This window comes from Triticum dicoccoides, chromosome 7A, assembly GCF_002162155.2.
Source record: "Triticum dicoccoides isolate Atlit2015 ecotype Zavitan chromosome 7A, WEW_v2.0, whole genome shotgun sequence".
NCBI classification, from domain to species: Eukaryota; Viridiplantae; Streptophyta; class Magnoliopsida; order Poales; family Poaceae; genus Triticum; species Triticum dicoccoides.
Genome location: NC_041392.1, coordinates 264,032,960 through 264,105,048, shown reverse-complemented (window position 1 = coordinate 264,105,048; position 72,089 = coordinate 264,032,960). Strand labels below are relative to the sequence as shown.

Genomic DNA, 72,089 nt, shown 5'->3' with positions numbered 1-72,089 from the left:
AGCATCTTGGTCGACCTGTCCTAGGGGAGGTGCACGCTCTGCGGCCGCACCCGTGGCCGACCACATCTCTAGCAGCATCCATGTCCTCGCCTTTCTCCGCACCTCTCGCAGCGTTAGAGGTCGTGGGTGGCAGAGCCTTCGAGGTGGACAGGTGAGCCGAAGGATCGGGTTTCTTCTTGGGCACCGTCGAAGATGAAGATGGTGATGAAGATGACACGCTTCGCACGCCTTCAGGTTCATGCAAGCGATCCCCCTACCTGGTGCGCTAAAGATGTCATGGGAAACCATGGCCAACTATGGGACCAGGAGGCCCCTTGCTGGTTTGGTAGGGGGATGTCGCGTTGCACAAAGAGCAAAAGAGCATGGGGCAACACGGCAGAGATCACGCGGGCAATTTTACCCAGGTTTGGGCCGTCGTGAGGCGTAAAACCCTACTCCTGCTTTGGTGGATTGATGGTGGAAAGGTGGTGGTGGAGCGTAGTACACTTTCCCGACAGGGGTTGCCTCGGGGCGGCAGTGGCTACACGCGTACGGGGGTGTGAGTTATCCAATCTTCTAACCCTGTCTATGGTTGCCATGGGCCTCCTTTTATAGATCAAGGGGTTACCACAATGGCAAAGTAGTCATTATGCACTGATAAGATAGAAAATAGTGCTATCATACCTAACTGTGCGGGCTGACAGGGCACATTAAATGCACCGCTCAATGCCACATCATTGGTTGCCCGGCAAGGCTTGCCGGGTCATCTTGCCAGCTCCATGCTTGCTTGCTTGACACGTCGCAGGACGGGTGTCATCTGTGGGTCTTTGTTGTAGAGAGAGGATACCATGTGGTGAATGGCTGCCGCTTAGTCACTCTGCGGCTTGACACCACACTGATTGACGACGTGAGTCGTGGTGGCGTGGTTGGTGACGTGGTCTCGTCTCTGTGAGCCCCGTCAGGCCCTGCCGGGGTGTCTTGGTTGTCTCCTTCTGGGCGTGGCCTCGCCCTTTGTCGGGCTCGCCTGCCCGGCAAAGGAGGCCTTCTCCTGATGGTGTCTTGCTTCTCTGGCTCGACCCTAGTCCCTCTGATCTGCATGTTCGTCCTTCGAATCTCTTAGCCCCTTGAACTCTGACTTGGGCTTGTGCTCTAATATTGTTCCCGTGCCTGTGCACAGTCTGGGCAACAGACCCAGGATTTGTTGCATCGACAGTCGGGACGAGCGATGGTCTTTTCCTACCAATCTATCCCCCTGGAAGCATGCACGTAGTACTTCATTTCGATAACTAATAGATTTTTGCAATAAGTATGTGAGTTCTTTATGACTAATGTTGAGTCCATGGATTATACGCACTCTCACCCTTCCACCATTGCTAGCCTCTCTGGTACTGCGCAACTTTCGTCGGTACCATATGATACGTCTCCAACGTATCTATAATTTTTGATTATTCCATGCTGTTTTATTATCAATCTTGGATGTTTTATAATCATTTTATAGTCATTTTATATCATTTTTTGGTACTAACCTATTGACATAGTGCCAAGTGCCAGTTGTTTTTTCCATGTTTTTTACATCGCAGAAAATCAATATCAAACGGAGTCCAAATGCCACAAAACTTTACGGAGATTTTTTATGGACGAGAGGGAAGATATTGGGCCCTAGTTGCACCTGGGGGACTCCCGAGGAGGGGACCACCCACCAGGGCGCGCCAGGAGGCCCAGGCGCGCCCTGGTGGGTTGTGCCCACCTCGGGTGCCCCCCGGACCGCCTCTTTGCTCTATAAATACCCCAAAAATACCAGAACCCTAGGGGAGTCGACGAAATATTCATCCAGCCATCGTAGAGTCCAGAACCACCAGATCCAATCTAGACACCATCACGGAGGGGTTCACCACTACCATTGGCGCTTCTCCGATGATGCGTGAGTAATTCTTTGTAGACCTTCGGGTCCGTAATTAGTAGTTGGATGGCTTCATCTCTCTCTCTCTCTCTCTTGATTCTCAATACAATGGTCTCTTGGAAATCCATATGATGTAACTCTTTTGTGGTGTGTTTGTTGGGATTGATGAACTCTGAGTTTATGGTCAGATCTATCTTTTTATATCCATGAAAGTATTTGAGTTTCTTTTATCTCTTTTATGCATGATCTCTTATAGCCTTGTATTTCTTCTCCGATATTTGGGTTTTGTTTGGCCAACTTTATCTATTTATCTTGCAATGGGAAGGAGGTGCCCGGTAGTGGGTTCAATCTTATGGTGCTTGATCCTAGTGACAGAAAGGGAACTGACATGTATGTATCGTTGCTACTAAGGATAAAAAGATAGGATCTATATCTACCGCCATAGATAAACGGATCTCGTCTACATCATGTCATCGTTCTTATTGCATTACTCCGTTTTTCCATGAACTTAATACACTAGATGCATGTTGGATAGTGGTTGATGTGTGGAGTAATAGTAGTAGATGCAGGCAGGAGTCGGTCTAATAATCTTGGACATGATGCCTATGTAATGATCATTGCCTGGATATCGTCATAATTATTTGAGGTTCTATCAATTGCCCAACAGTAATTTGTTTACCCACCGTTTGCTATTTTTCTCGAGAGAAGCCACTAGTGAAACCTATGGCCCCTGGCTCTTCTTTCTCATATTTTTGCATTTGTGATCTATTTTTCTCTTGCTTTTATTTTCAGATCTATTAAACCAAAAATACAAAAATTCTTTGCTGCACTTTATTTTATTTGTGATCTATTTATTCAATCTATCACAACTTTCTCCCGTCCACGCACCGTTTGTGGCGCCGTTACCCGAAAGGGATTGACAACCCCTTTAACACCTCGGGTTACGAGTGGTTTTTATTTGTGTGCAGGGGTTGTTTACGTTGTGTTGCTTGGTTCTCCTACTGGTTCGATAACATTGGTTTCATATATGAGGGAAATACCTACTGCCGTTGTGCTGCATCATCCCTTCCTCTTTGGGGAAATACCGACGTAGCTTCAAGCGACATCAAAAGGAATTTTTGGCGCCGTTGCCGGGGAGGATCTTCATCATAACCAGGTTCCTAATCACAAATCTCAGCTCCTCGCAATTTAAGCATTATTTGCCATTTGCCTCTCGTTTTCCTCTCCCCCACTTCACAAAAATTTGCCATTTTATTCGCCTCTCTTTTCCATTCGCCGATTTCTTGCCGGATCTGCTTTTGTGTGTGGGATCTTGTTTACCGTTATGGATAATTCCTCCTCTATTGCTTGCACTCCCGAGAACGAAGTTCTCAACTTTAAACAAAGGGGAGGAGGAAGTTTAAAAGATGCTTGGTATAGAATTTGCAATGCTCATAATAGACCTATCCGTAAGCAATCTACCATTGTGCTTCTGCGTTGTTTTTATTTTGGCATCACCACTTGGTATATATTCATCCTTGATACGATTACCAGTGGAAATTTCTGAATGAGTTCTCCTTTTGATGTTCTTAATGTTATGGGAAATTCAGTGGGCTCACCACCCCTTATGGTTAATGAAACAATTTTGACTCTTGAGCATGTTATGTAAATACTAGATGCTATCGAAAAGAAAATGCTCATGGAAGATCATATGGAAATTATACATAAAAAGATGCATAATTTTGCCACTCATCTTGGGTCAAAGCGGGCGATATTTTTAAGTTGTTAAAAGAGAGGGGTACCTTAATCCATGAAAGAATAGAAGAAAGTCCGTCTCGGATTGATAAGTTGGAAGAAATATTTAGTAATCTAAGCACAACTTTTACTACCACTAAAATTATTGAGGAAACTCCCGTAAAGAGTAGGAGATCCAGAAACAAGGGTGCAACTTCTAGTGATAGCAATAAAGGAGATCTTAAGATGATTAGTATCCACCCTGATTTTGTTGAAGTGATAAGAGATCCTTTTTGCAAGAATGAAATCTTTAAATTTACTCCTAGAAGTATTGCTATTGAAAGTCTTTATGCTAAATCTTTGAAGGATTCGAAGTGTTTGATTTAAGAGTTGGACAAAGATGTCCAAACTTAGATCCTTGCTTTATGCCTAGCTAAGGGCGTAAAACTATAACGCTTGTTGGGAGGCAACCCAATGAATAAAATGTATTTTTGCTTTTTGCTTCCTGTTTCTGAGTGTTAGCACAATTATGCTATTGTTATGATTGTGTTTTTTGTGTTTTAATTAGTGTTCGTGCCAAGTAAAGCTTTTAGGATCTTCCTGGGCAATAGTTGTTTGATCTTGCTGAAAAACAGAAAGTTTTGCGCTCACAAAATTAATTTTTATTTTTTACTAGAGAACGATAAAATACCCATTCCAATTGCAGTAGATCAATATACAACTTTCTCAGGCCGTCCTAATTTTTCAGAGTTTTTTAAGTTACAGAGTATTCGAAATAGTCAGATTTATACACACTATTCTGTTTTGACAGATTCTGTTTTCTTTGTGTTGTGTGCTTATTTTGATGGCTCTATGGTTTTCTTTAATGAGTTTTTGCCATAGAAAAGTTGGAATACAGTATATATAATACAAAAACAAAATATGAATTGGTTTGATACAGCACTTATAGTAGTGATTTATTATTCTTATACTAACGGATCTCACGAAGGTTTTGTTGAGTTTTGTGTGATTGGAGTTTTCAAGTTTTGGGTTATCTTACGATGGATGAGGGAAGGATGTAAGAGCCTAAGCTTGGGGATGCCCCGGCATCCTAAGCTATTATCCAAGAATGATCAACCAACTAAGCTTGGGGATGCCCCCGAGTGGCATCCCCGCTTTCTTCCAACAACTATCGGTATTTTACTCGAGACTATATTTTTATTCGTCACATTATATGTGTTTTGCTTGGGGCATCTTGTATGATATGTGTCGTTGCTTGTTTTTTTTGTGTTTTAAGTCATCAATCCTTGCTGGACACACCTATTTGAGAGAGCCAAAATTATATCTTGACTTGTTAGAATTGATCTCTATGCTTCACTTAATTTTTTATGAGCAATGGACTTGCTCTAGTGCTTCACTTATATCTTTTTGAGCACGGTGTGCTTTGTTATTTTTGAAGAAATTATCTCTTGCTTCACTTAGATTTATTTGAGAGTTAGTAAAATTTTGAAGAAATTCTCTCTTGCTTTACTTAAATTATTTTGAGAGAAAGAAAATTTGTTATGCTCATGATCTTCACTTATATTTGTTTGAGCTTATGAAAAGCAACACATGAAAATTAGTCCCAGAGTGATAGATATCCAAGAAGGATAAAGGAAAAAAAAGGAAAAATGTCATGAAGATCATTGGACAAAATAAACTTGATTCTTAGCAATAGTTTTGAGATATGATGATGTGATATGTGAGTCATCTTGATGAGTAATTATGCTTTAGTAAGAATATTGGTGTTAAGGTTTGTGATTCCCTATGCATGCACGAAAGTCAATAATCATGCAATGAAATTATATCCTACTTGTGGTGTATTATTTGGTGTTAATTATGCTTAATGCTTGATTATGAGATTATTCGTTTCTTGGTTGGTCGCTTCCCAATCTTTTGCTAGCCTTCATTTTGCACTAAGTATGACCTCTACTTGTGCATCCAAAATCTTTTAAACCAGTTTTGCCACATGAGTCCACTATATCTACCTATATGTTGTATTCTTTTGCCGTTCTAAGAAAATTTGGATGTGCCATCTCTAATTTTCAAATAAACTTCTCTTTTGTGCGTTTGTTTTGCTCGCGGAGCGGTGAGGGGTGGCTAATATTTTCGATGCTAGATGTGTTATTCTCAAGATGAGTGTTTATTCACTTGTCATTGCACGAGAGTAAGGCAAAGGTATTAGGGATGCCCAGTCCCGAAATGCAAAAAAATGAATTTACTTTATGTTGTCAAATAATAAATTCCTTGGAAACTGTTGGTATGGAGGGCACCCGTGGATACGGTTAGCCATGGAAAGTGAAAGTTATGGTGGAAAAAGGAATAAACTTTATTTTCTGTTTGGGAACCGCCTATGATATATCTATGCATGGAAAGTATTGGGAACTCTAAGTCGTTTTCGTTGGTGGGATGGATACACCTCCCAAAATGTTTTTATCTCAAATTTTTCGCTTTGAGCTCTGGCACCTCTACAAATCCCTACTTCCCTATGCGAAGGGCCTATCTTTTAATTTATGCAATTTTTATTTTGAGTCTCCATCTTCTCTTATAAAAGCACCAACTAGGAGGCAATATAATCATGCTTGAGTATTGTGTGTAGTTAATATTCGAGTGTGTTTCATGAATGGATCAATGTTTGAGCATGATGGGCTAGGGATAACTTATTTTAGCGTTGATATTTTGAAAGACATGGTTGCTTGTTGATATGCTTGAGTATCTAAATTATTATGTCAAAACTAGACTATTGCTTTGAATCACATAAAAGTCCAAATGTCCATGCTATAAAGAAAAGAATATGATATGACATGATGAACAACAATCCACATCAAAAATTCTGTTTTTGTCACTTACCTACTCGAGGACGAGTAGGAGTTAAGCTTGGGGATGATGATACGTCTCCAACTTATCTATATGTTTTTATTATTCCATGTTGTTATATTATCAATCTTGGATGTTTTATAATCATTTCATAGTCATTTTATACCATTTTTTGGTACTAACCTATTGACATAGTGCCAAGTGCCAGTTGTTGTTTTTTGCATGTTTTCTTACATCGTAGAAAATCAATACCAAACGGAGTCCAAATGGAGTGAAACTTTATGAAGATTTTTTATGGACCAGAAGACACCTAATGGGTCAAGGCTGTTCTGATGATGCATGAGTAGTTCTTTGTAGACCTTCGGGTCCGTAGTTAGTAGCTAGATGGCTTCATCTCTCTCTCTCTCTCTCTCTCTCTCTCTCTCTGATTCTCAGTACAATGGTCTCTTGGAGATCCATATGATGTAACTCTTTTGTGGTGTGTTTGTTGGGATCGATGAACTTTGAGTTTATGACAGATCTATCTTTTTATATCCATGAAAGTATTTGAGTTTCTTTGATCTCTTTTATGCATGATCTCTTATAGCCTCATATTTCTTCTTCGATATTTGGGATTTGTTTGGCCAACTTGATCTATTTATCTTGCAATGGGAAGAGGTACCCGGTAGTGGGTTCAATCTTACGGTGCTTGATCCCAGTGACAGAAAGGGAACGACATGTATGTATTTTTGCTACTAAGGATAAAAATATGGGATCTATATCTACCGCCATAGATAAACGGATCTCGTCTACATCATGTCATCATTCTTATTGCATTACCCCGTTTTTCCATGAACTTAATACACTAGATGCATGCTGGATAGCGGTCGATGTGTGAAGTAATAGTAGTAGATGCAGGCAGGAGTCGGTCTACTAATCTTGGGCGTGATGCCTATGTAATGATCATTGCCTGGATATCATCATAATTATTTGAGGTTCTATCAATTGCCCAATAGTAATTTGTTTACCCACCGTTTGCTATTTTTCTCGAGAGAAGACACTAGTGAAACCTACGGCCCCCGGGTCTTCTTTCTCATATATTTGCCTTTGCGATCTATTTTTCTCTTGCTTTTATTTTCAGATCTATTAAACCAAAAATACAAAAATACAAAAAATACATTGCTACACTTTATTTTATTTGCGGTCTATTTATTCAATCTATCACAACTTTCTCCCGTCCACGCACTGTTTGAGGCGCCGTTACCCGAAAAGGATTCACAACCCCTTTAACACGTCGGGTTGCGAGTGGTTGTTATTTGTGTGCAGGGGTTGTTTACGTTGTGTTGTTTGGTTCTCCTACTGGTTCAATAACCTTGGTTTCATATCTGAGGGAAATACCTACCGCCGCTGTGCTGCATCATCCCTTCCTCTTTGGGGAAATACCAACGTAGCTTCAAGCGACATCACCATACACCCACCATATATCTTCCTCAAAACAGCCACCATACCTACCTATTATGGCATTTCCATAGCCATTCCGAGATATATTTCCATGCAACTTTCCACCGTTCCGTTTATTATGACACACTTCATCATTGTCATATTGCTTTGCATGATCATGTAGTTGACATCGTATTTGTGGCAAAGCCACCATTCATCATATTTATGCATGTCACTCTTGATTCATTGCACATCCCGGTACACCGCCGGAGGCATTCATATACAGTCATATTTTGTTCTAAGTATAGAGTTGTAATTCTTGAGTTGTAAGTAAATAAATTTGTGATGATATTCATTATTAGAGCATTGTCCCATATGAGGAAAGGATGATGGAAGCTATGATTCCCCCACAAGTCAGGATGAGTCTCCGGACTTAAAAAAATAAAAGAGGCCAAAAGAAGCCCATTAAAAAGATAAAAAAAGTGAGAGAAAAGAGAGAAGGGGAAATGTTACTATCATTTTACCACATTTGTGCTTCAAAGTAGCACCATGATCTTCATGATAGAGAGTCTCCTATGTTGTCCCTTTCATATACTAGTGGGAATTTTTTATTATAGAACTTGGCTTGTATATTCCAATGATGGGCTTCCTCAAATTGCCCTAGGTCTTTGTGAGCAAGCGAGTTGGATGCGCACCCACTTAATTTCTTTTTGAGCTTTCATAAACTTATAGCTCTAGTGCATCTGTTGCATGACAACCCCTACTCACTCACATTGATATCTATTGATGGGCATCTCCATAGCCCGTTGATATGCCTAATTGATGTGAGACTATCTCCTTCTTTTTGTCTTCTCCACAACCACCAAATTCTATTCCACCTACAGTGCTATGTCCATGGCTCACGCTCATGTATTGCGTGAAAGTTGAAAAAGTCTAAGAAAATCAAAAGTATGAAACAATTGCTTGGCTTGTCATCGGGGTTGTGCATGATTCGAATATTTTGTGTCATGAAGATGGAGCATAGCCAGACTATATGATTTCATAGGGATAAGCTTTCTTTGGCCATGTTATTGTGAGAAGACATAATTGCCTTGTTAGTATGCTTGAAGTATTATTGTTTTTATGTCAATGTTAAACTTTTGTTTTGAATCTTATGGATCTAAACATTCATGCCACAATAAATAAAATTTACATGGATAAATATGTTAGGTAGCATTCTAAAAATTCTATTTTTATCATTTACCTACTCGAGGACGAGCAGGAATTAAGCTTGGGGATGCTAGATTCATCTCCAACGTATCTATAATTTTTTATTGTTCTGTGCTATTATATTATCTATTTTGGATGCTTTATATGCATTAATATGCTATTTTATATTACTTTTTGGACTAACTTATTAACCTAGAGCCCAGTGTCAGTTTCTATTTTTTCCTTGTTTTTTAGCTTAGCGGAAAAGGAATACCCTACGGAATAAAACCTTCGTGATGATTTTTCTTGGACCAGAAGACACCCAGGAGACTTGGAGTGCAAGTCAGAAGATCCACGGGGCGGCCACAAGGGTGGATGGCGCGCATAGGGGGGTAGGGCGCGCCCCCTACCTTGTGGGCCCCTCGGTGACCCCCTGACCTAGATCTTCCTCCTATATATTCACATATATTTCCAAATCACTAGAAGCATCCATGGAAACACTTTTCCACGCCGGAACCTTCTGTTCCCGTGAGATCTCATCTTGGGGCCTTTTCCGACATCCTGGCGGAGGGGGATTCGACCACAGAGGGCTTCTACATCAACTCTATTGCCCTTCCGATGAAGCGTGAGTAATTTATCTCAGACCTACGAGTCCATAACTAGTAACTAGATGGCTTCTTCTCTCTCTCTTTGATTCTCAATACCATGTTCTCCTCGATGTTCTTGGAGATCTATCCGATGTAATCTTCTTTTGTGGTGTGTTTGTCGAGATCCGATGAATTGTGGATTTATGATCAGCTTATCTATGAATATTATTTGAATCTTCTCTGAATTCTTTTATGCATGATTTGATATCTTTGTAATTCTCTTCGAACTATCGGTTTGGTTTAGCCAACTAGATTGGTTTTTCTTGCAATGGGAGAAGTGCTTGGCTTTGGGTTCAATCTTGCGGTGTCCTTTACCGGTGACAGTAGGGCAGCAAGGCACATATTGTATTGTTGCCATCGAGGATAAAAAGATGGGGTTTACATCATTGCTTGAGATTATTCCTCTACATCATGGCATCTTACTTAATGCGTTACTCTGTTCTTCATGAACTTAATACTCTAGATGCAGGCATGAGTCAGTCGATGTGTGGAGTAATAGTAGTAGATGCAGGTAGGAGCCGGTCTACTTGACACGGATGTGATGCCTATATTTCATAATCATTGCCTTAGATATCGTCATAACTTTGCGCTTTTCTATCAATTGCTCGACATTAATTTGCTCACACACTGTATTATTTTCTATCTTGAGAGAAGCCTCTAGTGAAACCTATGGCCCCGGGGTCTATTTTCCATCATATAAGTTTTCGATCTACTATTTTGCAATCCTCTACTTTCTGATCTATAAACCAAAAAACCCAAAAATATTTACTTTATAGTTTGTTTAGTTTTATCTATCTCTATCATATCTCACTTTTGCAAGTGACCGTGAAGGGATTGACAACCCCTTTATCGCGTTGGGTGCAAGTTGTTTGATTGTTTGTGCAGGTATTGGTGATTTGTGCGTTGTCTCCTACTGGATTGATACCTTGGTTCTCTAACCGAGGGAAATACTTATCTCTACTTTGCTGCATCACCCTTTCCTCTTCAAGGGAAAAACCAACGGAAGCTCAAGAAGTAGTTGGGCTCGCCGTGGACGCGGCTAGAGGTCAGAGGTGGCTGCCGCTCTGAGAAGAAGGTGGATGGTGGTGGGTGGATGCGCGGCTCCGGGTGGCGGAGGATGGCAGAGATTGGTGGTGCCCTTCCCATCAGTAAGGCTCGTGGCACCGTGGATGTGGAGGTGGAGGGCTGACCTTTGACGTGGAGGCTCATGTGCGAGGTGGCGGCATGGTGGTGGCTACTATGTGCGATGCGATGCCTCCCATTGTAGTGGTTGGCCTCCTTGAGCAGCTCCGGTTTAGGTGTTGTGATCTTGGGCTGGGAGAAATCCCTGATTTGCATGCCGAGGCTAGCAACAGCGACGTTCGTGGACGTTGTCCCCTCCCTGAAGTCGTTTATTTGGCCCCGATCCGACTCCCTTCCTTGTGCTCAAGGGAAACTCTTGGTCCGGGCTCTGGACCAGGCGACGGCAACGGCATGCCCTCGTTCCCTCCTTGGAAGCGTAGTCTTGTAGCTCGAGGGGTACCGGTTGCACGACTTAAGTCGGTGTTGGCTGCTACTATGGGCGTGGGCCTCCGTGGTGCAATGTACACAATTGCAGGAACCCTCTCGAGGACGTCGTCTTTAGGTCTGCCCAGGTCCTGTCGTCCACTTGCCGACTTCTTCTTGGCGCATTGGGTGGGTGCGTTGGTCTGCGTTGTCCTCGAGTCTTGGCCTTGTTGTAGAGGTCTCCGGCGTCGGTTGTGACGTGGCCTGGTTGCTATGTGGCTTGCCTCATTGCCTTTGGCATGAGGTTGACCAAGGTATATCATGTATCATAGTAAGCGTGGTGGGTGTGTTGGGTGGATGTGGATGCTAATCTTTGTGATTGGCGTGGAAATGGTTGAAAGGCGGTGCATCCGTCTTCTCTGCCGCTCCTTCTTTAATATATGATACGCATGCTTATGTGTATTCGAGAAAAAAAAGGTTAGTGGTGTATAAAAAATTTGTATGATCTTTATGGAAAGAGTAGGCAAAAAAATATAAATTAAAAAAATATAATTATATAATTGGAAAATGTTAAACATGTATATATAAAATGGCCCTGATGGATAAAAATGTACAATGTGTATGAAAATAGGTAGAGACAGAAAATATAAATTTTCAAAAATGTTGATCATGTATTTGGAAAACTATAAATATGTATGTAAAAATATTCCTAATATATATAAAAAATGTTGAATATGTATGTAAAAAGTTGACATCAAAATATATGTTTCAGAAAATGTTAACCATGTGTTTGAAAACATATTCAAGCGTGTACAGGAAAAAATGTTTCAGATGTATATGAAAAATGTTTCATACAATTGGAAAAATGTTAAACATGTATAAAAAATATTCATGTTCTATACGAAAGGAGAAAGAAACAATGAAAACCAATGGAAGCAGTGCAGAAGAATGAACATAGTGAAACAGAGAAAAAAATAAAGAAATAAAGAAAACTAAAGGAAAATAGTAAACAAACAAAAAAAACCATTGAAAATGGAGAAAGAAACAAAGAAAGCCTAAGAAAAACAAAGAAAAAGGAAAGAAAAGAAAAAACCAATGAAACTCCACAAAAGAGCGAATAAGACCCACAAAAAACAAGAAAATAGAGAGGCCAGCTTTAGCCTTTTTGACACCAAACCTGATTCTTCTAACTAATAGAAAGACTAGCAAAGCTAATATTACTAAAAATCTTATAAAAACAAGTTTTTGATGAACACATGCCAAATATCACTATCCAAACAAGCATGCTCAAATTTCTGCCCCAACACGAACCCACTACTCAGATTTGCCCCTAATTTCGAAGCATGCTCAAATTTGCTCCTTTGTCGTTAGTTGCATTTATAAGAATGCCCTTTTGTGCCATTACCGTCAAGTCAAAGCGCTTTGACCATTTTCTAGGCGTTTGCTGGACAATTTTGCCCCTCTCTTCATGTGTCACTTACAAGTGGGACCCACTGAACAAAAATAAAAAACCTATCTACCCTCTCACTTACATGTGGGCCCACTAAAGAATAAAAGCAAAAAAACTCTCTCTCACTTACCTATGGACCCCACATGTAAGTGTCTAGTTATTTTTCTAAAATGACTTAGCAGTTTTGTTAACTGTTAGGGCCCACTGATTAGTCTTATTAATAAGCATATTGTTAATACTAGGTAGGATTAGGGAACGTTCCTGTGGCCCGACGAGGACGTCGGTTCCTCTGAGTGGGGGTGTATGTGATGGCATGGCTTATTAGTGATGATAGACTACTGATATCAATAAGGAATTCCTTCTTTTCCGGGAGCTCATTCGGATAGAACTCCAAAGTTAAGCGTGCTTAGCTTGGAGTAGTGTCAGGATGGGTGACCGACCGGGAAGTTGCTCCCGGGTACGCACGAGTGAGGACGAAGTGCATAGAAAAGACTAGTATTGATCTGTGAGGCCAGTCTAGATCCCGCCAGGAGTAACGACCACCGGCGGGTGTGTCCGGGGCGTTACAAGTTGGTATCAGAGCCGACCCTCGCGATTACACGGATGTTTGCGGACAGGTGCGCGGTCATGTTGTTCATGACGTTTGTGACCCGTCGTGGCACACGGCATGGTACATGTACCGGACTGGATGCACAGACGTATGTGCCAAGAGGGAATGTTCCTGTGGCCCGACGAGGACGTCGATTCCTCTGAGTGGGGGTGTATGTGATGGCCTGGCTTATTAGGCATGATAGACTACTCATATCAATAAGGAATTCCTTCTTTTCTGGGAGCCCATTCGGACAGAACTCCAAAGTTAAGCGTGCTTAGCTTGGAGTAGTGTCAGGATGGGTGACCGACCGGGAAGTTGCTCCCGGGTGCGCACGAGTGAGGACAAAGTGCACAGAAAAGACTAGTATTGATCTGTGAGGCCAGTCTAGATCCTGCCAGGAGTAACGACCACCGGCGGGTGTGTCCAGGGCGTTATAGATTAGGGCTAAACTAATTAATGGGACCCACATGTCATAGGAAGCTCACTATCCTAATCAAACCATCGGCGTTAAGCCGCTGGCGAGCCACGACAGAGGGCATGGAGCTCTGTCCGGCGACCAAAATGATGGGTAATTTTGTCCTACAAGTGTGTGGGCTCGCTCCCGTCGAATGGAAGTGGCAGGGCAAGCGGGGATGGCTGGAGTGTCGGCTATGGCCGAGACCAGCGGCAGCGCCGTTTGAAGCTTGGTAGTAGAGGGGCTAGAAGGCACGGGGAAGAGGGGATAGAGGTGCACCGGAATCAGGGGATCACCGCGAGTATTCTAGAGTGGAAGAAGGGGCTGGCAAGGGCCGGTAGCGGCTGGACCTCGTTTGTGGCCGCTGGAGCGAGGCGTCGTGGGGAGGGGGCTAGACAAAGTGAAGCTCATCGGTGAGGTTTTTGGAAGATCCGCGATGGCGAATGGATCTATGTGACAGTATGGGAGAGCGCGGGGGGGGGGGTGTCTCGGACGACGACGAATCGAAGACGACAACTGGCTGGCAGATGCGGCGGAGATGGCTTCGGTTGCGGGGTTGCAGGGCACCCGGGGTCACTATCGTTGGTGTGGTGATTCTTAGCTTGATGGCGGGGCTCGGAGACATGGTGGTTGGGCTTCTCAGCGATGTTCGCCGCGGGAACGGCGGCTTGGGTGAGCACGCGGGTAACATGCCCTTGGCCTCGGCAGAGGAAGGAGATGACCAGCCAACGGGCTAGGCTAGTTGGGCCGTCCTGGGCCAAAAGGTAAGTGCGCCCTCTCTCCTCTCTTTTTCAATTTCTGTTTTTTTTTCATGGGCAAAAATGTCCACCAAACGCCTAGAAAATGTTCAAGGCCCTTTGACTAGACGGTAATGGCATGAAGGGGCATTTTCATAAGTGCAATTAATGGCAAGGGGCAAACTTGAGCGTGCTTTGAAATTAGGGGCAAATCTGGAAAGTGGGTTCGAGTTATGGGGCACAAATATAAATATTCCTATAAAAAATGTTATTGATGTATAAAGCAGGTGTACAATGTTTATGAAAAAAGTAGGCAGAAAAATATAACTTTAAAAAATTATATTTATATAATTAGAAAATGTTAAACATGTATATATAAAATGGCCCTGATGGATAAAAAATGTACAATGTGTATGAAAATAGGTAGAAACAAAAATATATAAATTTTAAAAAAATGTTGATCATGTAGTTGGAAAACTTTAAATACGTATGTAAAAAATCATGATATATACAAAAAATGTTGAATATGTATGTAAAAAGTTGACATCAAAATATACGTTTCAAAAAATGTTAACCATGTATTTGAAAACATATTCAAGTGTGTATGGGAAAAATGTTTCAGATGTATATGATTTTTTTCATGTATTAAAAAAATGTTAAACGGGTATAAAAAAATTAATGTTCTATACAAAAAGAGAAAAAAACAACAAAATAGAAAAACAATGAAGACCAAGAAAATCAGTGCAGAAGAATGAACGTGGTGAAAACCGAGGAAGAAATAAATGAAAACCAAAAAAGAAAAAAAAATGAAGGAAAATAGTAAACAAACAAAAAAACATTGAAAATGGAGAAAGAAACAAAGAAAACATAAGAAAACAAAGAAAATGTAGAAAAGAAAAAAGCAATGAAACCTGAGAAAAGAGCGAATAAGACCAACGAACAACAAAGAAAGCACAAAACCCAAGAAAATCATGAAACAACAAAAAAAGGAAAACAGAGGAAAACCAGACTAAAACCAACGAACAACTCATAGAAAACGGGCCAAACAGAAACGGAGGGAGAGGGGATTCTTTCGTGCCAGAGCTACTTCCATGTCACGAGAGCTATGTCTCGCATTAAGCAAAACCGAAGGTTCTTTCCGTCGACTGAGAACAGTATCAGGCAGGCCCATATATTGTGCACATACTAAAAAATCAGGAATAAATGGGGGCACCGAGGGATCTATCCAAGCCACTCGGCTCGCCGCTCGTTTCGTGATTAGCTATTTTAGGCGGAATAAATGGGGGCACCGAGGGCGCGGCCTACTTTAGGCGGAACAAGCTGTTTTTTACTGATTTTTTCTCATTCCTTTTTGCATTCGTTTCTTCATTTTTTTCATTTTTTCTTTGATTTATTTTGTTTCTTTTTGGGTTTTCATTTTTTTTGGCTTCCTTTTGTTTTTCAGTCTGTATTTTTTGTATATGTCAACAACATTTTTCTAATACACATTTAACATTTTCTACACAAATTTAACATGTTTTAATACATGATCTAATTTTCTTAATACATATTTTTAACATTTTTCAAATGCTTGATTAACATTTTTCAAATACAAGACTAACATTATTTGAATACTTGGTCAACGTTTTTCCTATGCACACTTTTAAACCTTTTTCCAAATGCTTGATTAAGAGTTTTCAACTAAAAATATTTAGCATGTTTTGAATACATGTCAACATTTTTACACATTCAACATTTTTCAAACACTTGATTAACATTATTCAAACACTAGTTCAATGTTTTTTTTCAAATGCTTGATTCACATTTTTATATAGACGATCAAAAAAATTCAGCATTTTTTAATACATCATCAACATTATTTCTATACACATTTTCGACATTTCCTAAATGCTTATTTAACAATTCAAAATCTTGTTCAACATTTTTTCAAAGTCTTGATTAACAGTTTTATATACATGATTAAATACTTTTATCATTTTTCACCCGCAAAAAAATAATTTTCATTTTTAATACATTATCAACATTTTCTATGCACATTCAACATTTTTCAAATGCTTCATTAACATTTTTCAAATACTTGTTCAACATTTTCCGAATGCTTTTTTTTTCAAACACTTGTTCGTGATTTTCCAAATGCTTGTTTACCATTTTTCAAATATTTGTTCAAAATTTTCCGAATGCTTGATTTATATTTTTTTCAAATACTTGTTTAACATTTTTCTCATATTTGTTCAAAATTTTCTAAATGCTTGATTTATATTTTTCAAAATTTTCTGAATGCTTGATTAACATTTTTCAAATGCTTGATCAACATTTTTGAAATGTTTTTTGTAAAATATTGTTATATATATATAATATTTTATAGCATAGACAAGAAAATTTTATAGTATAAACAAAAATACAAAATTTAAGAAAAAACAGAAAACATACAAAAAAACAGAAAACAGGCGGTGGCCTCCCGCGCTCGTGGGCTAGCCCACCTCGCTCACCCCCTTCAGCGAGTCGGAAGTGAGATTCGTTGAATGCAAGATATAGGGGCACCTCTTCCATGTTGACTTAAGCAAGATATAGCGGTCACCAAACTTTTCGTCGGGTAATTCATTTCTTCTTACTAATATTTTGCCAGGATTTACACCATATGAACTCGAGCTCATGCAAACGAATGCAAGTACAGGCATGTACATGGACGGAACAAAAACAAATGTTCGATACAATAGAACAATACATGGTAATTCTTGAATTGCACTTATGGCAATAAATAGCAGAGCCCCGGCTGTATCGTAAGAACGGCATATTTGAATTTGATACAAGATACTTGAGCTCAGTGTTCTTAGGCGATATATAGCAGACTAGCAGAGCTCCCGCTTCTTCTTTCCTGAGGAGGTCATTCTAACCTTAGGCAATAAACCGAGTCGGCTATTGCAAGCATGAACATTGGCTGCAGGTTCTGAACGTCTGGATGCAGATGTAGACTGTGCCTACGTATATATACCCTTCCCTTCCAGAACGTTCTCACAGCCTCACTCTTTTCCCGACTCTTGGCCCGACCAGTTGTCCCCTTTCTTCTGTGGATCTCTCCTTAATCTCGCCTATGAACAGAAGAACAACAAGAATATAAAGTAACTTAACCAATGCATGAAGACTAACTGTGAATGAACAATTGATATGTTTGTGAGACCTTTTACGGCACATCAAAATAATGTAACCCGTCCATTTCCAGTGATTCAATGGACTAGATCCACCAATACTACTAGGAAAAATCAGTAGTCTATTTTGTTCAAGGGGTAAAATTGGAAGACTTACAAAATAGATACCAAAACTCTACATGTTTTGAGAAATCCGTGTGTTTTGTCTCCTGCCTGACGAGACTGCAGCGACCGGTTCGGCCGAATATTTTCCGGCGGACATGAGATGCAACACAGGCGATTGTACATATGGATCCATGCCGAAGGTCTTTTTGGCCGAGGAAATCACCATGTACAATACATTGATTGGCAGTACTAGTACGTATGTGAGCAGGCGATTGTTTTCCGGCGATCAAGCCGGCAGCCGCGGCCGACGCACGCACAAGCAGCGGCCGAACCTCCGAGAGGGATCTGCAGCAACGACGGTGCTGCTGACCAGGACGCCGTAGGGGCGGCTCCATGGCCTTCTGATTGATTTGATGCCCGATCACAGACTTAGAGCTCCCACATGAAGGTCGCGGCTCTGATCGATTGTTGGACATGCACCGTTGATGACCGGCGATGGCAACCACGAGGTCAGACGAGGATGGTCACCATGAGAGATTTTACAAATTACGGAATAATATTTTTTTGACAAAACTACCCCGCTAATTAACGGCTGAGATGATTCAATACTCCTCGGTTCCGGAGGTAGTATATGATGTACCGTAAAAAAACTCTATGTTTACTATGTTCATCCATCAATACTGAAACTTTAGTTGCATTAGAGAAAATACTGGAGTTTCAGCGTTCTCGAAGTAACCTCAGTTTGGGTGAGCTCAGCCATGCACACACACAAAAAAAAAAGCAGCTCTCAAACATTTTTGTATATATACATGCACATTCATTAACATTGCAAATGAAATCGTTATGCAGGTGAACTTCAAATGTACGCTACAATGTTGTGGAGATAAAAAAACTAGCTGACCTTAACAGCTGCCAATGCTTCTCTAACAATTTCCTCGAAGCGGGTTAGCTCAGCCATGCTCATCTCTTTAACATCTAGTTCCAGGGCCCTGAAATTAGACAGCAGTGTGTGTAATACCAAATATATAATCTTAGGCACAGCTCGATCAGTGTATGGATGTGTGATGGATGAGTAATTACATTTGAGCGAAGCTATTTAGTTCAGATACTGACTCTGGAACTGACTGCTCGTTCAGATCAAGCTGTCCAAAGAATTGAAAGAACCGGTTAGTAACTTGCTACAGAAACCAAGCATGAACAAATCCACTACAACAGTACAGGTATGAGGTTGGAATTAAATCTCCGATGCGTGCTTACCAACTTTACCAGCATTAATTCTCTACCGCAGCTGGTTATATACTTAATTAGCCAACAAAATGGACCTATCAAAGATTGAATTCAAACCCGAAAATTTGAACGCAAGCTGTTTACTTCGAGATTGCTTTCAATCGCTGATAAATGTCATCTCCATCATACACTTTTTATTTCTACAGTCGTGTTTCCTTTGTCAAGTGCTTAATTGAAGCTAGAAACAGGATCTAGGATTAAAACAGGAAGCCCATTCTCTTGAGACGATACTTGGCTTAAAAGAGAAACTTTTATGTGACGTCTTCCTTGTCAAATATCTGTATTGACTGCTTCTTTCTTTACACCTGGGTCTAGTTTCACTTTGGAAGATGATCATCTGCTACCAAGCAACAACTTAACTATTGGAGAATGATTGGGAGAGGCTGTTTTGGTCTGAAAATCATTCCTTAGAATTAGAATAGTATCATTTGGGCCCTAAACAAAACAGTGTTTTTACCACTAAGAGCATCTCTAGCTGATTCCTTATATCTTAACTCCTTATATGCCTCCGTATACTTAACTCCTTCAGAATTTGCTCCGCCAAAGGTTGCGGAACCTAGCTGAACCCCTATATTTAACTCTCTAAAAAAATTGACAAATTCTTCCAGCCTTTATCACATACATTTCAAAGAATTGCACAATAATTCATCAAGCATTCGAAAGATTCAAATTCAACGTACACAACAAATCGACCATATAAACATGCATATAGTTCATATCATCGAGAAATTCAAATTAAAACATGCACAAAGTTCATCCAAAAGGCACCACGTCGATCAAGTTTGATCCAAAATCACCACAACATTGCATGTCTTATGTCGTGGATTCAGCCCTACCAAAGGCATGTTTCGGCTGAACGTTCAAAGCACTTTCGTGCTCATCATCTCCAAAGAAAACATCAGCACCCCCACGGCCACCATCATCATCACCTCCATAGACACCACCATCACCCCCATGGCCACCACCATCACCCCCACGAGAGGCCTCCGATTGGGCTATGATCTTTAAACGAGTGAGTTCCCAATACTTCCTTGCCGTGGCATCCATCGCGTTAGGGTCCATGAACATGATAACCCTCTCTTCGGCCTTCTTATCTTTTGCAAGCCTTTCCTCCTTGAGTGCAATCCTACACTCCTCCTCCTTCACCTTCCTCTCTTCGGCCACCAACTTGGGCCTCCACTTCTCGTCCTCCAAGCACTTGAGCTCGTTCCACTTTGTCGTCCTTTCTTTGCGTTTGGCTGCCAATGCTTTCTTGCTCTCAATCATAGCATCAAGCTCCTCTTTGTAGGCGTCGATGCCTCCATGCTTCTTCCTCTCTTTTGCAATCTTGTTAATTACCGTCCTACCTCCTGAAAGGGTGTTCATCCTCCTCGTCATCAGCTTCGACGGATATGGTAATCCATGACCTCTTCGACATGGTCTCAGAGTTCCTCTGGATTCATTTCGCAACAGACGAGGCACCCGGTGACGCCTTGCGCGACTGCGGTTGTACCGCGTGCCAGTGGTGATGCCGGGTCGGGAGGGGGGCGTGGGCAGGTGGCCTCCGCCCCTACCTCTCCCTTGGCGCCGCTGGAGGGGGCGGCTTCTGCCACATCCCCTGTCTTCGGACCCAGGCTGACGTCGCTGGGCGCGCTGGGCCCCGAGACGATGGTGGCTGAAGGAGCTGCACCGGTTCGGGCGACGTCACCTGGCAGCGCCCCGGTGGCTTCAACTCTGTTGAGCCCTGTTGGGGGCAGGAGGCCCTACCCCGAACGGGGCCACGCGGGATGAGATCATCGCTTTCGGAGGGATTCCGGATCCTGTGCCCGAAGGTCGTTGGATGAGCTGCCGCCTCCAGGATCAGCCGGATGTTGATGATATGCAGCTAAGGTGCACCATGCGGGCGGCCAAGCTTCATGACATTGAAGTCACTGCTGGTATGTCAGTCAATACCTCCAATTCTATTTTTGCATTTTTCTAATGATGAGATTATACATAATGCAAATTAGTTGGGAGTTTCACTAGGTAGTAATGATAGTGAAATTTCTAAATCCGTTAATGATATCCTGGATCTTGAAGCGGAGCGTGCTCTAGAAATGATTCGAAACTTAGCGGTGGTCAAACCTATGAACGATTCGGATATAGATGCGTTGGGAGTTAGGGTACTTGATTGTTTTTGTGCGGATCTTGCACCCTCACTTCCTGAAACGGAGGAGGATGAGTGCCCTATTTCCCCAAGAGTTTCCATTCTTGCAGATGCTCCGGTGGTTAGGTCCAATGAGCTTGGTTGTGAGGACCGAGTAGAGGACCAAAACAAGCCTAAACGCAAGTGGAAACGTAAGATTTATCCGGCTTCGGTTGTGCGTAGAAGTGCTAGGGCCCGGACCACTAAAAAATTTCATGATGAAATATGAAAGGAACCTTTTGGAATAGCAGAGGTCTTAAGGACTTGGCTAAGAGAAGGTTTCTAGCGGATGCATCTTAGAGCACAAGTTGGATTTTATCGCCCTCTCCGAAACCGGAACGGACAATTTTACTCCCCGGTTTCTTAGTACATTATCGGGAGGTGTTGATTTTGATTGGCATTGCTTACCTCCAAGAGGAAGATCCGGTGGGATTTTACTTGGGGTTAAATGCGATACGTTGGAAGTCCGGAATGTGGTTATGGGTGATTTTGCGCTTAAGTTTCGGGTCAGATTGAAGGCCGATGGGTTTAATTGGGCTTTGGTGGCAGTATATGGCACCGCACAGCCTGAACTCAAACCAGACATTTTGGCGGATCTAGTCTGTATTTGCGGTAGCGAGAACCTCCCAATTCTGGTTGGGGCGATTTTAACATTATTCGACGTTGGGAGGAAAAAAACAATGATAAATTTGACGGCAGATGGTCGTTTATGTTCAATACAATCATTGAAAGCTTGGATCTTAGAGAGACAGAGCTTTCTGGTAGAAAATTCACTTGGGCCAACACGTTACAAATCCTGACGTTTGAGAAGCTGGATCGTGTCCTAGCTAGCGTCGAATGGGAGTAGAAGTTTCCCCTTGTGATGGTCCAAGCATTATCTCACGCGATCTCCGACCATACCCCATTGCTGGTTGACTCTGGAGAAGAAACGCATGTGGGCAACAAGAACACTTTTTCTTTCGAATTAGCGCGGTTTGAAAGAGAAGGGTTCCTGGATCTGATAGCACGAGAATGGGCTAAAGATTCAGGGGGGAGGTCGAATGTTGAAAGATGGCAGAATAAGATAAGGCACCTAAGACAGTTCTTACGTGGATGGGCCAAACATTTGAGTGGGATATATAAGGTCGAGAAGGAAAGGCTCCTACTTATTCAATCCCTAGATTTAAAAGCCGAGTCCTCCATTCTAGATACCAGGGAGTTGGTAACTAAAGTGGAGGCGGAAATGAGACTGAAAGAACTGCTTTGAGAGGAGGAATTGAAGTGGGCACTGTGAGCTAAAGTTCGCAAAATCGTCCAAGGGGATGATAACACTCAGTTCTTCCATATGATTGCGAATGGCAAGCATCGAAAGAGGAGGATCTTTCAGCTCGAGCAAGATGAGGGGACGATTTTAGGATAGGAGAACCTAAAATTATACATCACGAATTACTATAAGCAGTTGTTTGGGCCTCTTGAGGATAATTTTGTATCCTTGGATGAGTCAAGGACCGAGGATATCCCTCAGCTAGCTGCGGATGAGGCAATTTTCGGAGAAAGAGGTGTTTGAGGTGTTTGAGGCAATTTCACAAATGAAGAACAATAAAGCTCTAGGACCGGATGGTTTTCCGCCGGAGTTTTATAAGAAGTGCTGGCACATTATCAAGGGAGACTTGCTCCCGATGTTCCATGATTTATTCCGTGGACAGTTACAGCTGTCTCACTTAAACTACGGAATAATCACTTTGCTTCCTAAGAAAACAGAGGCCGTGCAGATTGAACAGTTCAGGCCAATCTGTCTTCTTAATGTCAGTTTTAAAATTTTCACCAAGGTGGGGACTAATAGGCTTACGCAGACTGCGCATACTGTGGTGCAGCCTTCCCAAACTGATTTCATACCGGACAGAAACATCCTAGAAGGGGTTGTAGTTCTGCATGAAATTCTCCATGAGATCCACACGAAAAAACTTGATGGGGTGGTTTTCAAAGTGGATTTTGAAAAAGCGTACGATAAAGTAAAATGGACATTCGTTCAGCAGGCATTGCATATGAAAGGATTCGATCAGGCCTGGAGACACCAGGTAGATTCTTTCACTCAAAAAGGGAGTGTTGGGATCAAAGTGAATGACGACATAGGTCATTACTTTCAGACACGCAAGGGCCTGAGGCAAGGTGACCCGATGTCACCGATTCTTTTCAACATAGTGGTCGACATGTTGACAATCCTAATAGGAAGGGCTAAGGATGACGGCCAAGTAGGTGGCCTTGTTCCGCATTTAGTGGATGGCGGAGTGTCGATCCTTCAGTACGCTGATGATACTATCATCTTCATGGAGCATGATTTGGCAAAAGCAAGAAACATGAAGCTTGTGTTATGTATGTTCGAACAATTATCGGGGTTAAAGATTAACTTCCATAAAAGCGAATTGTTCTGCTTTGGAAGAGCTAAAGATGAACAAGAAGCTTACAAACATTTGTTCGGCTGCGAATTGGGGTCTTCACCCTTCACGTATTTGGGTATACCAATTCACCATCGCAAGCTTTCTAACAAAGAATGGAAGTGCATTGAGGATCGATTTGAAAAGAAACTAAGCTGCTGGAAGGGCAAGCTTATGTCATACTGAGGCCGATTAATTCTCATTAATTCGGTTCTTACGAGTATGCCTATGTTTCTCTTGTCCTTTTTTGAGGTACCAGTTGGAGTCCGAAAAAGGCTAGACTTCTATAGATCGCGCTTCTTCTGGCAGAGTGACGATTTAAAACGATAATACAGGCTCGCTAAATGGGATATCATTTGTAGACCGAAAGACAAAAGGGGTCTCGGCATTGAAAACCTAGAGGTGAAGAACAGATGTTTACTCAGCAGGTGGTTGTATAAGCTATCTGTAGAGACGGATGCCACGTGGGCCCAAATCCTGCGGAACAAGTACCTTCATTCCAAAACACTATCCCAGGTGACGGTGAGGCCGACTGATTCGCTTTTTTGGAAAGGACCGATGAAAGTGAAATCAACCTTTTTCAACAGGACAAATTTTGTAGTTGGAAATGGTACTACCACGAGGTTTTGGGAGGACACATGGCTAGGGGAAACGCCCCTTGCACTCCAATATCCTTCTCTCTATAATATTGTGCAGCGAAGAGAAGCTTATGTTGCAACAGTATTACAGTCAAATCCTCTAAATATTCAATTCAGGAGGACTCTAGCGGGAAATCATTGGGAAGCTTGGATCCACCTTGTGGGAAGATTGATGGAGGTCCACCTTTCTCAACAACCCGATCAGTTGAGCTGGAAACTAACAAAGAATGGAGAGTTCTCGGTTAAATTCATGTATTTGGATGTTATCAACTCTAGCACCATTCCTCGTTCAAAACATGTGTGGAAAGTCAAAGTGCCTTTAAAAATCAAAGTGTTTATGTGGTTTGGCCATAAACAAGTCATTCTAACTAAGGACAATTTGGCAAAACGCAATTGGACAGGATCTACAAGATGTAGCTTCTGTGATTCGGACGAATCCATCAAACACCTCTTTCTCGAATGTCCCTTGGCAAAAAAATTGTGGCGGACAGTGCACCTAGCTTTTAATATTACTCCTTCGAATAACATCAACACATTATTTGGGACGTGGTTAGATGGGTTAGACTCTGAAACTGCGAGACATATCCATGTAGGAGTATGTGCTTTATTATGGGCAGTCTGGAACTGCAGAAACAATTTGGTTTTTAACAGAACAACAAAAATTCATTTCTTGCAGGTTATCTTCCGGACCACTACACTCATCCATATGTGGTCGCTACTCACTCCGACGGAGGCCAGGGAGCGTTTGGTTACTGGATCTATCCGATGGGAGATGGTAGCTCGGGATATCTTCAACCGGTTTGGATGGCGGTCATGTAATAGGATAGGTGTTTAGTTTCCTATCTTATATTTTTGCCTGACGGTTGTGGCTATCCTGTCATGTTGCTTTTGCTCTTTGTGAGCTTCTTTACTTTTGAGACCTGAGGACTTCTGTTGAACATTTCACTTATTATTAATAATATGGTTGTATGCATCATTCTGATGCAGAGGCCGGGGCCTGGCCCCTTTTCGAAAAAAGAAAAAAAAACTAGTTCTTGTAGCAATGGTGCAATGTGAAGGGCTTGCCACCATTCTTCTTGTTGTGATGTTTGTATAGGTCTCTGATGATAGGCCCATACTCCATGATTGGCACCCCACTCAATGATACATGGTTGACTTGATCAATACACCCGGACGATCGGGTATTGTTGTTGGACAGTGCCCCAACGGTATCCAAGAGAGCCTTGAGTGCAGTTGAATCATACGATGATGGCGTTGGAGTAGTAGTCTTCAATCCTAGTCCCGGTGGCAAGGCGTCGGTGGTCGCGATCCCATCTACAAGTACAGGGGAGGCAGCGGTGTCCTTCTGCATTCCAATAAGGCTACCCTCCGCTCGGATGCTCGGATGGCGATGTGGTCCTGTGCTACTAGGACGTTCTTGTAATAGGTCTGAGGGTCTTGGGCCTTCATATCCCCCAGCAACGACGAGTACGTTTTGCTGACCAATTCCGCCCCACAGACGAGGATGAAGGAGCAGGAGGACAATGTGCGATTGCCGGAGTGTTCCGGATTGGGATTTTCGCTGCGCCGGTGACCTTCCTTACCCGCCAATCGTCTTCAAATTTATGACAATGACCTTCGCCATACTGAGCCTTTCGTGTCTCCTAGCACTTGTAGCGGTTTGATTGTCTGTTTTTGCGGGCATGGTCGATACTGGTCTAGCGCCTCACATCGAGACCGTGCTACGCATGTAGCTGCTGGTATCGTAGAAAGCAGTGGCGACAACACATGATGATTTCAATTTGGTCATGCTTCTTGAGTACCCAGTCTCAAGCCTCGAGGTGAAAACCCTAGGTGTGACTGTAGTTGGTTATACCTGGCAATGGTGGTGTTTTCTCGTCGTTACCTTGTTGAAGGCATTGCTAAGGTTTGCTCGGACTATTCAAAGTGAAAACCCAGGATCTCATCATTGGTGGTTGGATCCAGTGACGGCGATGCTTGAGTGTTGTTCCCTTCTTGGAGGCAATGCTACGGGAGAACCTCTCTCATTGTCGTGATATGAATAGATGATTGGTGCAGATCTTGGCATCGTAGGAGTTTGTCGATCGTTGTTTAATCCCTTTAGAGTTTCTTTTTCTTCTTTCCCATCTGCCTAAGCATAGCTTCGATCTTGTATGAATTTTTCATTTGCATTCGTGACTCTTTGTGTGTATGTGTGTGTTGGTGTTGGATATGTGGATCGTAATTATGCATAGACCGGGTGTGTGCTTATTGTGTTTGTATCCCTTTGATGCTTCATTTTGAGTCAATAAAATTCACCCGTCGTCGAAAAGAAAGGCTCAATTTGTGATTGCTCCACTGTGTTGTGTTGTTCTTATTTTATCATCTACTATAGAAAATTAGCCAAAAAGATAGGCTAAAGCAGACTAAACAAACACTAAAATAGATAAAAACTAGTTGGGAAAACAGGATTATAATCATCCATTGCAATGTCAAAAGCAGCCTAAACCTCTCTAATTGATAGATGGCTTGGAAAGGGGCTTTGTTATCTTTGTTTGCGAAAAAGGCACAATTTATTCAGATTCCAGCATTACAGAAACAATTGTGTGAATAGTAAAAATTACAAGAGAGCCCCTGAGGAATCTATCGTCTTCAACCTCAGGAATGAGTAGATGGCGCGTCGTCGTCTCTGCTGCTCCCTCTAGGAGCTGGTCAAACCTTCCTTCAGGCGGACGGTAAGTCATCGACACTTCAGCCCCTTTGAACCTACATCCTGGAATCAAAGTCATCACTAGAATCATAGAAGCATGCCGACTGAGGGATTCGAGCACTTCTTCCAGATCTAGATCCCTCCACCAGATAATGGAGGTCGAACATCGAGTCATGGTCACCACCCAAACAACCACCATCCTTCAGATCAACGCTAGAGCGCCATCACTGTCGCTCGAACCAGTGGTCTGGCACCCACTTCATCTAAATAAATTGCCCAATACAATCGGATCCGCTGGTACCAAAGCTTTATGGACCTTCCGTCATTGTTGGAAGCACCAATGGAGTGGGGAGTGGCGGGAAGGACATTAGTATGACTTTAGGGCGCCTTCGTTTAGCCACCATAAGCAGGACACAAAATTCTACTGGGATAACAAACATAAACAAAAACAGAACAATTCCCTCCCACTCCGCCCAGTCGCCTCTGAGGCGGGCCGCATAGTATAACCTGAATCATCCTTTGTTCGCCCATGAGCATAAAAATGTTGGGACTTTTGGTGTTAAATGGATTTGCAAAGCTAAGATTCCCATTGATTCAAATTTTCACATGAAAACTTTTCCTGAATGCTCTACTCATCAAAGATAGTAGAAATGGTTGGATCTCCATATGTTTCTTCATTACAACCTGGAATCTTGTCACCATTTGGGGAGGGGCACCTTGTTTTACACTTTTGTGATTCCTAACTATTTGGTACAATTGTTCTAGTCGATGCATGTTGAAAGTGCATCTCTATTATACCCTAGTGGTTCTGTTGATTTATGACAAAACAATTGAGAGACTAATGTTTCATTGTGTTTATTCTGGTATAGCATGTGATATTATGGTGTATGATGCTTTTTTATAAGTGGAAGATCATTGATGAACCCTACCTGCAACTTTTCAACTTGATGTCTACATAAAGCTCTTAGTACGTATTTTACATGCTTTTAGTCAATCCAAGATTCACATTGAGTGTAGGACAACCCTAACGTGAAGAGAGGAAAAGCAAAGTACTTTGGTCTTAACTCCAAGAACATATCCTAAGACACAATCCTCCAAAATTCGCACCTTATTCATTCCTTTGTATGAGTTTCTCTTTGCCCCCGAGCAAAGTCAATTTCAACAGTTTGGGACCACAGTTTCTTTCATTCTATAACTGTCAAACCATTCCAACGTAACATTATAAGTTTGCTCCCACACTTCCAAGCACAACATTTCTCCTTGGCGCTTCCGAGTCGTTTGAACTCCGCCTATGTTGTCGCAACATAGCCGGTCCCAAGCCCGGGTAAAGGAGGAGGGTTGTGATAGGCTTGGTGAGCCAACGTAAAAACTCAGCCACTCTTATGGAGATGAAACCCAAAAGATTTTCATTGGGGCGTAACCCTCTTAGTGACACGCCACATCGAAACCCAGGTGTGGTGGAAAATGAGCAAGGGTCGAGCCGTCACCCCCCCCCTCGGTGGCGCGTCGTATCTTGATACGAATACGGTGGCAAGTAAGCGAGGATCGGGTCGTCGCATCCTTAGTGGCGCGCTACATCGGTGCCCGGATGTAGTGGAAAATGAGCAAGGGTCTTCACATTTGACTCAACGAGTGCGAAGGGTAAGGAAGCTAGCCAAGCCTAGGAGGATTCGCTTAGGTAGCCAGAACGTAGGGTCTCTGATAGGGAAGCTTCAGGAGCTAGTTGATCCAGCGGTGAGGAGAGGTGTTGATATCCTTTGTGTCCAAGAAACCAAATGGAGGGGACAAAAGGCGAAGGAGGTGGAGGATACCGGCTTCAAGTTGTGGTACACGGGGATGACTGCAAACAGAAATGGTGTAGGCATCTTGATCAACAAGAGCCTCAAGTATGGAGTGGTAGACGTCAAGAGACGTGAGGACCGGATTATCCTGGTCAAGCTGGTAGTTGGGGACTTAGTTCTCAATGTTATCAGAGCATATGCCCCGCAAGTAGGCCACAATGAGAACACCAAGGGGGAATTCTAGGAAGGCCTGGAAGGCATGGTTAGGAGTGTACCGATTGGCGAGAAGCTCTTCATAGGAGGAGACCTCAATGGCCACGTAGGTACATCTAACATAGGTTTTGAAGGGGCGCATGGGGGCTTTGCCTATGGCATCAGGAATCAAGAAGGAGAAGATATCTTAAGCTTTGCTCTAGCCTACGACATGATTGTAGCTAACACCCTCTTTAGAAAGAGAGAATCACATCTGGCGACCTTTAATAGTGGCCAACACTCTAGCCAGATTGATTTCATCCTCTTGAGAAGAGAAGATAGGCGTGCATGCCTAGACTGTAAGGTGATACCTGGAGAGAGTGTTGTACCTCAGCATAAGCTGGTCGTTGCTGACTTCCGCTTTCGGATTAGTGTCCAGCGGGATAAGCATGACAAAGTCGCTAGAACGAAGTGGTGGAAGCTCAAGGGGGAGGTAGCTCAGGCGTTCAAGGAGATGGTCATTAAGGAGGGCCCTTGGGAGGAAGGAGGGGATGCGGACAATGTGTAGATGAAGATGTCGACTTGCATTTGTAAGGTGGCCTCGGAGGAGTTTGGAGTGTCCAAGGGAAGGAGAAGCGAAGATAAGGATACCTGGTGGTGGAATGATGATGTCCAAAAGGCGATTAAAGAGAAGAAAGATTGCTTTAGAGGCCTATACCTGGATAGGAGTGCAGACAACATAGAGAAGTACAAGATGGCGAAGAAGGCCGCAAAGCAAGCTGTCAGTGAAGCAAGGGGTCGGGCATATGAGGACCTATACCAACGGTTAGGCATGAAGGAAGGCGAAAGGGACATCTATAAGATGGCCAAGATCCGAGAGAGGAAGGCGAGGGATATTGGTCAAGTCAAATGCATCAAGGATGGAGCAGGCCAACTCTTGGTGAAGGACGAGGAGATTAAGCATAGATGGCGGGAGTACTTCGACAAGCTGTTCAATGGGGAGAATGAGAGTTCTAACATTGAACTGGATGACTCCTTTGATGAGACCAACATGCGTTTTGTGTGGAGAATCCAGGAGTCTGAGGTCAATGAGGCTTAAAAAGGGATGAAAGGAGGCAAGGCGATGGGCCCTAATTGTATCCCCATTGAGGTATGGAAAGGCCTCGAGGACATAGCGATAGTATGGCTAACCAAGCTTTTCAACCTCATTTTTCGGGCAAACAAGATGCCATAAGAATGGAGACGGAGTATATTAGTACCAATCTTCAAAAACAAGGGGGATGCTCAGAGTTGTACTAATTACTGTGGAATTAAGCTGGTGAGCCATACAATGAAGCTATGGGAGAGAGTCACTGAGCACCGCTTAAGAAGAATGACAAGTGTGACCAAAAATCAGTTTGGTTTCATACCTGGGAGGTCGACCATGGAAGCCACTTTCTTGGTACGACAACTTATGGGGAGATACAGGAAGCAAAAGAAGGACTTGCATATGGTGTTCATTGACTTGGAGAAGGCCTATGATAAGATACCGAGGAATGTCATGTGGTGGGCCTTGGAGAAACACAAAGTCCTAGAAAAGTACATTACCCTCATCAAGGTCATGTATGATAATGTTGTGACAAGTGTTCAAACAAGTGATGTCGACACTGATGACTTCCCGAATAAGATAGGACTACATCAGGGGTCAGCTTTGAGCCCTTATCGTTTTGCCTTGGTGATGGATGAGGTCACAAGGAGATATCCCATGGTGTATGCTCTTTCGGATGATGTGGTGCTAGTTGACGATAGTCAGGCGGGGGTAAATAGGAAGTTAGAGTTATGGAGACAAACCTTGGAATCGAAAGGGTTTAGGCTTAGTAGAACTAAAACCGAGTACATGATGTGCGGTTTCAGTACTACTAGGTGTGAGGAGGAGGAGGAGGTTAGCCTTGATGAGCAGGTGGTACCTTAGAAGGACACCTTTCGATATTTGGGGTCAATGTTGCAGGAGGATGGGGGTATTGATGAAGATGTGAACCATAGAATCAAAGCTGAATGGATGAAGTGGCGCCAAGCTTCTGGCATTCTCTGTGACAAGAGAGTGCCACAAAAGTTAAAAGGCAAGTTCTACAGGACGGTTGTTCGACCTGCAATGTTGTATGGCACTGAGTGTTGGCCGACTAAAAGGAGACATGTTCAACAGTTAGGTGTGGCGGAGATGCGTACGCTGAGATGGATGTGTGGCCACACGAGGAAGGATAGAGTCCGGAATGATGATATACGAGATAGAGTTGGGGTAGCACCAATTGAAGAGAAGCTTGTCCAACATCGTCTGAGATGGTTTGGGCATATTCAACGCAGGCCCCTAGAAGCTCCAGTGCATAGCGGACGGCTAAAGTGTGCGTACAATGTCAAGAGAGGTTGAGGTAGACCGAATTTGACATCGAAGGAGTCCGTTAAGAGAGACCTGAAGGATTGGAGTATCACCAAAGAACTAGCTATGGACAGGGGTGCGTGGAAGCTTGCTATCCATGTGCCAGAGCCATGAGTTGGTCGCGAGATCTTATGGGTTTCACCTCTAGCCTACCCCAACTTGTTTGGGACTAAAGGCTTTGTTGTTGTTGTTGGTGGTGGTGGTGGTGGTGGTGGTGGTGTTGTTGCTTCTGAGTCATTTCGGTTTGCTCCTATGCTAGTCACAGTTTAGTTTTAGTGCCGCAACTCATTTTCAACTAGTACTCCTGAGTTTTGTCTTACTTCTTTCTGCAAATTCTTATTCTTAGAACTGCTTTGTTTATTATAGTACAACTGAGTGATTGATTTTATCCGGTACTTCCAAATCACTCTATCTTTGTAGAAAAGCTGCTACTTTTTTCATTCGGAACCACCACTCATTATTTCACCAGTACTCCAGAGTCCTAACTGTTCAAATTTATTTGAACTTGTTCGGTAGTCCCACAAGTTTTCTTCCGGTACTTTTGAACCTAGTTACTTTTTGAGTGACGGTCAGATTTTGGATCTTCTCTATGAACATCCTCTCATACCTTTTCATGCGTCCATCCATCCATCTCATCCACCCTTGTTCATGCCACCTCAACCATCCACTTCCTCCACTCCATCCATCTACCACATAGAGAAGCAAGATCCAAGGAAAGAAAAAAGAAAAAAAATAAGTGTTGGATGATTCCATTTTCATTTCTTGATTCTTTAAAGGCCAAGAACTCCCCTTTACTAAATGCCTACACCTCAAGCTCATTTCCTTTCACCACAATCCTATCCTTGTGAGAGAGTGATCCTTGGATTCTTGAGAGAAGGTTTGATTGATGATCATTCAAGGAGTTCTTATCCGGTGACTTTGCTTTGCTTGTTACTCTTGGATGGTGTGCAACCCATATGGCTAGGAGTCACTTGAGTTCCTATAAAGTTCTACATGTGAAGGACTAGAGAGTTTGTATGGGCTCGGAGATTGCCAACTTCAGGAAGATTTACCCTCGGTGGTTATTTGGATAACCAAAATTAGAGCCTAGTTTTAATAAAATGCTCTTAGTAGGATTTTTTTAGAAAAATAGTTTTATTAATAATTTTGTTAGGAAAAAGTATGTGTATAATCTTGATTGGATGAGAACGGCTGCAAGAGATATGCTAAGGGGTTTATAGAAAACTGTTAAATTGTAGTTTTTCCATAAACTCGTTTTTTGGTTTTCGGAAAACTAAAAATTACTTATCCTTCAATTTGTTATGATAACCAAAAAAATTAGTTAGTTACAAACATAATTGTGTTTAGGAAAATCGATCAATTAAAATCTAGGTATCTAAACAACCCTTTAGTGATGCTTCTAAGTGCAACCCATTGTGGAATAGGTTGGTTGTGCTCCGTGGGCCGCTTGGTGGGCGACACAACCAGGACCCTTGTGATCCTGGAACCGTTGGTTCGTATCCTCCATCAAGGTGGGTGTAGGACATCACCAAAATCATCGTGTCAACCTATGTTTGCACATTCTACCTTACTAACATACATTCATGCAAGTTGTTATATTTCCATATCTCTACTTATTCGACATGCTTGATTGTGTAAGGATCAACTAGCCTTTTGTGCTTAAACTATCAAACCTAAAAGCCCTCTAAACCTTAGGACAGATCCCCCCAACATGTCCTTTTTCCACAGGGAGATTGCTCCTTTATGGATTGTCTATCAGTTATATGTTGGCCCATCTACGAATTACACCTAATGATGCATTGCGTGAAATGAAAGTCATTACATCTCCACATGAGATAACTCATAGATTGCTTGTTGTTTATTATTCAATAGGTTTGAGGAATAAAGAAGATAAATACATGTGAAGGATCATCGTAAGATGCTGATGAGATGATCTATTGTTGTTTTTACTATATGCAATGAATCCTCTACCTTGTTGGTGAAGCTAGTGGGATGAGGGTGATTCAAGGATATGAATTTTATGGTTGGGATGGTCAACTTGTCCCCTTTTGGATAATGTTTTTTATTCATTTGGTTGGTGGTTAATTTTGAGAATGCTTATGGTAGTAAAATTTGAGATGTGATAGTTGTTCATAGTCTTTCCCCTCAGCTTTTCATTGAGTTGATAGGGAACAAGGGGTTCCAGATAAGTGTGTTTAACTCATTTTCTTCCTATATGATATTCTCTTTGAACTATTTTAGATCTTGAAAATGAGTTGTACAATAGATGATATGACACAATGGATGTTTCCACTTTATCTCGTATATATTGTATATCCTTCAAGCGTAGTAATTTTATTGTTTATTAAATGATCCACTACTTTGTTCACACACATCTGTTGTGTCGACCATCGAACAACTATGGTTAGACAAAACCCTAGCTGTTGATGCCTCTTTGCGTCCCCTCGCCCATGTAGAGGTGGGGCTAGATACATGGAGAAGGTGTTCTTCTGTTGTCTAGGTATCATGAGGGATACATCATTGCAATCCCACATAACATAGTTTTGGGGACACATTCTTATATTCAATATTGGACAATCTACAAAATATAGAAGAACGTGGCATTTTCAAGGGTATTTCTAAAATGCTAATAAGAAGATCTTGTCCTTGTTAGTGAGGCAAGAAATCTTCCGCCTTTGTGGATGAAGCTGATTTTACAAGGGTGATTTGAGGAATACAATGGATATGGTTGGGATGACCGATTGGTCTCCCGTTGGATAGATTTGTGTTGAATTCGGTTGGTAGTTATTTTAAGGAGTGCAAATGATTGTGAATTTGAGATGTAATATGTGCTAACTTGTTTATCCCCTTAGTGTTATGTCGGGCCGATAGGGAACAACATGTTTCATATTAGTGTGTGCAACTTGCTTTGTTCATTTATGTCTCCTCTTTGAACTGCTCATTTAGATCTGGGCAATACATCGTAGAAAAGATGTATGTCACTATAGGTGTATCATTGATATGTCAACCACTTTTAGTCATATATATTTTATCCTTGAAAATAGCAATTTTTCTTTTCATCAAGAAAGATATTCTAAAACTAACAGAGATGGAAGCTAAGGACTTCTTCTGATATATCTTTTATCCTTGAAGCATAGAAATTAGCTTGTTTATTATATGATCAAGTAGAAAGTGCTTAACAAGAAAATTACTACAAAGTAAGTGAGTTGTAAGTTAAGGATATTAAGATGAAAGAATATCTTAGTCTCAAGCATGAAGATGTTTGGGAACCAATTTTCAAGATAGACATTGGTCTTAATCATATGTAATCTTTATGCATGTCATCTTGTTGCTAGTGTCTAAACCGTGTCACTACCATCGACAAAGACTAAACCCTAGCCGCCAAGGCTAAGGTGACTGGGTGCTCTTCTACTAGCTGAGCCTCAGAAGGGGCACATCACTAAATCCCCTCATGAGATGATTTCCATATTTTGCTCTTTGACAGGTTTACAAAGGATGAGGATAAAGCAATTTTGAAGGTGGTGTTAGGATGCTGACAATGCAATCTCATACTCTTGTAATGGATCTTTTCTATGGTTGAAGCTAGTATGATGAAAAGTATTTGAGGAATACGAAAGCTATGGTTAGGAGTTTCTGATGATCTCTTTCGGATAAAGCTTTCCATTGATTTGTCAGCTTGTCTTTTTGAAGTGCTTATTGTAGTGAATTTTGAGATGTAATAGGGTATAATAGTTTTGTTCCTTAATTTTCTATTGAGATGATAGGGGACAACAATTTCTAGTTTATGTCTTGAACACACTTTCTTCATTGCATGTCTCCTCTCTAAACAACTTTAGTGTAGAATTTGGTAACAAGTTAAACGATGTGTCATATGACAAGATGGATGCCGACATAGGTACATGTATCCTTGATGTGATACCCCCTTTATCTCCAATACATTGTGATAAGTTTTATTTATACTCATCATTCCATTGAGTTTAACCATGATACTCTCGAGATTTATCTCAAAATGTCCCATTAAGTTTTGCTTTTATTTCGTTTCCCTTTTTCTGTATTTTGTAGGTCTTTTGGTTGTTTCTCCCTTGTAAGCACTTACCAGGAATTGCTACCCATTTTTTAGTAAAACATAGCACAATTTGTGGCTGTATTTGGTATATTGAATGAGAGAGTCCTCCAAATGAGCTCAAATGACGAAATAACAAATTTCCTTTTTGGATCATCCCTATTTGAGGTTGTATGCAAAATATGACCAAGCTACCAACTAAGCACATTAGAGCAATGGACATAGCACAATACGAGCTCGGGTATGACCGTACAAGGTGGTATGACCATCTGTACCATGCAGGAAGAGCTGGAGAAAAGGCCTAGTCTTCACGGTCCAAACATTGATTGGGTGAAATTTGTTTTTATTCCATATATGGGAGGTAACTAGGGTTTAGGGGGCGTATAATTCACCTTGGAGTTCTTGGATCAAAACAGAGGAGTCAACTTGATTCTTATATTCATCTCCAAGAGGTATTTGGCCCTAACCCTATTCTAGTCCAATCCGTAGGCATTTTGGGGGTTGTGCCCTAGCCCATACCTCCACACCACTAAGATCCATCACATCCTTGAAGGAAGGACAAATGAGAAATACAAAGAGAGAATCTGCCATCCTTCATTGTCATAGCCCTATTCGCTGACGTTGCGCCCCCCTCTCTATCCCTCGTTGAGCCTTCGTGATGGTTGTAAACTTGAACCCCCTTTTTAATGTGTCAACTATTTTAGTAATTGTTGGTTCTAGGTTTTTGATGATTTAGTATGTAAATTTAATATTATTTCATTTTATTTTTGTCTTTTCGTCTTGTTAGTTACTAGTTTAGTTTGTTGCTCTTTACAATTAGCATGTGCCAAGAAGCAAACATATTAAGTTATTTCCACTGTAGGTTTGGGTGCAATGTAGCTGCATTCAGTAACATGCATAGCTATGGGGTTGGTAAAAACCTTCCTTAACTCCTGAAGTTCAATAATGGCTTACACTTCCCTTGAAAGGTTCTATTGTCATTTGGGCACTTGTGGTCACCACCTTGCATCATATCAATTTTAATGTTTACTATATGATCCAACTACAAAGATTTCATCATGAAAATTTTAGTAAAGGTTAGGACTTGGATGTTAAGGCACTAATATGAAAGAAAGAAAATTCTTTCAAGCAAACAGGTATCAGGGAACTAATTGTCAAGATAGACATTGATCTTAAAAGAATAATAATTCCTGCATGTCACCTTGGTGCTAGTCTACTATTTGGCCACGCTAGTATCCTTAGTTTCTTGCAAAACATAGGTGCCATGACCCCAACACCACATTCTCCTTGATGATGCCGAGGTCAAGTCAGCCAAATTGGTGAGTTCTTCTTCTTAAGAATGGACCAACGTACACTATGGTTGTGACATCTAGATGTGGTGGTGGGTGTATAGCAAGGTGTGAAAGCATGCATATCTAGAATGGTAGGTGGCTAGCGAGGTGCATCAGCTAGCATATCTAGAATGGTGGGTTCCTGATTTGGCATGAATGAGGGAGGCAGTTATGGTGCACATGGCTACCGTTCTGGTGTGGAGGTTACATCTTTTCTCAAGTGTACTTGACTATAACGTCCTATGGCTGCATGGGCTAGGTTTTCCTAAGATTAATGTGTAGTGACAGTGGGATCCTACTACACATGTCGAGCAAGCTAGGACACATCAATTTTGTTGGTGTTTGAAATTTAGATGCACGTAGATGGTAGAGTGAGCACATACATGATTCTGGGCACGTGCGGTATTTGTCGTGGCATATCAATCTAGTGGGTTTCACATGGATAAAATGGATAGGCATGTGCCACTATATCTATAATAACTTAAGGTACTATAGTGGGAAGCTTCCTGTGGGAGATGGGAGTGTTGATTAGCACATGATATACACAACACGACATGACTAGCTACTATGAGCATCAGGTGCTATACATTATTTGTGGTAGTTGGCATTACGGGCGAAAACTTAACTCTAGTGTCGGTTGATGTCGACAGTGGTGGCTCCCTTGAGGGACATAGTTGTGTAGCTCTACTTTTGTTCCTGCCACATGAGGTTTTTGAAGTGAATGTTAAGCTTCACGCACTAGCCAACGCAACCAAAGTTCAAATTGATGGAAAGGGCTAGGAAATCCACATATACACTTCAACACCCCCTCTCGTGTGTGACACAAGAAGTCAACATGTGAATAGACTTAGAGGTATGGCTCAAGAGGCCTATACGTGGACACACAGGGGGCAACATCAATTTTTGCATAAACTACAAAAGCCAGGACTTGAGCCCAAGACCTTAGGCCCTGATACCATGTTAAGCTTCATGCACTAGACAACGCAACCAAAAGTCTGAACAAATGGAAAGGCCTAGCCAATCCAAATATACATTTCAATGGTGAAAATTCAAGATACGATTCTAATAGAGTGGGTGACTTTGGAATATTTGTCGCTATCTTGTTCGAGGAGATGGCCTTGGAGAGTAATTTCCTTGTAGAAGGACAAAGACTTGCATTTTTATGTAGTGAGGTTTTGCTAGTGATAGATGTGGACGAAGTATTTTGGTCGTGAGCACTAGCCTTGTTGATCGATAGCGGCTTAGGAATGTCCAAGGTGTAGCATCGCAGCATGCAAGCGAGTGAGAATCTCACCACGCGACTTTTAAAGGTGGTGTCGGGTAGCCGCGTAAGATGTGGAAACAAGCCGGAAGCTAGTGAGATGTACTCGGTAATGTTTGCTTGCAAGCGAGTGTCTTCCATTATGTCGGTGGCAAGACTTTTGATGTCATTATAGGTGACATGTTGGACATTGTAGGTTTCTTAAGAGTATCAATATGTGTGACAAGTTTGGTTATAAACCTAACTATTTGTAACTTTTGCATTCTAGCTTCTAATTAACTTACATTACTCAAATGAAATACAAAATTGGTATGTGAACTCGTAGTCGGAGTAAATGAACACTTTAGTTAACGAACTCACAAAATGCACACCTAGCACCCTATTCTAATCTAAATGATATAGTTTAGTCCAAATAATGGTTCGGTGCTGGGACCATATGCCAATGTGGCATCCCTGTGTGCTCCTTCTCAGAGAAGACCAATAGAATGAGTGTAGCTCTTCTAGTGTATCAAAATAAGGCTGATATACCAACACATAAAAGGAGAAAGAACCCAAAATAGGAGTAATAGTAAACATTGTGTGAGTATGCATTTACATCCATTGCATAAACCCGTGTCACAATAGGCCTAAGTACCTTCTAATTGACAGTGATGATAAGTTGGAGTCGGTCCTCGGGAATGAAGGGGATTATGGTCCACATATACTGGAGGTAAAGTAAATCTCCCCCTAATGATATTTTTGACTATTTAGCTTAACCATTAATATCCCGTTATGTTGCAGCACCTTATACCTGAGGAAATAATCCTTGACTTTAACCCAACACAGTGCTATTCCACATTGGTGGATGGAATACTACTAGCGAAATAAATCAAGGGGCACTACCATCAAATGCTTTTATTGAAAAGCATATGAATGAGATCATTGCCGCAGAGGCTACCATGGCTACTACATGATTTGTGTCCAATACTATCAAATTTGTAGTGACTTGTGATCTATGTTATATATTTTGGCTAGAGTTTGACCTTCAAGATTTTTTTGGATGGCGGTGTGTTAATTTACCTGTGCCTTCCAGTCTCATGAACAATTCACTTGTCATGATATTTACTATCTCATGAACATGTTATTTCTCATTATACTTTGTAAGTCATATGATCGTGCACTTACTCTTATGTTTTTTATAGAAAGACTGTAAGGGAGGCCCCTACACTATAATTGGTGCAACAAGCCAAAATTGCAAGTACCATGCCTTAAACCTGGATGGGTGAGAAGGTAGCAGCCCCTTTCCACCACTAGATTATGCCTTAGTCTGCTCCTTACTCCTATGTCAACTCATTTCATCATGCTTTGGTCAATGTGTGGGAGAATAATATAAGGAAAATATATATGCATTGCCATAATTCATTAATTTCCCACAATGCGATAGTGTCATTGTCAATCATGATACTTTGTTAGTCATTTGATCATTCACTTAATTTTACTCTTATGTAAACACGCGGCGGTTGTGGCTACACGTAGCGGACACCACGCCCGCGTGGCAGCACGCAGCTGCAGCCAGCGCGCATGGTCCATGCATGCACGCGTGGTACCATGTTGTAGTTGCAACCACGAGCTTCAGCAAAGGTCCAGGGCAGGGACGGGGGTGGTGTCTAGCACATGCTAGTGAGTTCCTATCTGACCCAGTCAAGCTCCTCTCTGACCTAGGGCAACGCGGGAGATGAAAGAGAAAAGGATAAAAAATATTTGAGGTTGTAGGTGGGGCCAGGTGGGTGGAACGGATTTTGGGCTAACGTGTGAGGCATGTCCGGGCGCGTCCGAGCCTCCCCATATCCGCCCCATATATGGACTGACTTCATGGAGTGCCAGACAGCCCGAGCATTTGAGGAGACTTTGATGAGTCCGGTTGGATGGCCTTTTTTCTTCTCTCTCTTGTTCGGACCCTGACCGAGCTATCCACCCGGACGTTTAGAAAGCCTTCGAGGAGTCTGGACGTAAATGTTCTTAGTCCACTTTCAAAAATGTCAGATATGTGGGTGTCCATGAATGCTACATACATGGTGATTACATAGCCTAAGGTCTTGATTTCAAGTCCCTACTTTCCCAATTTATCCAAAAATTGTTGTTGCCCCCTCCGTGTCCACGTATAGGCCTCTTGAGCCATACCTCTGAGTCTATTCATGTGTTAGACTTCCCACGTCAAATGTGAGAGGGTGTTGAAGTGTATATATAGATTGCCTAGCCCTTTCCATTAGTTCAGACTTTTGGTTGGGTTGCCTAGTGCATGAATATTAACATGGTAACACGACGTAAGGTCTTGAATTCAAGTCATAGCATTTGCAATTTATCCAAAAATCAACATCGCCCCCTCTATATCCATCTATAGACCTCTTGAGCCATACCTCTGAGTCTATTCACATCTTGACTTCCCGCATCACACGTGAGAGGGGTGTGGAAGTGTATATGTGGATTGCCTAGATCTTTCCAAAAGTTCTGACTTTTGCTTGTGTTGGCTAGTGCATGAATATTAACACCCCTAACTAAGCAGGAGATTGTGCGACTTTGATGCTTGCTAGTGCATCTTCCAGTTCTCCATCCATAGGTTCTGCTCCCGACTCTTCTCACAATGCGAGATCACCTTCTACACACACATGTATATCTTAGTGGATCCTTGATACCAGAGCATCTTTTCATTCACATGATTCATCCACTCTGTCCTCTATTCAATCTCTCGATTCTCTTATTCATGTTTTTATTTCTGTTTGTAGCTCTCACTCAGTTACTGGCCGAGGCATTCTCAGCACTTCATCTTTTCATGTTACTGATGTTGTTCGTGTTCCTTAACTTGCCATCCAGCTCATTTCTGGTGGTCAGATTGTTGACTCTGGTTGTAGGGCCATTCTCGACTTCGACTCATGCTATGTTCTAGATAGTCACAATATACTCTACTTGCTGCTGGCCCCTAGTGCCATGACTCCCAGGGCCTCTAGGAGCCTGGCTGGCTTCACCTTCCCTCCACTTCCATCGCCATCGGTCTTTCCGCCTCTGTTGCCTGGTCTACCAGCTCTTGTTAGCAGTGGCATCATAGCCTTGGTGACTTGTCAAGCTCTCATCTCTTGTCCTTAGTCCGACATGGCCTTCGTGGATGTGTCTCAAGTGTTGTGTCTTTAGATTGTCAAGGTTGTTGGCTTGGCAAACAGGTCCAACTACCTTATCATCATAGCCAGATTATGTCTCGACGCCCTTTCGAGCTTGTTCACTCTGATTTGTGGTCCAGCTCCTTTTGGCTCGAAAGGGGGTCATTGCCACTATATTATGTTTATAGATGATTTCTCTCGCCACACTTGGATATATTTTATGTCTTACCATTGTGAGGTTTTATCTATTTATAAGCATTCCACGACCATGGTTCATACTCAGTTCTCCATGCCTATTCGTCTATTTCATGTTGACTTCCTCTATTTGCCACGTCTGTGTCTCAACTTGATGTTAAGAGTGAATTTCTTAATGGTGAGTTGCATGATGAGGTTTACATGTAGCCCCCACCTGGGTATTCTGTTCCCTGACGACATGGTATGTCGTATCCATCGCTCTCTTTATGGCCTGAAGCGAGCCCCTTGCACCTGATTAAGTGTCTTGCCTGGTGACTGCCCTGGGTTTTCAACGAGTGCTCATGATCCAGCGCTGTTTGTCCACCTTTCTGCTTATGCTCAGACTCTTCTTCTTCTATATGTTGACGACATGATCATCACTAGCGAGGACCCTAAGTATATTGCCTTTGTGATGGCCAGTCTTAGTGAGCAGTTTCTTATGTCTGATCTTGGCCCTCTTGGCTACTTACTTGCGTTTGAGGTCTCTTTGACCTCTGATGGCTTTTTATTTCCCAAGAAAAGTATACCCAAGATCTTCTTGCTTGTGCTGCTCTCACTAATGAGCGCATTCTTGAGACTTCGATGGAGCTCACATGCTACTGATGGTGATCCCTTGTTTCATCTACGTATTACCATAATCTTGTTGGGAGTCTTGTCTATCTAGCTGTCACTCGTCAGGATATCTCTTATCCAGTTCATATTTTGAGTTACTTTGTCTCTGCTCCCTCTTAGCTTCACTATACTAACCTCCTTTGTGTTCTCTGATATCTTCATGGCACGATATCTCACCATCGGTTCTTTCCCCATTCTAGTTCATTACAACTTCAGGCCTATTTGGATGCTAAATGAGCTAACGATCCTCAGATCATCATTCACTTTATGCTTACTGTGTTTTTCTTGTTGGTTCTCTAATTGTCAGGAAGACGAAGTAACAGACTGTAGTTTCCCGTCCGAGTGTATAGGATGACTTGCGTATCGTGGCTCTTTTGGCGTAGAGGTTACTTGGTTATGGTGGCTACTTCTGGAGTTTGGTGTTTCTGACACTACACATACTCTGCTCTTGTCTGACAGTATATGTTCTATTAGTATTGTGTGCTATCCTATGAAGCATGAGCTCACCAAGCATATTGGTGTTGATGCAGCTTTTGTGCACGCTGGTTTGCAGGATTTGGTTATTGCTCTTCAGTATGTGCCTTTTGAGTAACACAATTGGCAGATTTCTTTGCGAAGGCCTAGACTAGAGCACAACACGACTTCTATCTATCCAAATAAGTGTTGTTGATCCACCATGAATTTGAGGGGGATGTTAGAGTTATATATATTTAGCCATGCACCTCGTTGTATTTTCCCCGTTTTATACTTAAGTTTTTTTTGCATATTTTACCACACCTGTACATGTATATGCTAGCCTATGGCTAACTGGAAAGACAAGTTGTGTATTTCATAGTCCACTTACTCATTCCACCTGTTGCAAGCCACTCTACTCCATTCGGCTACCACCAAAGATAAAGGGACATCAAATGCAAGAAAGGAAGGAAAAAGGTGTTGTGTGATTTCATGTCACTTCTTTGATTCTTTGAGGACCAAGAAACACATTTCTTGAATCCATCCTCCCAAAGTCCATCTCTTTCACCATGATACACCTCAAACGTACCGATACTTTTTGTATAAATCATCCTATAATGTTATTAATTAGATACCATTTGGGAATAATTCTTGTTGAATTTAGTCGACTAACATATTAATCCAGTGCCTGGTGCTAGTTCCCAATTTTTTTCCTGTTTTTGTAATTTCAAGAAAATCCCTAGAGAAAGTCTGAGGAAAATTAAAATCGAAATGGTTCGGGAAGTTTGAAGACACCAGAAGACCCTGGAGCGTTGGTCCCACCCCAGGTGGGTCCCATAGGGCCTAGGCGTCCTAGGGTTGTTGGCGCCTACAGGGGTGCCTAGTACCTGTGGGACCCTCCCAGCTGGCCTCCAGTGCCTGATGCTCCATAAATACCCTAAAACTTTCACCCTAATTATGGAGCATTTTTCATCACCTCCACATCATGTTTCAGATGCAATCTTTGTTTTTGGCCTTGATCCGGAACTCTGCCGGAAGGGGAAACAATCTTCATCACCACGCTGCAAGATGAGTTGTATGTAGTCAACCCCCTGGATTACGGGTTCATGGTAGTAGCCAAAGTTGTGATCTCTCCACCTTGATGTTTTAGATGTTCAATAGAATAGTGATATGAGCTACCCTAATGATTATGGTTTATCTGATGTACTCATAGTGATGATGTTGATCATATTATTTATCATGATACTTTGTAAGTCATATGATCATGTCCTTACTCTTATGTTGTTTTGACAGAAAGACTGTAAGGGAGGCCCCTATAGTATAATTGGTGCAACAAGCCAAAATAGCAAGTACCATGCCTTAAATCTGGATGGTTGGGAAGGCAGCAGCCCCTTTCCACCACTAGGCTATGCCTTAGTCTGCTCCTTGCTCTTATGTCAACTCATTTCATCATGCTTTGGTCAATGTGTGGGAGAATAATATAAGGCAAATATATATATGCATTGTCATAATTCATTAATTTTCCAAAATGCGGCAGGTGTCATTGTTAACCATGATTCTTTGTTAATATTTGATCATGCATTTAATTTTACTCTTATGTCAACACGCGGCGGTTGTGGCTACACGCAGCCAACGTGCATGGTCCACACATCCACACGTGGTAGCACGTTGTAGCTGCAACCATGAACTCCAGCGAATGGTCGGAGCAGGAACATGGGCGATGTCTAGCACATGCCGGCGAGTTCGTATCCAACCCATGGAAGCTCCTCTCCGACCTCGCATATCGCGGGAGATGAAAGAGAGAAGGAAAAAATATGTGAGGCTATATGCGGGGCCAAGTGGGTGGAATGGATTTTGGGCTGACATGGCAGGCATGTTCGTGTGCATATGAGCCTCCCCATATCCGCCCCATATATGGACTGACTTTGGGGAGTGTTGGATAGCCCGGGTGTTTTAGGAGGCTTTGAGGAGTCCGGTTGAATGGCCTATTTTTCTTCTCTCTCGTGTTCAGACCCTGACCGAGCTATCCGCCCGGACGTTTAGAAAACCTTTGAGGAGTTTGGTTGTAGATGTTCTTAGTCCACTTTCACAAATGTCAGATATGTGAGTGTCCACAAATGCTAAATATGTGGTGATTACATTGCCTAAGGTCTTGATTTCAAGTCCTGCCTTTCGCAATTTATCCAAAAATTGTTGTTGCCCTCCTCTGTGTCCACATATAGTCCTCTTGAGTCATACCTCTGAGTCTATTCACATGTTAAACTTCCCACGTCAAACATGAGAGGCGTGTTGAAGTGTATATGTAGATTGCCTAGCCCTTTCCATCAGTTCATACTTTTGGTTGTATTGCCTAGTGCATGAAGCTTAACATGGTATCATGGCATAAGGTCTTGAATTCAAGTCATAGAGTTTGTAATTTATCCAAAAATCAATATTCCCTCCTTTATATCCACGTATAGGCCTCTTGAGCCATACCTCTGAGTCTATTCATGTGTTAACTTCTTGGATCACACGTAAGAGGGGTGTTGAACTGTATATGTGGATTGCCTAGCCCTTTCCATAAGTTCGGACGTTTGATTCTGTTGGCTAGTGCATGAAGATTAACACCCCTGGCTAAGCATGAGATTGCGTGATTTTGATGCCTTGTAGCTGCATCTTTCAATTCTCCATCCATAGGTTCTGCTGGTTCTGCTACCGACTCTTCCAGCAATACGAGACCACCTTCTACACACGTAGGTACATCTTAGTGGATCCTTGATACTATAGCATCTTTTCATATGACACATGGTTCATCCACTTTGTCCTCTATTCAATCTCTCGATTCTCTCGCTAATGTTTTTATTGCTGTTTGTAGCTCTCACTCGATTACTGGCTGAGGCATTCTTAACACTTCATTTGTTCATGTTACTGATGTTGCCCATGTTCCTTGACTTGCCATGCAGCTCACTTCTGGTGGTGATATTGTTGACTCTGTGTAAGTGCATCTAGTGCCACCCCTAGTTGGTTTTGGAGTATTGACGACAAACTTGGTTGAGGGACTAATGTGTTTGTGAGAATTGCAGGATAACACAGGTAGTAGTCCCTCATTGATTCAGTTTACCTACTAGAGATGGCCCCTAAAAATGTGTGAAGACATTGAAGACAATGGTGGAGATTCACATTGAAGACTATGACATGAGAAGACATCGCATGAAGACTATGGATTGCAAAGACATAGTTGTTTTGTAGTTTCCTTTTCTTCTTTAGGAACCACCGTACTGTTAAGTGGGGTCCAAGTGAACAAAGTCAGAGTGACTGAAGTGATGCTCAACCAAATCCTATGTCTTCTAGCAAAGACAATGAGAGCAAATCTTATCCAGAGCTGGATAAGTCAGCTTTACTTGTAGCCCAAGTCAAGCTGCCGCGTGTGTTTGAAATCTGACCGTTGGACACGTGTTAGTTCCCCTTAGTGACTCAGGGTAATTTCGGACAAATCAGGTCAAGTTGCCTCCTGGCTATAAATAGCCCACCCCCTACACCATAAATTGGTGGCTGCTCAGAGTTAGTGCACGGCTTTTGTCGTCTGAGAGCAACCCACCTCCGAAGCCTTTGAGAGAGAAATCCTAGCGAGGACAAAGCCCTAAACACCCAGAGCCAAAGAGTGTTAGGCATCACTGAAGTCTTTCTGTCTGCGTGATCAGAAGACTTGTTACACTTGAGGGTTGTGAATCCTCCAACCGGTTAGGCGTCGCGTTCTGAGCATCCAAGAGTCATTGTGGATCGCCGGTGAACGAAATCTGTGAAGGTTTGGAAGTCTCCCTTGAAGACTTACCAGAGTGATTGGGCGAGGACTGTGTGTCCTTAGCTCAAGGGGAATAAGGTGAGGATGCGGTCTTCTGAGTTAAATCTCAGCCTCCCTAACCAGACGTACAATTGTCACAGCAACTCGAACTGGTCCAACAAATCCTTGTCCTCGCCAAGCAACCTGGTTCTTTCCTTTACCTCTCTTTACTTATTGTTTGTCTTCGTGAAGTCATTGCCTGCTTGCATGATCTGATTGACTTCACTGTGTGACGACTGTTTTTGTTTGGCTTCATACTATCTTCCATCCTGATCCATACTACCTAGCTGCTGATAGTCTTCGTGCTTTCACTTCATTGCTTACTTGACTATGGCTTGTCTAGTGTAGTCTACCTTCCGCTGCATATCAATAGGTTCATTTCTACTGTTTGTCTTCAAAGCCCTCGTGTTTTGAAGACTTTCATAAAAATTGCCTATTCACCCCCCTCCCCCCTCTAGTCGATAACTAGCACTTTCACTCTGATTGTAGGGTCATTCTCGACTTTGACTCATGTTCAATTCTAGACCATCACAATATGCTCCCCTTGGCGCTGGCCCCCAGCGCCATGACTCCCAGGGCCTCTGGGAGCCTAGCTGGCTTCACCTTCCCTCCACTGCCATCGTCGCCAGCCTTTCCGCCTCTGTTGCCTTTTCTATCAACTCTTTTTAGCAGTGGCATCATCGCTAGTGACTTCTATGGCTCTCATCTCTTGTCCTTAGTTTGACATGGCCTTCTTGGATCAGTCTCAAGTGGTGTGTCTTTAGACTGACAGGGCTTTCGGCTTGGCAAACAGGCCCAACTACCTTATCATCATAACGTGATTGTCTCTCGGTGCCCTTTTGACCTTGTTCACTCAGATTTGTGGTGCAACTCTTTTTGGCTGGAAAGGGGGTCATCCCTACTATATTATCTTTATAGATGATTTCTCTCGCCACACTTGAATATATTGTATGTCTTCTTGTTGTGACATTTTATATATTTATAAGAATTCCGCTGCCATGGTTCATACTCAATTCTCCATGCCTATTTGTGTGTTCCGTGCTGACTCTGCTAGAGAGTATATATTGAAGATGTTGCTTGGAGGTCTTGCCGAGTAGGGTACTCTTTCTCAATTCTGTTGTCCCGGTGCTCATGCTTAGAATGGCATGGCCGAGCACAAACATTGTCACCTTCTTGATATGACTCATGCGTTGAAGATCGCCGCCTCTCTTCCGCCTCAATTTTGGGTTAAGCCTCTTTCCACTTCCACCTATATCATCAATCTTTGGCCATCCACTGCTTTGTAGGGTGGCGTTTCTTTCGAGTATCTTTTTGATCATTCTCCTAATTGTTCGGTGCTTCATTTGTTTATTTGTGTTTGCTATGTTCTTCTTGCCCCACGTGAGCGCATCAAACTGACCACTCAGTCTGTCGAGTATGTCTTCTTAGGCTATAGTTATGAGCATAAGTGTTGTTGGGATCATATAGATCATCAGATGCGGATTTCCTGGGATGTGACTTTTGATGAGTCTCGTCCCTTCTACCCGCGTCCATCTTCCTCAACCTTTTCAGCGGAGGGTATATCTCGTTCCCCACTTTTTCTGACACTCCTATCGCTCCCATTGAGGCATTGTCCATTTATCATATTTCCTTGCTTCTCCGACTATTGCAGTCACGACATTTCCACCCATGGTTTCCTCACCTCGGTTGTCACAAGATTTTGCACCTTCCTCCTGGATGACTTCTCCATCTCCTTCACCGTAGTCTACCCCGTGATTCCTCCTTGTATTCTTCCATCATTTCCTCACTTTTGTGTTCTCCATTCGTGTGTTGTGGATGCGTTTATTGATGTGTTATCTTCCTTGTTTTAGCCTACTTATGGCTTGCATGCTTGTACGCTACCGCCTATTGATCGCCCCGATTTCTATGTCTGGCGTGCTATTCTTGAACCGACTTCTTATTGTGAAGTTGTTGTTCATCCTGCTGAATGGCAGCTTGTGATGGTAGAGGAGCTCTTGAATGCAACGACATGTGGGGTCTTCTTTCTCTTTCTGCCTATGTCCGTCCCATCACTTGTAAATGGGTCTACAAGGTTAATAGACCCACTCTGATGGTTCTCTTGACCTTTACAAAGGTGGTCTTATGGCTCGTGGCTTTCAGTAGGAGCATGGTCATGATTACAATGAGACATTTGCTCATTTGGCTTATATGGCCACTAGTCGGACACTTCTTGTTGTGGCCTCTATTCTCCACAAGTCTGTGTCTCAACTTGATGTTAAGAATGCATTTCTTAATGGTGACCTTCATGATGAGGTTTACATGCAGCCCCCAGCTCGGTATTATGTTCCCTAACAACATGGTCTATCATCTCTGTCGCTCTATTTATGGCCTTAAGAAAGCCTCTTGCGCCTCATTGAGTGTTTTGCCTGGTGACTGCCACTGGGTTTTTAGCAAGTGCTCATGATCCACCGTTGTTTGTCCACCTTTTTTCTTGTGGTCAGACTCTCCTTTATATGTTGACGACATGATCATCACTAGCGAGGATCCTGAGTATATTGCCTTTGTAAAGGCCCGTCTTAGTGAGCACTTTCTTATGTCTGATCTTGGCTCTCTTTGCTACTTCCTTGTGTTTGAGGTCTCTTTGACCTCTGATGGCTTTTCATTTCCCGAGAAAAGTATATCCAGGATGTTCTTGCTCGTGTTGCTCTCACCGATGAGCGCATTCTTGAGACTCTGACGGAGCTCACATGCTATCAATGGTGACCCCTTGTTTGACCTGACGTACTATCGCCATCTTGTTGGGAGTCTTGTCTATGTAGTTGTCACTTGTCAGGATATCTCTTATCCAGTTCATATTTTGAGTGAGTTTGTCTCTGGTCCCTCTTTGGTTCAGTATAGTCACCTCCTTCATGTTCTCTGATATCTTCATGGCACGATATCTCACCATCGGTTCTTTCCCCATTCCAGTTCATTACAGCTTCATGCCTATTTGGATGCTACATGAGCTAGCGATCCTCGGATCAATGTTCACTTTATGCTTACTGTGTTTTTCTTGGTGGTTCTCTCATTGCCTAGAAGACGAAGAACAGACTGTAGTTTCCCGTTCGAGTGTAGACGGTGACTTGTGAACTATGCCTCTTTTGAAGGTAGAGATTACTTGGTTATGGTGGTTACTTCAATAGTTTGGTTGTTTATCACACTACACATACTCTGCTCTTGTCTTACAATATATGTTCTATTAATATTGTGTGCGATCCTATGAAGCATGAACTCACCAAGCATATTGGTGTTGATGCTTCTTTTGTGCTCGTTGGTTTGCAGGATCAGGTTATTGCTCTTTAGTATGTTCCTTCCGAGTAACACAGTTGGCGGATTTCTTTATGAAGGCCTAGACTAGAGCACAACACGACTTCTATCTCTCGAAATTAGAGTTGTTGATCCACCATGAATTTGAAGGGGGTGTTAGAGTTATATATATTTAGTAATGCACCTCTTTGTATTTTCCCCGTTTTATAGTTAAGTTTTTTTTGACTATTGTACTACACCTATACGTGTATATATGCTAGCCTATGGCCACCTGGAAATACAAGTTGCATATTTCCTAACAGTAACCATAAATACCCTTCAAATGATAGTCCACTTGCTCATTCCACCTGTTGCAAGCCACTCTACTCAATTCGTCAGCCACCAAATATAAAGCGACATAAAATGCAAGAAAGGAAAGAAAAAGGTCTTGGGTGATTCCATGTCACATCTTTGATTCTTTGAAGATCAAGAAGCACATTTCTTGAATCCATGATGCCAAAGTCCATCTCTTTCACCATGATACGTCTCAAACATATGGATAATTTTTGTATGAATCACCCTATATTGTTATTAATTAGATACATTTTGGGAATAATTCTTGTTGAATTTATTAGACTAACATATTAATCATGTGCCTAGTGCTAGTTCCCAATTTTGTTTTGGTATTTTTTGTAATTTCAGGAAAATCCCTAGAGAAAGTGTGAGAAAAATTAAAATTAAAATGGTTCGGGAAGTTTGAAGACACTAGAAGACCCTGGAGCCTTGGCTCCACCCCATGTGGGTCCCATAGGGCCTAGGCGCTCTAGGGTTGTGGGCACCTACATGGCGCCTAATACCTGTGGGACCCTCCCGGCTGGCCTCCGATGCCTGATGGCCCATAAATTCCCAAAAACTTTCACCCTAATTATGGAGCATTTTTTCATCGCCTCCACATCACGTTTCCGAGGCAATCTTTGTTTTTAGCCTTGATCCGAAACTCTGCTGGAGGGGGAAGCAATCATCACCACGCTCCAAGATGAGTTGTGAGTAGTCAAGCCCCTCGATACGGGTTCATGGTAGTAGCCAAAGTTGTAATCTATCCACATTGATGTTTTAGATGTTCAATACAATAGCGATATGAGCTACCCTAATGATTATGGTTTATTTGATGTATTCGTAGTGGTGATGTTGATCATGTGACGAATTATTTCTTTATGTTTGAAATTGTATGCCTTTTGTTTGATCTATAGATTATTTCTTTCTAGTTGCTTGTCTACTCTTGGCTAGTTTAGATCGATAATCAATAGTGGAAGAGGTGTGCATAGTTGGGTTCACTCTTGCAAGTAACCGACCGCAGTGGCAGAAAGTGAAAAGGGCTTGTATTGAATTGTTGCCACCAAGGTTTAGGTTTAGTACAAGATTCATTGTCCCCTAAACATAGCAATATGTCATCTTGCTAAATGCAATTACTCATGTTTACATTTAAAGCCATATGATGTGAAGAGGATCTCCATCTATAGACGGGCTATTTAGCTATTAGATGCAGATAGGATCCCAGTTTAATAGTATTTGGGCTTATTGCCTATATAAGAGCTTACACATTCATTAATCTGGCATGAGCATGAGATATTTCATTGTGCACTTTTTCACATGATTATTTTACTTACCACACTTTTGTATTTTGCAAATTTAAACTTGGTGAACCTATGAACCCCAGTCCAAACACGTTGTTATATTTTTTTTAGTTTTGTTTTATTCCAAAAATAGAAAAAATATTCATCACACATTATCTTTTAGTTTCTTGTGGAACTAGTAAGACTAACAAGGTTGACACCCTTGTTAGAACTATTGGGGACACTAGTGAAGTTTTATTTTTGTTGCAAGCACTCAATTATTGCAGGATATATACCATTATCTCCATGGATTGATATCTTGGTTTCTCATTGAGGGAAGACTTGTTGCGTACTTCATACTCCTATTCTAAGGAGTCCAACAAGGGTGCATACAACACAATCACACAACAATCCTATTCTTGTGTGAGATAGGACCTTTGATTCATGGAAGAGCTTTGCTTGAAGATAATTTGAGGAGTTCCTATAAAGAACCTTGCTTTCTTGTTACTATTGGATGGTGTCATAGCCTAGACGGTTAGGAGTCACTTAGATCCTTTGATTACTTCGTGTGAATGATTACAAAATTTGTACAGGCTTGAAGATCACCTATTTGGTGAAGATCTACCCTTAGTGAGGATTCTTAATGCAAGCCATGATGTAATAGGTTGTATGTGCTTAATGGGTCACTTGGTGGGCGAAACATCTGGGATCGTTGTGATCTTAGAACCTTGGATTCAAAGTTTCCATCGACATGGATTTAGGATTACGCCAACTATCTGAACCAAGGGAAAATATATTCACATCACGAGCGTTTGCATTCTCTTAATCCTAGTCCCCTAGTTACTTGTAAGCTTTAATCTTCTATTGTCTAGTACTCTTGACAGCTTGCTTCTTAAGTTCTTTGGGTTGCTTAGTCCTAGTTATGTTGTTCTAAAAACTACCAACAACATTGAAATTGGAGTAGAAATCTTTAATGGGACTATTCGCACCCCCCTCTAGCTCTTAGACCTCGATCTCGATAGTCAAATTTGAACTAAAACCACGACAATTTTTTCGATCGGAGAGAGTAATAATTATCAGGTTGCATGGCAGAAAAGTTGAAAGCAGAATTTGATGTTTACCTTTCTATGTGTATGATGTAATGAGGTAATTTATAACTTAAAGTTCAAATAATAGTAGTTGATAATAGTAAACTTGTAAGTTTGGTGTGGGCTAATGCATCAAATTTAAATATACAGTGGAGATAAAAAATAGAGAGACAAATACATCAAGTTTGAAACATGAATTCTAATTGAAGGTTCATAAAAGAACCGCAAATTGTGCAAATAAGACTTCTTTGATGGACCAGTCTCTCTAGATAGCACAAACTTATCCTTTATTGTCTTCACCCCCAATATTTCTACTCCTATCTCCACTAGTGATTACAGACCAATCGGCTTAACTCTTCTCTATTAAACATTACGAGGCTACTGGCTAACAGGCTACATAAATTTTTCTTGAAACAAGCACACAATAACTAGTATGGCTTCCTTATGAAAGATCTATCCAAGATTGCTTGGAGTGGTTCAAAAATTTATATTAGTGCCACAAATAATAATAAAGAAGAGATCATAATCCTCAAGCTAGATATTGAAAAATCTTTTGACAAAGTTGAACACAATACCATACTGCAAATTTTGGGAGCAAAAGGATTTGGAACAAAATGGATCAACTGGGCCATTATGATTCTACCTTCAAGCACTCCATATGTCATGCTTAATGTTGTACCTAAGAAAAAATTTATTGCAAGCCAAGCTGGGTGACCCCTTTCCCCCTCTCCTTTTTGTTCTAACAATCGATCTTCTTTAGTCGCAAAGAAGGCCATGTAGCAAGGGTTGCTCCAAAGTCCAAACTACTTTGTCTAATGCAAGATGCCATGATTTCACAATAAATAAACATATAGTTGATAACCTTATGGTCGTGCAAGCTGATGGTAAGCAGTTGGTATTTCTTAAAGACACTCTCCATACTTATGTTTGGATACACTTGGCTCAAAGATAACTATCAAAAACCATTATGATCCCAATCAATGTGCGACAAGGTAAAATGGAGGCTCTAATAAGAACCCTCAAATGCAAAGGAGAATTCCCTTTGACATATTTCGGTTCCCCACTTGGGATACCAAGCGAAGAGTTGAAAATTTCTCACTTATGGTGCAAAAGATTGAAATAAGACTATGCTTCGGGGTCATCAAACGTAATTCTATAACTTGCAATTGTAAAGGTAAATTTCAGATACATCAAAAATATGTCATGGTTCCAGATATTTCAAGATTTGTACTTGCCCCTCAGGCGATGGAAAGATACACTTTGGGCCCACTCGTTATCACGGTGTCCAACGTTGCCTAGCCATGTATTGTGACCAAAGAGTTAGTTACGAGGATACTAGAATATGGAGAAGAGAAAATAGTACAAACAAGTAGCGAGGATACTTAGGTATACTGATCAAGGAGTTGATTATAGGGTATGTCAAAGTCTCGCCTCGGGTTGTGTAATGTACCGTGTGGCAAAAGGAATTGCATGTGATGATAGAAGGTTTGCTCGATAAGGATCTTCGATGATATGTGAGATTTGTTATGTGTGACCAGATCCCATTGACGATTATTAATCGGAAGGTTTTCCGGACATGTCCACATATGCTCGAACATTTCACATGCTTAACATAGAGTAACATTTAGGAATAGTATGAATTTATGGAGAATGAGAGAGAAGGGTTTCGAAAGTGTTTCGAAGGATCTTGGAAGTGTTCTGGTGATATTCAGAAGTGTTTCGGGAAGTACCGAAAGGTTCTAGAATATGATTGAAGCTTGTGAAAGTTTTGGAAGGCTTTGTAATGTTCTAGAACATTCGAGAAGACCCTCTGCCTGCTTGCACCCCCTGTTTGCTTGAGGGGCAAGGCAGCCTGGTGGGGGCAATGTGGTGGAGTTAGACTCCATCAACGAGTCCCTGGTGGAGTGCGAATCCCCCTAGGGTTGGCCGCCTCACCCCTTGGCCACTTATAAATAGAGGGCAGGGTACATAGGGAGGGCACCCCAAGCCGCCCCGGCCACCACACCCTCATGTTGGGCGCCACCTCCCCTCCCTCTCCTCTAGATTGGATATAGTGCTAATTACCAGTGTGTTGCTGCTACTCCATCTTGTAGTTTCCCACTGCTCTTGGTATGCTGGTCCACATGTGTATGAGTGGATACCTTGGAGATGTCATACACACTGGCGTTTGATCGGGCAAAATTATGCAAGGAGAACAACCTCGTGGATGAGTGGTATAACCTTGATGCGGGATTCAGAGGACTTCATTAACATCACCAACTTCTTGTTGCTTTGACGTGATTCTTGGGGGTCTAATTTCCTTGCTTGCAACTCAATGGTGTATCTTGGTTTGGTCCATGCATGGTAATTTTGTTTTGTTTTGCGTAGCATGTTCTCCAACATCACGATCCTCAACTTTTCTGTCTTCTAGGGGGCAAAGCTTCATATTGTCTAGTCGATTTTATCTTCCATGTCTCTTTTTATGATGTGCACCTTAGATAGTTCATAGATAATCAAGGTACAGGTAATTAAATACCTTAGTCACCTTCACAAACTAGCATCTCAAGGACGAGATGGACTTCATGGCGCGGGTTGAGAAGCCTATGATTCAGAGTGTGAGATGGTATGTTGGTGGGCCTCTGCCCGTGCAGGAGCAATGGAACCTCATACATCATGGGTTTGATAAAAGGCCATTACACTTCCTTCAAGTAATTAGTGTGAAGCATCAAGGCCATGTTGGAAATATGCCCTAGAGGCAATAATATTGTATTATTATATTTCTATTTTCATAATTAAGAATTTATATTTTATGATATAACTGGTATGATCCTAGAATCAGTGGTTCAATGGAAAACTCATATGCACTATGGAATGATAAACGGTAAGTATAGGTTCCTAGTCTTGCCTCTAAAACAGGTTCAGGTGTTGTTGATGATCACGTTTTCCGGATCTTAGGATGTCGTTAAGTGTAACGATCGTCCTAAAAGAACATTGAGAGTATGATGTTAGAAGAATGATCATATTGAATCGACCCAAACTTGTTTGTTATACTTTGAGATAATATCGTCTGAAATCAATTGTTATAACTCGGAGTGTTAGTATGTGTTTTAGTTCCTTAGACCATGAGAGTATCGTAGTCACTTCCTACAGTACAGTGAACTTTAGGGTTGCTCAAACTTCATATGTAACACGGTGATCATAATGACAACTTACAGGTCCATCAGAAAGTTTGACAAGAGACTAGATAGTCGAGAGTGGGATTTGCTCCTCCGACGATGGAAATATATTCTTAGGACCCTCTCGGTGTGACGGCATCAATCATCATATGGCCAGACACAGGTGACTACGTCACGGGGATGCTGGAACACTTCAACGAGAAAGTAGAACAAAACCGGTAACGAGGATGACGGTATAATGAGCATGTGCATGACTCAAGAGGATACCGACACACCTCGGGTTTTGTAAAGTATCGCAAAGCAAAGGGAACATCACATGATAACCAAAGGTTCACTCGAATGTCATTCGTGTAATCATAGGGATCGATATGGACGTCCCCGGTTCCGCTATCGATCGTTGAATGAAGGAATTTCTTTCATGTCTATGATTTACCGAACCTACGGGGTCACAAGCTTAAGGTAATCATGATCTCCTAAGTGTTAGTGGGATGAGAGTATCGAGGATTTATATGTGCAATTGTTTCATTAATATTGGGAATAGTTTCAAGAGGAACAGGTAGTGTTTCGGGGTCACCAGAAGGGTTTCGGAGTTTATCGGGCAATACCGAATATTATCGATAAATAATATATAGGTGGAAAATGTTTCCAGATGTGTTACATTAATAGTAAAATTCTCTAATGATTGTTAGAGGGCTTTTATATTTATTTAATATCAACGGGCCTTAAAAAGCCTAGTGGTGGAAGGAGTATTGGGCCACCGTGGCCCAATAGGAAGTGCCCCCCCCCCTCCTTTTGGGGCCCCCGAATTGGACTAGGGGAGGAGTTGAGGAGTCCAACTCCTCCCCCTTGGTCAGCACCCCAAGGAGGGTCTTTCCCTCCTTGGTGGAAGCCAGTCTCCCCCCTCTAACCTATATATACTTGAGATATTGGCCCTTTTGATGATACAAGTTTTGGAGCCCCCTCTAGTTCTAGTTGATCTAATTTGAGGTAGACCTAGTTCCTCTAATCTTCATAATTAGAAGCCATGTGTGGTTCTAATCTCCTCCCTCTAATTCTACAGCGACGATTTGCCCTGGACGGCAAAGCGCTGCCGGATCGTGAAGACCGTATGCTTGCAACCAAGTACACATGTCGTGATTTTGGTCTTCTGTTCGAGGGATCGTCATCAACGTTTCAAGGGACTCAAAGTACGACCTATACCGACTCATCTACTTCCGCTGCATTTCGGAGTCAGTAAAAATTGTTGATCCAAACCTTATATGCATCTTCATATTGTTCCTAGGTGATCGTAGGGCAATTTTTTTCTACTATGTTTCCCAACATGACATACCAATGAAGATGGGACAATAGAGTTTCCACATCTTCTAGCAACGAGGCTTTTCGTGTTGGAACAGAGTAATACAATGTCTTCCCCTAGGCCAGGAGGGCCTCCACTTCAAACACAGGACCAAAGCCCTACTATCTAGTTCGAGACATGAGGTGCAGTGAAATCACATATTGTTAATGGACTTCGTCAGATTGCAACCATGGTCGCCCCACCTAGCAGCTTAAGGACGAGTTGCATCTCTAGGAGGGGTGTGATGTTATGTACATTAGTACATGGCCCTACCATGGCAACTCCCAATTATGATATTAAAGAGATACCAATTCCTATGTTAAGTAGTGTATTGTTTAATTTAAAAATATATCTTTCAGCTTGCTACTTAGATTGGATGGTTAGTCCTCTAATAAAAAGGACTCCCTACGAGGAATAAAGCAAGCTAGAATCAGAAGAATAACACTTATATTGTCCCTCCAGCGCAAGAGCCCTTCCTCTACCTCCCTATAACCTTAGCACACAACAAGATTCCTCACATGTATATTGTGATCAACTTGAGAATCATGTGCATCAGTATTGAGATAATTTACATGTACCCCCTCTGCATATTAGTTTTATCTTAAGTTAAATTTTGAATACTTTGACCAAGTTTACAATACCAAATCAATACCATCAGATTCATCATTGAATATATTTTCACATTATATATACTTGTCAACTGTAAATGTTCATACTGTTTTCAATAAACTCAGTCAAACTTTATAAAGTTTGACTTAGGTCAAACCTATATGCAAAGTAAATAATAACAGAGGGAGTATATGTAGTTAGGCTCATGAATTCAATTGGCAGATAGCACATGAACAATAAGTTGTTTAATTACTCATATGTGTACCCAAAATAACATATACATAATACAAACATGAATCTAACTATGAAGCTGGTAGAATAATTAATTAACCTAACATGTACACACATACATACATATTCCTTACCTGTATATTGCAATAACCCCTGGAATCTCGTGCTGCTATATTCAGATCATCAATTATCGTGTCGGGAATGTCCTTGCATCGACCAAAAATTTGCTCAACGCTGCAAAAAATAAAATAGAAATAGGAAATTTAAAATGAATCTAGTGTAATAACATACTGTAGTAAATACTTTGTATCTGTTAACAAGGTAAGAAAAACTGATCCGATAACTTCACACTAGAACACGATTGATCGGCATTAGCTTCACAAAAGGGCTTTTAAAAAAAATCAAGGGCAGTTTCACTATCAAAACTATATATGTATGCTAATGCTAATAAAAGAGAATGGCATAATCTGCATAGAAAAGTATACAGTGGTGGTAGAAATGCAATAATTTGCACTTATATACGAGTGATATTATGCATGTATTCGAACTAGTGTGTGTTCTTTTAAGGTTGGCACACAAGTAGTACGTACTGGGGCAACATGTACACAGTTAACAGTAACTTATAACAGTCTTACAGCAGGATTGCTGCATCTCATATTTAGCTGCTGAATGTATATTACGGAAAAAGGCACTCGCGACGTGCAGGTGCAGTGGGAGCTTTTAGGCACAGAGAAATATTTAACTAGACTGACAGAAGGACGCCCAGCTTAATTTTGCCAAAATTCCAATGATACGCCTGTGGGAAATAAGTCATTCTCCGTGGAAACAAAGAAATGCAACATAAAATCAGAGAAAAATAATCCGGCGTGGCTATGGGCAGCTACATATCATATTTTTGGTCGGGCTATATATGCACAGATCCTTCAGTTTGAGAACTAAACATCGCGAACTCGGGCTCCTAAACACGATCCGCGGCAGTTGGCAATGATTTTCTAGACCAAACTGTGTGTGCTCGGCCGAAACAAGAACATGCAAGAGCGCCGGTGCAAGATAAAAGGCAAAAGTACTAGCTGCCAAGAACAGCAGAAAACACACGGATACTTACAAAAGATAGCTGACTAGAGAAAATTTAGATTAGTATAAAGTATACATACGGATATACGGTATACCTGGTGTCGGAGGAGACGAACTCGTAGAGGCGGCCGGCGGGAGAGAAGACAACTAGCGCAACCTCGGCGTCGCAGAGCACGGAGAGCTCGAAGGCCTTCTTGAAGAGCCCGCTCCGCCGCTTGGAGAAGCGAACCTGCCGGCTCGTCCTGTCCTCTATCCGCCGCAACTCCACCCTCCCCCGCTTCCTCTTCATCTTCCCTCCTCCCTCCTCCACCGCCGCCGCCGCCGCCTTCAAACGCTCATCCTCCTCCTCCTCCTGCTGCTGCTGCATCCTCCTCCTCCCCACATCCTCCGCCATTCCCAGCCAAGGCCCTAGCTAGCTAGCTACCCGTCAAAACGCAGCCGAGCGAGCAGCCGAGGAGGCTGGTGGCAGCTGGTCAGAAAGATGGGGAGAATTAACTTGGGAGGGGGAGAGAATGAGAGAGATTCAAGCGAAAGCTGTGGAGGGCAGGACGAGGGGCTCCATGGGCCTGTCCATCGGATGGGTACGGCACCAGTTGCGGGACACGGGTCCCTGGCCCCCCTCGGCGCCAAAACTTGAGAATTCGGGCTGAGAACCCCCAATACGTGTAGCTTCGCAGCGGCGCAACAACGCTGTTTCGCTGTTTTGTGTCTCGCTGACCTTGTGGGCCTATCTTTGTTGGATCTGAATTGGACGGTTCGGATCACATGTCTTCGTTACGAGCGATCAACGGTTCAAGCAGCAAGAAAAAAGAGAACAGGTCGATTCTGGTGGAGAGAGAGAGAGAGAGAGCGCGCGCAGATGTTTCATTTTATTTCGTAAGTATATGCAATACAGCAAATAGAGCATGCTACCGATCGGCATGAGCGGTTAGCGGTCTCATTACCAACAATCAACAAACAGGACATAGTACTAATCTGAACATGAATAACCAAGAGTTTGCCAGAATTTGCATAAAAATGAATTATGCATCATTCTCCATAATGTAAAATTATCACAAGTGATTTTGGTACTTACACAAGGTGAAGAGATTGGAAGGAAGGGATGTCTTCTCTATATCGGATGGTTTGCTGTTCTGCTATGATGGTCCTTTCTTTTTGAGAAAATGCTATGATGGTTCTTGGGGTCTTAGCTTGATAACTTCTCGACTGTCTACTATAACAAGATTTGTCTGACTTCAAGTGTGAAAAAAAGAGTTTGTATGACTCCCGTGAGGAAGGGGCGATGATTGCCCCATTGAGTCCTCCCGTGTTTATAGTGTTGCCAGGTGCCCTAGGAACATGGATAAAATATATTTTTATTACTTCCTATATTCTTTATGTTGGCATGATGTTTGATGATCGAAAGTTTTTGTGAAGAAAAGAAAAGCCAACAAACACCCGAAGAGATGACTGTTGCCAATTGACAACTAGCTATCACCTTCTAACCTAATTCTAACTGTGATCAGAGGACGCTCCGCATGGTGATGTATTCGTGTGTGTTTGTGTATTTTCCTTTTATCCGCAAAATTAAGCATTCAGCACAATGAATGATGTGCCCTTGGGTCTCTAGGCCTTTTTTTTCCGAATCAATCTATTCCTTCCACTCCCGAGGACCCGCCTCCCCTGTTCGCCACTCCAACAACTGACAATAGGGTGGGCAGTTTCGAGGGGCATTTAGATTACAGCCGGGGGCTGCCCTACTAATTAATTGACGTTGACTACTAGAGTTGGCATGCGTTTGGAGGATACCAAAATATCGGATCCACGCCAATATTTCAGCAGCCGGTTTACTCTGTATGCCCGCGCGTTGGCAAATCGCTGGCAGTGAAAACCTGCTCCACATTATTGGGGTGACCAATTTTGGCAAGGCTACCATAGGCGTGAACCAATCAGCCTCCTGGTGCCTCGATTCAGCTAGTAGTCTACGTTAGAGTTTATTATTTCTCTTGGAGCGGTGAGGTGGCGGATGGTGGCGCTTCATCTTCGAGCTGATCTTTCGGGCTCCGATCCTCCTTGAGTTCGTTCATTGGAACATAGTTGATGGAGTTTTGACATAGATTCATGCAGTCTTATTGGGACAATAAGGTTAGGGTTTCTCACCATGTGTGCAAGACAACGAGATTTGGTGGCAGGCGCTTCAAATCAATTTATGGTTTCAATGGTGACGACTACAGGTCGAGAATGTTGGTGGTTAGGGGCACTTGTATGAAGATTTCTTGATAGGCCGGCTCCATTAAGGGAGCGATGGCGGCAGCTTGTTCATGATTAAAAAAAAGAGAGAATGATGTGCCTTCTCTTTGTGTGGAAAAAGATGGAATCGATTGATGAAAGAGACCCCCACACCTTTGCAACATGCACTTGTATCCTAACAATTGGACGGACCTAATCAAGTTGCACAAGAGAGTGAGTTAAAGGGAATATATATCACCAGCCAAGCACGATGTCAACCTGAAAAGAGCATCATATCTGAAAATGAAATAGGGGAGATTTGGTTTGTTTGGCACTACATGGGGTAAGATATTTGACATAACGTGCTCAAGTAGAAATTTTGTTTTTTTTCCTTCTTTGGCTTTAGCGAGACAAGAAGATGTACAGCGACCAGCACCATTAGTCCAACATCTTTAGGCACGCAACGACACAACGGTTACATTTGCTGGTTTCTTTACTTGGTGCAAAAATATCCATTGAACAGGTAGATGGGATAGGAGAAGAAAATTGAGGTCGTAGCCAAAGTTTTATTGCCAAGACAAAATCACCCCAAATGCTAATTCCGAAGAAGAGAAATGGGCTAGAGACAATATACTGCTGCTGCTGCTGCACAACAAAATACAATACGAAACTAAACTTCAGCCACGTACAAACTAACAGAGTACAACAGAAGGAAGAGCTCCAAAAGGTTTGCAATCCGAATCATCTATATCCGACGAAGAACCTTCTCGGCAGCCTCCACGGTTTTCTCAATGTCTAGGGTTGTGTGTGCCAAGCTTGTAAAACCTGCCTCGAACTGGGATGGTGCCAAATACACGCCTTCTTCCAGCATTCCACGGTGGAACCTCCCAAACTTTGCGGTGTTGCTCTTCTTGGCGTCATCAAAGTTGTGCACTGGGCCACCTGCGAAGAAGAATCCGAACATGCCTCTGATGTGTCCTCCACACATCTCGTGCCCTGTTTTAGCACCCGCATCCAATATACCCTGGACAAGTTCACCGGTGACCTTGTCTAAGTATTCATAGGTGCCAGGCTCCATCAGACGCTTGAGAGTGTGGATTCCGGCAGTCATAGCTAGAGGGTTTCCACTCAGGGTTCCTGCCTGGTACATTGGTCCTGCTGGAGCAACCATCTCCATGATATCCTTCCGCCCACCATAAGCACCAACTGGAAGACCACCGCCAATAATTTTCCCCAAGGTTGTCACGTCAGGGGTGATTCCAAAGTACTCTTGTGCCCCACCATAAGCTAAACGGAAACCAGTCATCACTTCATCAAAGACCAGAAGTGCACCGTCTTGTTTGGTCACCTCACGGAGAGCATTTAGGAAAGCAGGCTGCGGAGGAATGAAGCCAGCATTGCCGACAACCGGCTCAAGGAAGACTGCAGCAATTTCCCCTTTGTTATCCTCAAACAGCTTTTTAACTGCCTCAGCATCATTATAAGGTGCTGTTAGAGTCCCAACAGTGGCTCCCTTAGGCACTCCAGGGGAGTCTGGGAGGCCGAGGGTGGCAACACCACTGCCTGCTTTAACGAGGAAGGAATCTGCATGGCCATGGTAACAGCCTTCAAACTTGAGGATCTTTTCCCTCCCAGTGAATGCACGCACAAGGCGGAGTGCTCCCATGCAAGCTTCTGTTCCTGAGTTTACAAAACGAACCATTTCGATACTCGGCACAGCGGAGATGACCATTTGAGCCAACACATTCTCCAACGCACATGGAGCACCAAAGCTAGTTCCCTTCTTCAGAGTTTCAATAAGTGCAGCATTCACCTGAATTAAACACAAGCATTTAGTAACGCTGAATTTGGTTCAGAATGGTCAGTCAGTTTCTATCTTGCGATTTCCAAATAAAGCAAGATATGTTTAGTCCTAACTTCATGATTCCTCAAAAGTTTTGAACTGAGATAGTATTAGGCGATTCCAGCAGTTTGATCACACAATCTAATGAATAACACATGTACTTAAGCTAGTGGTATTTCTTTTATGGAAAAAATGGTGATTAGTCAAATTAATCCTACCGAGTACAACAAAGAAATTACCAAGCCTTTCAATCATCAAATATTCACTCTGGGCAACAATAAAGCAGTTCAAAATATATAGGTAGAAACATTCCACCCCATACATTTTATGAAATACTCCCTCCGTCCCAAAATAAGTATCGCGGATTTAGTACAACTTTAATACAAAGTTGTACTACGTCAACGGCACTTATTTTGGGACGGAGGGTAGGATGTACCTCGTCATCTGCGTGACCAATGATTGCAGGACCCCAGGAACCAACATAATCAATATATTCATTTCCATCGACATCCCACATATGAGAGCCCTTCACAGAATCAAAAACTATGGGCTGCCCGCCGACTGATTTGAAGGCACGGACTGGTGAATTAACACCTCCAGGCATCAATTCCTGTGAAGAAGTGAGACATCAATCAGTAAAACACCCACATCAGATAATAATGAAAATAAAATGTGAGTAAGATCTCAAATAATAGAAGAATGTAACGATGCTCTGGATGAGGATGGACTGCGCCATCTCATGATAGTTCACTAAATCCAAACAGAGCAGCACCAAACAGTTCAACATCTGTCAACGCATTATGCCAACTACTTATCTAAGACCAAAAACATGACTAAGAGCATGGTTAAATGCACTGCCCACTTTTACATTTCTCGGATCCAACTACTTATGGCAACCATTCCACCTTATATTCTCATCATGGTTGTAAATGCAGGTAGCAGAATCAAACATGCACGTAGTTGCCCACCATGTACACAGAGACTAATTCTGTGCGTGAAACTTGACGATCGATGTTGTGTCTATGCTAATATTTCTGCCTACACCTAGCAATCTGGTCTAAGAATACAGTTGACCTTGACCTTGCCAAATGCTGACATTGCCCATCTAGGCAGCACAAGGGCCCTGATTTTCAACCTCTAATCTAGTCATACTACGCCTTCAATTCGCATACCAGACACAAAAACATGCAAATTTTGTCCAAGTTTACCCGAGAACTTTTGAAGTTGGTCACACACGCACGCCTCTCCACAATTGCACTCAGAAAAAATCCGCATTTTCCTCCCCCGATGAACCGGGAAGAGAAAATCTCAAACGCGGCACTAAGAGAGAGAGAGAGAGACAGACACAGAGAGAGAGAGAAAGAGAGAAAGGGGAGATATAGCACCTTGGCAGCGTTGAAGATCTCCTCAGATTTCTGAACCGTGTAAGCCTTCTCGCCTAAGGAAACGGCCGCCCTCACCACCGACCGAGAGCGAGGCGCGCGCGAGATCTTAGGAGCGGCGACCGTCCGGATCGAGATGCCGGAGGCCACGGCGGCGGCGGCTGCTGCTGCTCCGGCCATGATGCTTCCTTCCTTCTCCCGCGATGTCGTCGGGTGCGGGGAGAAGATGAGGAGGGGATAAGAGAATTGGTGAGGGGTTTGGTGGGATTGGGTCTTAAGAACTCGGCCATGGCCCTGGCCCACGTGAGAAGAACGTCGTCTTTTTCTTGTGAGAAGATAGGTGTGTTGTACGGGCCAGATGGGCCTAAAGCTTAGGACCACATTGGCTTGTAAACTTGGGAGGGCCGCGCCGTTTCCTCCACAAGCAGCCCGCGTACAGCGGCAGACCCTATTTGTCGCTTCAGGCGCCCGTTGGGAAGTCCTATATGACGCTCTTTGCGTCAAGTTGGTGGAGCTTTGCACAGAGCTTCCAGTTGGCCGGCTTTCTATGCCGTTTTCTGTTTTGACTGTAGCGACAGAATGTGATCGAGTCCTGGCTGCAAAAAATGTGCCCTCGTGGGGTATCAAACCCAGTATCTCATCCCGAGAGAAAAGGTGATACAACCAGCTGAGCCAACGAGCTTTAGTGATTATAGGACAACACAACTACTAAGAATCGAACCCCAGCGCAGATTCAAAAAATTTCTGAAATTACGGACACAATTTTTCCTAAGATGGCGCAAATCATGAAAAGCTGAAAACATTCTCTGAAAATCATGAACACTTTTTTGAAACTGGAACATATTTTGTAATTCCAAAACAAAATTTGGAAAAGAGAACATTTTTAAAAACTCCCAAAGAAAATTTTAAAACACAAGCATTTTTAAAATTTGTGAAGAATTTTTGCAAACATGAATTGCTTTTAGCACTCCTTAAAATTGGAAACACAAACATTTTAAAAAAATTGCAAACAATTTTTGAAAATGTAAAAAAAATATGTTTCACATAACTTTTAAATTACCTTCAGAACAATTTTTGAGAAGCACAAGCCAAATTAAAAAAAAAAGCGAAATTTGTGAATAATTTTGGAAACTCCTGCAAAATGGAAACATCAGCATTTTTTTCAAATTTGGGAACTATGTTTGAAAGCAGGAACAAAAAAAATTTAAGTTGTGAACATTTCGAAGATAAATATACCAAACAAAATTTCAAAAAATGATCATTTTTTGAAAATCAAACAATTTTTGAAATGTGAAATTTTTTCGAACTCCTGAAAAGATGGCATTTGCGAACCTTTTTTGAAACATGAATTTTTTTTTACTTTGTGAAAATGGGAACATGAAATATTTTAAATATTTTGAAACATGAACATTTTAAAAATTGAAACATGAGCATTTAAAAAAATTATAATGGGAACATTTTTTCCAAATTCTGATTTTTTTTAAATGCAAATATTTTTGGAAAATCCAGGACATTTTTCGGATTTATGAGCAGGATTATAAAACAGGAAGATTTAAATGATTTTAAAAAATTGAAGAAAGAATAATAAAGTTGAAAATAAAAACTAAAATGAAAGGAAAGAAAGAAAAACGAAAGAGAAATAAAATAAAAATAAACAGAAAAGAGGGAAAGGAGAGAAAAGAAAGACAGGAAAAAGGAAAATAGGATAAAGAAAAAAAGAACAAGGAAAAACCGGTTCAGGAACCTTCTAGAAGTTTCCAAAAGCAATAAAAAATCGTCTGGGAACCTTAAAACTGGGGACGTTGAAATGCTTAAACAGGCCGGCCCAGCTTGAACGATCGCTTGATTCCCCTTTGCGAAACAACGGCAGTTCGATGTAAATGCGTTGAATAGGGATTTCCGCGCCCGTTACTTGTGTTTTTGCAAACGGGCACTTCAATGCATAATGCATCGAATAGGGATTTCCACGCCCGTTACTAGTGTTTTTGCAAATGGGCACTTGAAGCTCCCTGCACTGGGCCCGCCAATCCAACATTTTTTTTCTGTGTCTTAATCAGCAAAAAAGCATTGTTTATGAATCGAACCAACAGCCTCCCTCATCGAGGTACGCAAGTGTAACAACCTCCTTTAATTTTTACTTCTTTTATTCATTCTTTCCTTTTTTTTCCTTTTTTCCTATCTATTTTTTCACAAAAATGTGAATGCTTTCTTCAAGTCGATGATTTTCTTAAAAGAAATATGAACTTTTTCATACTCGGTGATTTTTTTTCAAATCGATGAACTTTTTTCTCAAAATCCGTGAACTTTTTTAAAAATCGCTGAACTTTTTTTAAAATTCGATGAGCTTCCTTTAAATAATGATGAACTTTTTCAAATTTTCTGGGCTTTTTTTTCAAATTCAACAAACTTTTTTTTCTAAACTTGATGAACTTTTTTGAAATTTGATTATTTTTTCCAAATTTGATGAACATTTTTTCGAATTGATGAAATTTTGTTTTCAAATTTGATGATTTTTTTCCAAAATTTGATGAACTTTTTTTCTCGAGTGGTTCTTGACCAATTCACGTTGCCACCAACCACTAGTGTTCGGTGTTGTAGTGGTTAGCTGAACAATCCGACAATCGATCGGCGGGAATTTGAGTTATCGTGCAAGCATATTTTTGTGGGTTTTTTCGCGAGACGATTTATTGCTCTGTGGGTTCGTGGGGCAGCCCACTAGGCGTTGCAGTGGGCGCCGATTGGGTTCCCCGACGCCGAACACGCGAAATAGGAGCACCCACATACAACTCTTCTAGATGTTTTTCTTTTCCTAAAAAAAGATGTTTTTCCTCTTTTTTTAAGAATCGCCTATGAGGCCTTCTCATTCATTCAAACGGCATAAGTCCGATTGAATTGTCTTAATCTAAAAGTCAGGGATTACATCAAAGGTACATGAACTAACAAGTAAAGCTAGAGAATACCTAGCACATTGGTGAGCAACTAAATTGGCCTCCCTTCGTACATAGACAATATTGAATCCATGAAAATTCGAGAGATAAGAGCATATCATACTTCCTCTGTCTGGATTACATCTCGCAGAAATGGATAAAAATGGATGTATGTAGAACAAAAATACAAGGCAATATGTCATGCATTTCTATAGTTTAGTACCTATTTCCATCTCTCTCACATAGCATGTTTTATAATTGAAGCACCATTCTTCAATACAAGGCATGTAAGGGCAAGAAGAATATGTTAGAATCTGAAGGGCTATAAACAAGGTCTTTGTAAAAGATCCAAACTCCAGAAGATAGTAACCCAACTCCGGTGTTCATAGAAATTGCTCCAGCACAGAGAAACCCAACTCCTCCAGATAATAACTAAATTTCCGTGGCAAAAAAACTAGTCCGTTGCAGTCTAATGTCTACTACGCAACTTTATTCTTGTAGACACGTGTTGGGCCTCCAAGCGTAGAGTTTTGTACGACAGTGGCAATTTTTCCTCGAGTGGATGATCTAAGGTTTATCAATCCGTGGGAGGCGCAGGATGAAGATGGTCTCTCTCAAACAACCCTGCAACCAAATAATAAAAAGTCTCTCGTGTCCCCAACACACCTAATACAATGACAATTTGTATAGGTGCACTAGTTCGGCGAAGAAATGGTGATAAAAGTGTAATACGGATGGTAAAAATATATTTTAATAATCTGAATAAATAAAAACAGCAACGTGGCAAATAGTAAACAGGCACAAAAACGGTATTGCAATGCTTAAAAATGAGGCCTAGGGTCCGTACTTTTGCTAGTGCAATCTCTCAACAATGCTAATATAATTGGATCATATAACCGTCCTTCAACGTGCAACGAAGAATCACTCCAAAATTCCTATATAGCGGAGAAGATAAGACGGAATTGTTTGTAGGGTACGAAACCACCTCAAAGCTATTCTTTCCGATCAATCTATCCTAGAGTTCGTACTAAAATAACACGAAGCTATTCTTTCCTATCGATCTAACCAAGAGTTCATACTAAAATAACACCAAAGCAAATTCAAATTCATAATATTCAATCCAACACAAAAAATTTCAAAGAGTGCCCCAAGATTCTACCGGAGAAACAAAGACAAGAACGTGCATCAACTCCTCTGCATAGATTACCCCAATGTCACCTCGGGAATCCGCGAGTTGAGTGCCAAAACATATATCAAGTGAATCAATACGATACCCCATTGTCACCACGAGTATTCATATGCAAGACATATATCAAGTGCTCTCAAATCCATAAAAGTATTCAATCTGATAACAACAAACTCTCAAAGGAAAAAAATCAATTCATCACAACAAGATAGAGAGGGGAAAGCACCATATGATCCGACTATATTAACAAAGCCCGCGATACATCAAGATCGTGACGTCTCAAGAACACGAAAGAGAGAGAGAGAGAGAGAGAGAGAGAGAGAGAGAGAGAGAGAGAGAGAGATTAAACACATAGCTACTAGTACAAACCCTCAGCCCCGAGGGTGGACTACTCCCTCCTCATCGTGGTGGTCGTCGGGATGATGAAGATGCCAACCGAAGATGATTCCCCCCTCCGGCAGGGTGCCGGAATGGGGTCTAGATTGATTTTCGGTGGCTACAGAGCCTTGCGGTGGCGGAACTTCTGATCTAGGGTTATTTCTGATGGTTTCTGTATTTATAGGATTTTTTGGCATTGGTTTCACGCGAAGATGGCCTCGAGGTGAACACAACCCATCGGGGCAAGCCAGGCCCACCAGTCGCGCCCTGGTGGGTTGTGCCCTCCTCGTAGCTCTTCTGGCCCTCCCACGAAGCTTCAGAGGTCTCTTTTGTTCCCAGAAAATCGTCAAAAAGTTTCAGCTCATTTGGAGAACTTTCATTTCTACACAAAAAACAACACCATGGTAGTTCTGCTGAAAACAGCGTCAGTCCGGGTTAGTTCCATGCAAATCATATCAAAACCATATAAAATTGTTGTAAACATGGCATGGATACTTCATAAATTATAGATATGTTGGAGACGTATCAGCATCCCTAAGCTTAATTCCTACTCGTCCTCGAGTAGGTAAATGATAAAAGAAATAATTTATGAAGTGTGAATGCTAGCAAAGTGCACAAGTTTGATCAATGATAATTTCAATCACTTTTCCTAGCATCATAACAACAACTCTTTCTCATAAAACTTATCATGGTAAAGTTGCAACTGAAAATGGAATATTTGTTGTGAAAAGCTACCTATCATATTCATCACATGTTCTTTTCTTTTGTAGTATGGACATTTGGACTTTTATCTGGTTTAAAGCAATAGTCTAGTTTTGACATGAAGATTTCAATACTCAAGCATATCAATAAGCAACCATGTCTTCAAAATATGAACACTAAAGAAAGTTATCCCTAGCCCATCATGCTCAATCATTGATCTATTCATGAAACACACTCGCATATTAGCTACATCCAATGCTCAAGTACGATCATAGTGCCCCTTAGTTGGTGCTTTATAAGAGAAGATGGAGACTCGAATAAAAATAGAAATTGCATAAAGTAAAAGAAAGGCCCTTCGCGGAGGCAAGTAGGGATTTGTAGAGGTGCCACAGCTCAAAGCGAAAATTGAGAGAGAAAAACATTTTGAGAGGCATACTTTTCCCACCAATGAAAACGACTTAGAGCTCCCAACACTTTCCATGCTAGATATATCATAGGCGGTTCCCAAACAGAAAATAAAGTTTATTCCTTTTTCCACCATACTATCACTTTCCATGGCTAACCGTATCCATGGGTGCCTTCCATACCAACACTTTCCAAGCAATTTATTATCTGACAACATACAGTAAATTCATTTTTCATTTTGGGACTGGGCATCCCTAATACCTTTGCCTTACTTCGTGCAATGACAAGTGAATAAATACTCATCATGAGAATAACACATCTAGCATCACTACTGGAAACATGATCTTTGCCGTCAGCTAGCTGATGGCAAAGAGGGTCTTTGCTGTCAGTCGGCTCTTTGCCGTCCGCTGGCTGACGGCATAGATGCATTGTCGTCTGCTCGCTGACGGCAAAGAGGGAGGGTGCCCCACTAGCGACGGCCACTTTCTTTGACATACGCTAGCAGACGGCAAAGAAAGTGCATAAACTAACGTCCGTTAGCTACGCTCTTTGTTGTCTGCTAGTAGACGGCAAAGAAACCGTGCCCTAACTAAAAATCAAACATGCCCGTGCCCGACCCCTCTCTCTCCCTGTCCTCTCTCTCCGCCCCGTGCCCAAGCCGCCGCCGCCGCCCCGCGCCACCCCCGTCGCCGGCCGCCCCGCCCCCGTACCGCCGCCGCCCCGCGGCACCCACATCGCCGTGCCACCCCGGTGACCCCCTCTCCGCCCCTGCGCCAACCCCATCGCCGCGGCGGCGACCCCCTCCTCTGCCCTGTGCAACCCCGACCTCGACCGCTCCTCGCCCTCAAGTAAGTGTGCCATGGCAGAAGTACTTATCACGTAGGTAGGTGAAATGTTGGTTGTTAGATTTGATCGTCGATAAACAATTTAGGGCATCTTTGATTCACATGATTCTAGAAACATAAAATAAAAAGATCGCAAAGTTATGCACATATGAATCACGCATGGTTTTTGGTTTGGTTGCATCGTAGAGAAAAGTACGAAATCTTTTCAAGAGTCTTTGGGTGGGCGCTATAATTCTTATGGAACGAATACAAATGAATCCTTAGTAAAAGTTCCTGTTTGATTCAATCCAACAAATTAAACGACCAACATGAAAAGAGAAATCTCAAGGATTAAAAAAACTCCTTCAATTAAAAGAGGCCCATGGCAATGCAATATATAGATGCTTCTAACTCTTGGAAGCCATTTTCCCATGGACTAGTGATTGACATGCTTTTTTTGTAACACTACCATTTCCTTTTTTGCAATGAGTAACACTACCACAATCTCAAAAAAAGACCAAATGACACATACTCCGTGGGAGCAGAACATGATACATCGGCATCGACCAAGGCACAGGCAGGGCCATCAGCATCAGTATGTATTATTTTGTTGCTGATTGAAGCCATGGCACTTGTAGCAAGAATTAGGCTAATAGAGGGAGGGGATTGTTATAAAAAACGCTGAGCAATGATAGAAACCTAAAAGATAGATGCATTGAAAGCAAGGTAGCTATGCCTTGAGGCTGACTAGTGATCTGAATGAATGAGTAACACTGACGACTCCCTGTCATTAAGATATTACTGGCACTTGTAGCAAGAAATAGTTACTTTATTGATGCAAATATCGCTGTTTTCGTATCCAATGGTTTTTGGGTTCCAGGAAATTATTTACGTTCCAGGAAATTAGTCAAAGCATCTCTATTAGCAAAATTTCCACTAACTAACTGCCCAAAGTAGAGTGCCAACACTAGTGCATATTATAGTTTTGTAACACATATCTGAGCAATATCATCCCTTGCATATTATAGTTAAATTAAAACCAAATGTTACTCCAAGTAACTGCAACTTGTTAATTTGTTTTACATTTTCAGTTTTGTTTCATGTATAAAGAAATCCCTAGTTTTGAAGGGTTCAAGCTGTTGCCATCATATGTCCACAAGTGCATTGCTTTTTGAATGTGAAATGATAACTTCGTGTAGTTGATTATCTTCTGTTCAAAACTTCTGCTGCTATAATGTTGTATGATAATGTTGTAAGGGTAGTAATTGGTCTCTTCTACTGCTTATCAGAGATGGGGGAAGCCTCCACCGCAGGCTCCGCTCTGCCACACCGGAGTACGAGTTGGATGCTTTCGAGTTCTTTAGTATCATATTTGGGGCTTCCTCCAAGAGGTAGGTATATAAAAGGAGGGATCTCCCCTTCACCCGTCTCATTATGATAACTCTGTTGTTTGCTACATCACTCCTTGTCCCAAACTACAGAGGCTGCCTGACACTTTTATGAAGATGTTGGACGACCATCGGCCAAAGAATGTGAAGCCGTGACAGGCCGGCAGCGGGCTTCGCAGGCATTGGACATGGAGGTGGTGATCGGGTACGTCCACATGTACCTGTGTCGTGGCTGGGAGCAGTTCTACCGTGCCTACGACCTACGGCATGGGTACTTCCTTCTCTTCGGGTACGACGGTGATGCCATGCTCACCGTGAAGGTGTTCAACACGACTATGTGTTG

The 72,089-nt window shown here is 42.1% G+C and overlaps 2 protein-coding genes across 2 annotated transcripts; both read right to left on the bottom strand.

Annotated features, from left to right (window-relative positions):
* Nucleotides 1-16,967: 16,967 nt before the first annotated feature.
* LOC119332228 (MADS-box transcription factor 51-like) lies at nucleotides 16,968-59,095 on the bottom strand. Its single transcript, XM_037605413.1, has 5 exons — nucleotides 58,599-59,095; nucleotides 57,564-57,663; nucleotides 18,731-18,792; nucleotides 18,552-18,639; nucleotides 16,968-17,488 (listed from the first exon to the last, which is right to left on the bottom strand). The coding sequence occupies exons 1-5, from the start codon at nucleotides 58,895-58,897 to the stop codon at nucleotides 17,420-17,422; spliced, it is 618 nt and encodes a 205-aa protein (XP_037461310.1). The 5' UTR covers nucleotides 58,898-59,095; the 3' UTR covers nucleotides 16,968-17,419.
* A 2,091-nt stretch (nucleotides 59,096-61,186) lies between these two features.
* LOC119330395 (glutamate-1-semialdehyde 2,1-aminomutase, chloroplastic-like) lies at nucleotides 61,187-64,195 on the bottom strand. The gene is made up of 3 exons (XM_037603504.1): nucleotides 63,940-64,195; nucleotides 62,991-63,164; nucleotides 61,187-62,524 (listed from the first exon to the last, which is right to left on the bottom strand). The coding sequence occupies exons 1-3, from the start codon at nucleotides 64,114-64,116 to the stop codon at nucleotides 61,457-61,459; spliced, it is 1,419 nt and encodes a 472-aa protein (XP_037459401.1). The 5' UTR covers nucleotides 64,117-64,195; the 3' UTR covers nucleotides 61,187-61,456.
* Between the last annotated feature and the right edge of the window lie 7,894 nt (nucleotides 64,196-72,089).

What these genes read in the sequence shown, in the direction of transcription:
- LOC119330395 (XM_037603504.1), bottom strand. Translation starts at nt 64,116, where the DNA reads ATGGCCGGAGCAGCAGCAGCCGCCGCCGCCGTGGCCTCCGGCATCTCG. An exon ending in AGATCTTCAACGCTGCCAAG is followed by an intron (nt 63,165 to 63,939) that starts GTGCTATATCTC and finishes ACTTCTTCACAG; the next exon opens with GAATTGATGCCTGGAGGTGT. An exon ending in TTGGTCACGCAGATGACGAG is followed by an intron (nt 62,525 to 62,990) that starts GTACATCCTACC and finishes TGTTTAATTCAG; the next exon opens with GTGAATGCTGCACTTATTGA.
- LOC119332228 (XM_037605413.1), bottom strand. Translation starts at nt 58,897, where the DNA reads ATGGCGGAGGATGTGGGGAGGAGGAGGATGCAGCAGCAGCAGGAGGAG. An exon ending in TTCGTCTCCTCCGACACCAG is followed by an intron (nt 57,664 to 58,598) that starts GTATACCGTATA and finishes TATTTTTTGCAG; the next exon opens with CGTTGAGCAAATTTTTGGTC. An exon ending in CTAAATAGCTTCGCTCAAAT is followed by an intron (nt 18,640 to 18,730) that starts GTAATTACTCAT and finishes GTCTAATTTCAG; the next exon opens with GGCCCTGGAACTAGATGTTA.